The 66341-nt window shown below is 35.3% G+C and overlaps 2 protein-coding genes and 1 pseudogene across 2 annotated transcripts; 2 read left to right on the top strand and 1 right to left on the bottom strand.

Moving 5' to 3' along the window:
* The first annotated feature begins 7820 nt into the window (after window positions 1–7820).
* On the top strand, window positions 7821–8768 carry LOC130049711 (uncharacterized). Its single transcript, XM_056147655.1, has one exon. It carries the CDS (start codon window positions 7821–7823, stop codon window positions 8766–8768), a length of 948 nt encoding a protein of 315 aa, XP_056003630.1.
* Window positions 8769–18477: 9709 nt separating this feature from the next.
* On the bottom strand, window positions 18478–43831 carry LOC125663279 (multiple epidermal growth factor-like domains protein 10; the record flags this gene model as incomplete). Its single annotated transcript, XM_056147653.1, has 10 exons — window positions 18478–18500; window positions 19788–19922; window positions 21010–21150; window positions 27277–27417; window positions 29611–29751; window positions 31191–31331; window positions 31692–31829; window positions 32025–32162; window positions 32328–32579; window positions 43597–43831. Coding segments are annotated over 10 exons (1485 nt in total), but the record flags the coding sequence as incomplete, so codon positions are not given.
* Window positions 43832–57077: 13246 nt separating this feature from the next.
* LOC125663278 (ficolin-3-like) lies at window positions 57078–62942 on the top strand (annotated as a pseudogene).
* Window positions 62943–66341: the final 3399 nt, after the last annotated feature.

Here is a 66341-nt window from a genome sequence, read left to right as displayed (position 1 = left end):
TGTCACTACCTGGGATTCGAACTCCGGCCTTCCGCAACCGGGGCGAATGTTCTAACTTCTCAGCCACCGCAGCGGTTAAAGGAACTACCGCTATCTATGTTTATTCGTATAAGAACACCATACTATGACCTATCACAGCTGGTAAAATCCTTTTAAAAGATCCACCTGATGAAAAAAACATTTTTTTTTCTGGTCACCCATGACCGGGTTTTACAACCGACCTTTATATCACATTTAGTTTTAGACTTTTCAAACCTGGCCTGAAGACCTTTAATTGCTAATACACATAAATCTAAATCTGGAATCCGACACATTTTGAAATAGTTTTCATAAAAAGATAAGATTTTCAGCATACCTTTGCATTCCATTTTGTAGTAGAGCAGCACTTTTTTCTAAACATATGTGCTAGATAAAGAAAATAATAGCAATCAAAATTTTACCCCAGTTCAGTTCCACTGTATCAGGAAGATATTCATTCGGATATTTTATCAGCATTTAAGAAAGAAATTTATGTTTTCAAAAACTCGCCCATCACATGAGGTTAAGCCATGAATTACCCCATTTGTAATTATAATAGACATTTTCTTGATTTAATTACAAATAAAACGATACTCTTTTCAACACAATAAAATAGGCCATTTACTTTGTTCTATACTGAGATTTCATTTTTAACCATGTGGTAATAAATCAGAAATATTGGACTACTTTGCTGACAATCACAAAATCAAATTTACCAAAGTTTTATTACATCAATGTCAAGTGTACTCTAAGCAAACATCACCACTGTTACATCGCGTTGCGAGGATATCTCAGGATATTATATGTGATTTACCCCTGCATTAGATATTCTCTACTTTTGACATTTAATTACCGCAATAAATACACGTATCTGTCACCTGACGCGGACAGTGTGAATCGTCAATTATACCCGTAATATTATTTTAATCTATAGTCAGATGAAGCATCTCTTTCTCTTACGAACGAAAACTAACTCATGTAGAGTATTTTTATTCCTTAAAAAAAAGGCATTTGCATTTTCATACTTTTAAAAAGAATATATTCATATCCCGCTATAACCATAATGTAATAGTTCTGGCATTAAATATGTCCCTTTTATTGAAACCGACGGCGACTAGAAATTCATCATTGACTGTTAGTCAGTCTGGTCTATTTTATTTTCAACATGGAAAACTGAAATTTTCTGATGTGGTTTACTACTGTATGTTTACACATCATATTTACGTTTCATTATCGTCGAGTAATTTTTACGAGATATATGGCATTATGTGGTTAGTCTAATAGAGTCTATTCATTTCCCATGTCCATAACTGGTCCCGGATACCACCAGCATTCTCCAGTTTCTAATTACTATTAGCGAAGTAGATAATAAAGCTCTACCGGAAATCTCCGAGCAGCAAACGAACAAATTGGAATCATTCTTGCAGCTCTCCACCCGACCAAACGAATGCAACATACAGTGTTCCGGATTTTTCTCCAGTCTGTCTCAACTTAGAAATCTTAAATTTGACGTTATGAGTAGATGCAATCATACAAATGAAGTTTCACTTTTGTAACGGTAGATCTATTCTACCAAAAAATTTGGTTAACCTTAATTTTGTGGTGAAATTAACTTCTTTAACTTTTCGTTTTCCAAGAGTTTCTTCACCATCTTTTGAATGTTGAAGCTGAAACTTTGTAATTTAGTAACCTTTGTTTGCATATCAATTTTAAGTTTCATAAAAGTGGACTTTTCAAGATTACGAGAGATTTATGGAATGTAGTTTTCCGCACTTTTTTCAACTTAAGATTTTGAAATTTCATATGATGTTACGAAATAAGTGGACACGTGCATTAAGTTTCACTAAAGTTAAATTATTCTAATAAAATATGTAAACCAAATTCGGAGGTCCTATATCACGTTACGCTTTGGCATGAAATAAAATAAAAATAAAAAAATATAAAAATACTTCATTGTCAGTTAGACAGTATAAAGGCGCATTATCCCATCTCTGGTATACCTACTATGACACGGGGCAACTGAGGACCCGTGATATTCATACCTGATATCGAGCGTTTGGCGATGGACTGTCGTGGCTAGGATTCGAACCCTGACCTTCCGTATGTGGGGCGAATGTTCTACCTCTAGACCACCGCGGACGGCATCTACTTACACGAGATCTAAGCTGTAATAAATCCTATAAAGATTATGAAATTAAGAGTAGGACAATCACAGACCCCTGGGCACACCAGAGATGGGATCATGTGCCTTTATACAGTGTTACTGACATTGTGGTAGTTTATTTCATATCAAAACGTAACGTGATATGGGACCCTCGTTTTTCTAGGATCACATCCGATAGACCCGTGGTTTTTCTTTCTGGTATCGGGTGCTTAGTAGGGTGAGAGCCACTTACTTGTGCTAACGTCTTCAATATCTAGAATTGAAACAGTGGTGTCAGAAGTTCACCATAACGTTTTACTCAAGATTTACAGAATGCAGTCCAACAACAAGTTTTAATAGGTAAAGTGCATATTGAGCTTCGTCATTCCTCCATTTCAAGTGAAATGTTATAACACGGCGACTGAGATTCCAATTTAATATTTTCCTTTCTATACGCCTGTCATTAGACGGGACGTATTGTGTCATGGCGCTGTCCGTGCGTCTATCCGGCTGGCTGGTTGTCAGTCCGTCCATCCCAGGTCATGTTTTCCGGACTTTTTTCCGTAGCGGATGCATGTACAAGTTTGAAATTTGGTCACAATATATCCCTTAAGAATTTTAAGTGTGAGTTTGTATTTGAGCTGGATTGGTCCATCGTTGACCTACTTTAGAGCTATAAGTAGGTTAAACAGTTTCCCGGCTTTTTTTTTCGTTACAGATATAGATATTGCCCTGAAATTTACACATAAGCTTCCTTTCACAGAAATACAAGTTCAGTTTGCATTTCAGCTGGATTGGTCAGTCTGTCTGTGACCTGCATTAGGACTAAAAGTAGGTCAAATAGTTGTTCGGGCTTTTTTCATTATGGATACAAATATTGCCCTGATAATTTAATCGGAGGCTTCTTCAAGTTTAGTTTGCATTTCAGCTGAATTGGTCCATCCATGACTACTTTAAAGGTAACAAGATGTGTTTGTGAAACACAAATGCCCCCGATAATGGCCAATTCCGAAGATGGCCAAGTTTACCAGGGCAAATATCTTTGTACCAATAGAAAGATCTTATCAAAAGAAATGCTCATGTACAATATGAAAGCTCTAATATTTACCATTTAGACGTTATTACCAATGTAAAAATAATAATAAAGTAGGTCAAATGTCAAGGTCAAAAGGTCCAATACCAACGGAAAGGTCTTGTCACAAGGGATACTCATATTAAATATCAAAGCTCTATCACTTACTGTTCAAGTTATTAGCAAGGTTAAAGTTTTCAAAAAGTAGGTCAAACTCCAAGGTCAAGGGGTCAAAAATATTGGTACCCACGAAAAAGTCTTGTCACAAGGAATACTCATGTGAAATATCAAAGCTCTATCACTTATTGTTCAAAAGTTATTAGCAAGGTTAAAGTTTTCAAAAAGTAGGTCAAACTCCAAGGTCAATGTCACGGGGTCAAAAAGTGGTACCCACGGAAAGGTCTTGTCACAAGGAATACTCATGTTAAATATCAAAGCTCTATCACTTACTGTTCAAAAGTTATTAGCAAGGTTAAATTTTCAGACAGAATGACATAATTACAGAATGACAGACAGGACAAAAACAATATACCCCCGGTTTTGGATCTCGAGGGCATAAAAATAGGTCAAACGGTTTTCCAGGCTTTTTCCCCATTACGGATACATAGGCTTCCTCTCAGGGGAATACAAGTTCAGTTTGCATTTCAGCTGGATTGGTCAATCCTTGACCTACTTTTTTGGAAAAAATAGGTCAAACAGTTTCCCGGGCTTTTTTCCATTACGGATACAGTTATTGCCCTGGTATTTAGTCAAAGGCTCACTGTCCGACGGGCGTATATTGTACCGTCTGTGGTACTCTTGTTTCATACATACAACAAGAAACATTGGTGCAGGCACCAAATTAATGGGCCGAAATTTTTGGGGAAGTGTATTAACTAATCATTTTCAGAAAAGGTGTTCCAGAGAATTCCTTTCTTTAAAATCGAGAAAAAATTACAACGCGAAGGCTGGTAAAATGTTCAGCTCCTAGTCGAGATACTTGCATATATATTTGTTATGTACACAAAGCTCGTTGTATGTTTTTGTTTACATATGAATTGCTCGATAGAAAATAACATGTTTGAAATAAAATGAGATGTGCCAAACACTAGAAATTATATCATTGTGTTTAAAAGAATTAACTTGAAAAAATCTACTCGAAACAAAATTTTTGCTAGTATATTTAACTTATGTAAACAAAATCATGACACGAACCTTGTTTGCATAACAATGAATTGTGAGCTCTGTATCTCCCATGTACTTCGACAGCTGCTATTCAAATTTGTACTGACCATTAGAAATATCTTAGATTAAACAAATGGAAAAATAAAATTCGAAAATATTCAGCTTAAACTGTGTCCATGCTGCACATTATTCTGTGACCAAAAAAAAAAAAAAAAAAGGAAAGAAAAAATTGCGTCAGTAAGAAAAAGATAAGAGAAGAGAGAGTGTATGACACTGCAGCAATTTCAAATTAATCATTTTAAAGGCACAATGTACATGATGGCTTAATGTGAATTAAAGATAAACTTAAAGATCCTGAAAAGTGGTTAAATGATGCCAACTACATTGATGGTCATTGCCAATGTCTCTGATACAATCGTAAGACCGTAGAGGCTAGTCTAGGGGTTAGGTACATGTACTGTGGCTGATTTCTGCCATTTAACACTTTATCGTCTTTTTGTTATTTCGAGGCGAAGAGACAACTAAACGATATTTAGCAACTTTTAATGATATTATTAACTACTTTTCACCCCAGAATAACGAAAAGACAACACATTGTAAAATGGCACAAATCAGCCACCACACCTAGTCCCTAGGCTAGCAGCTATCCAGGCTTACGCTTGTCCGATCGATCAATACAAAAATAGGTTTGTCCGATCAATCGATATACTTCTCATCGATTAAATATAATTTCTTTTCTCTGACGTTCCACGTTAAAATTTCTGATCTTGCCAGTTTCCGTAATGATTGATTGTATCTTGCTCGAGAATTTGTCACTGATATGGAACGTTGAAGGGCTTCAAATTTAGGCCTTTGCTCGGCGCTTACGGCCATTGAGCAGTGAGGGTTCTTTAGCGTGCCACACCTACTGCAACACGGGACATCCGTTTTAAGGTCATATCCGAGGACCCGTGACATTCACACCTGATGCCAAGCGTTTGGCGATGGAACTGTCACTACCTGCATTAACAACTTAGGTCTCTCGCGGCCGGGATTCGAACCACGGCCTTCCGCATTCGAGGGGAACGATCTAACATCTAGGCCACCGCGGTGATGTTTCCGTAATGTCACTTGGTTAAATAAGTCTTATATTTAAGGTAACTCCATACTTGCAGTTTTATCTGATACAAGTTTGAAAAATGTATTTATTTCCATTCATTAGAGTTAAAACTAACAAATTATCAAATAAAATACATATGTTATCACACTTTTTGAGATACGAGACGTACATAAACAGAATCATATATCACTGTCAGAAAATTGCAATTTTCCTCAAACAGTGTTATCAAAATTTCATACAAACTGGTTATGACAATATAGTAACATTCATAACAATTTCATGAAACTGTATCTTCACGAAAATATACAAAATGTCTGTAAAAAATAAAGGAAATCTATCGCATAATAGACTTGATAAAGAAATCAATAGAAACAGAGTTATTGCCCTTGGATTCAATATTTTGAAACGTATCATAGATTATTCATCTATAACTTACACTTTTAAAATAGTTTATTTTTAACAAGATTTTATACAATAACTATCGGAAAAGACTCCAACAAAATTTATGTTCCTATCACGCATAAATTTAAATAAATCATTGATTTTGCAAAATCTGATGACATCACAGGAGGGTGGAATTACTTTAAATAAAAATATCTCTAAATTTCGCAATGCAGCGCGAGTTATTTTCCTCTGAATACAGGGGACGCACAACACAATGCGGTCATTAATTCATAGCGTCAATATACGGATTTAGTATATCTGATTGTAATTAAGTATCAGTTAAGGGATTTTTCTGTTAATAATGAAAACTAATATGTGACTGCAAAGTAATTTTAGTCACTGGTTTTATTTATGTGTTCATTGTGTATTTTTTTTCGCAGGCAATGTTGGGTCATGATGTAACAAATTCTGTAAATATTAGTCATCTACTTATTTACGTCAGGGTCAATATATCTTTAACATATGATCAGTTCTTCATTATTAAATTTCAATATTTTGGACGACCAAATCACAATTAGATATGCAGAAATTGCATGTGCAATAATGCATACATGTACATTACATTAGCTGATCTAGAGGGTGGGGGGTACGGATGTTGCAACACACACACCTTTGATTATGGTTTAAAAAAGAGAGTACGAGAGAAAGACAGAGATATAACAGATAATGGTATTTATATTTTTTCGGGAACATCATTACTGCATGGCATTGATCGCAGATGTCTCTTGTTTATTACACATTACTTCTAAAATTCTCGGGATTCGTATTGTATTATAAATTGGAACGTAAAATAAACAGCTGTAACCCCTACCCCCTTTCCCCAAACCCTACAATTTGACGGAATTTTTGACAAATTTTACCAGACTCAATATAATGATCCAGTTTGACATGCTATTTCGTGCAGTCCGTGTACGTACAGCTTGATGATGTGGCGTCTAAAGCACACACCCTTGCCAAACACTTGATTTTCTGTCCTCTAATTATATATTACCTCAACGTATAGTGCAATGGTCATGCCATTGAAAAGTTATAGTCGGAAGTTTACATGTTATATCATGAATTAATTTTTTCATGGTAAAAAAAAATATCATATATTATATAAAGCTTTGTCTAACAATATAACAATATACATTATTCTTTAATAGAACACTTCCGTGGTAACAGACACCAGTACCGCAGAAACGCAAACTTATATCATATAATGAGCCGGCTCGTGCCGGTCAATAACAAATATAATCTTGAAAGAAGTTTATTCTTTAAAAATCTATTTCATTTTTCTTTGGATATCACAGACATAGAACCCAATTAGGTAAACAATAAAAAAAAAAAAAATCAATAAAAACACAAACTCATTATCATGTCCAGGTCTACTACTTTGGATTCATATCATAACTCAAAGTAAGAGTATATGTGGTAAAGATATTTCATTATTTTTCATTCTGAAACTACAGTATTAAACACCTGAGTCATCAAAACCTGTCCAAATGCTAATGACTTATTTGTATAGCTTACATGATTTTCATCCATATAATAACTGCTAATGCGATGGTAAAAAAAAAAAAATAACTGTGAAACTACTTCATTTTTTTATTTTAATTTAGCTCTTTTTTGCACCTCTAGAAATAACATGGTGACAGCACGGATAGAGCGATGGAGGCTTCGTCTTCAGCATTATCAATTTGAAGTGAAATTTAGACCTGGAAAAGTGAATCCAGCAGACTATATGTCCCGGCACCCTCTACGAGCACCATGTCCCATACGTCATTCCAAGGTAGCAGAAGAGTACGTATGTTTTATTACGTCAAATTCAGTTCCAAAAGCTGTCATAACTCTCAGAGATAGCACTCGCAACACAGAAAGATGACGTTTTACAATCTGTCATGGAGAGAATTTCACGAGGTGATTGGAGCGGCGTAGACAAAGATTCTGATTTATTTCCTTATATGAGAGTGAAGGACCAACTTTATATCGTCAATTACGGTGAAGGCAGCATTCTTCTGTATGAAACAAAAATAATCGGGCCTCACACTTTTCGTAAAAGAGTTGTTGGCCTCGCCCATGAAGGTCATCAAGGAATAGTAGCGACTAAACAGTTTCTGAGAAGTACAACATGGTTCCCTGGTTTAGGACAGCAGGTAGAAACTATATGCAAGCAATGTATACCTTGTCTTGCTAGCACACAGTCAAACTACATGGAACCCCTCCAAATGATACCAATTCCACCCAATCATGGGACTCATTTGTCAGCGGATTTTTGCGGACCTTTTCCCTCAGGGGAATACTTACTTGTTGTAATGGATGATCATTCTAGATTTCCGATGGTGGAAATAATTTATTCCACATCAGCTCGCACTGACAATATATTTTCTATATTTGGTATACCACAAGTTCTCAAAACTGACAATGGACCACCATTTCAATCCAGTGAGTTTGCGAAATTTGCCAACTACTTAGGATTTCGTCATCAGATAATCACACCTTTGTGGCCAAGGGCAAACGGTGAAACTGAACGCTTCATGAAAACTTTGAGCAAAGCCATCAAAGCAAATGCGGAAGGACTCAACTGGAAACAGGAGCTCTATAAGTTTCTCTGCAATTCTTGTGCTACGCCACACAGTACAACATCAGAATCACCAGTTGAATCACTTTTAGGACGACAACTTCGCACAAAGCTCCCAGGAATCGAACATAGTTCCACTACTCGTGACCGACAAGTTATGATAGAACGGGACACAGCTCGCAAACACGACATGAAGCAGTATGCAGATCTAAAGAATCATGCATCAAAAAGTGACATAAAGGAACGTAATGTTTTTCTCGTAAAATAACCCATCACAAGTAAGCTTGCTACACCATATAACTCAATCCAATGCTTGTCACAAAGAAAAAGGGCAGTATGCTAACTGCTGAAAATGAAGATCGAAGCATAACACGGAATTCGTCATTCTTTAAAAAAGTAAAGGCATTTGACAGACATCAAATTTATACTCCGAACGAGTTAGATGAATGCTTTCTGACGTGTTTCATACCGATTGTTAAGCCGTTCTTGGCACACTGATTTGACTGCGGATAACTCCATTTACCTGATCAGGATATGAGGCTCACGGCGGGTGTGACCGGTCAACTGGGGATGCGTACTCCTCCTAGGCACCTGATCCCGCCTCTTGTGTGTCCAGGGGTCCGTGTTTGCCCAACTATCTATTTTGTATTGCTTGTAGGAGTTATGAGATTGATCACTGTTCGTTATCTTCACCTTGCATGAAGAACCACTTGCAAAGATATCCGTACATACTCAATCAGAACTTGTCCCAGTGCCAACTCAACCAGAACTTGTTCCAGATGAACAGTTGACCAACGAATTGCCGTCATCTCGACCAGTCCGTGAACGTCGTACACCGGCATATCTGAAGGATTACCAATATTCATAGTGCATTTGAGGCATAATAATCCTCATAATAATCACATTCACTAGGCAGTAAGTCTAGTCAGCAATCATTTTCATAATTCCATTGTAGTGTACACGTTTGTTAAATTTAACATTATGCATTGTTATGAATGATTTTAATTCCTCTCTTATTTGATAGAATGAGATGTTTGTGTTTTCAAGTGTTTGAAAGCTTCCCTCATTCAGGTCTCTTTTTGAAATATTGTACTTTGGAATTCCTAGGATTGGATAAATAACACACCACATTGTACATCATTTTTAAAATTTTTATTTTATTAAACCATAGATTTCATCTTTTATCGTTATTTTTAATTTTACATTTTTTAAAATAAGTTTTCCTCTAATTATGTAATATATATGTATTTACACTATAGTAAATATCTACTAAGACATTTATTCAACCGAGTGATATTTCAGATATGTATAGCAGTTTAATGTTAATTGTAGTTTGTTTGCAACTTCATTCTAAGATTTTATCACTATTGCGATATCTCACTTTCTGTAAAATGTATTTTCTAAAAAAGGAGGGTGATTGTAGTGTTTAACATTGTTAATTCGGATTCAGTTCAATTTTCCGTCTTTGGTTCATGTACTAGTTAGTTCCGAAAAATAAAACCCACGAAGCTGAGCAACGCGCTTTCTTTTGAAATCTTACAACATGTACCATTTATTTGTTGCTGATATTTAGGAAATAACGTTACAATATTGCATTGTTAACTGTGACGCTATCTTCCGACGGTCGATTTTTCGCAACAACATCATCGACCTTATAGGATTTACAGTCCCCCGATTCTTTCTAAAATATTTTATTTAAGAGTTAATAATTGTAACTTTTTATATAAAAATACTCATTGAGATCAAAAACTATTAAAGACTGGCATGTTATGGAAATACATTATGCATTAGCATGCAACTTTATCGTGTCCATATACATTTTGCGGAAGAATATTGTGTTAATTAGAGTGAGGAAAATAATGCGTGTATTTGCCAAAAATTATTGATTAGAACGCAATCATATTTTCGAAGGCACTCTTCCATGTCCTCCTATTCAAATGAATTATGGAAAATAAAATAGCTCTTGAATTTTTTTTATTTTTTATTTTTTGGTCATAAATATAAACATTTGGATTAAAACCATCGATTGAATCGGATACAATTACTTGTTATGACATGTACACCAAGGACTATATAACAGGTCTACTTACATGTGTATGTAATATACATGTTACAGTACATACGAATAAAACATGTCTGCATGCTGTGGGTATTTACAAAATATATTGAATAGAGTGTGGTACATGTACTAAGCGATACAAATTTATGTTGCATGAATGGGATATCATTTTGTTGGGTACAGCGCAAATACATGTATATTTAAAAGCATATTTTAAAAGCATATTTAAAAGCATCACAAACATACATCTGTGTTTATATCTTTACATTCCCCTAAATGGTCAACAAAGAGTATCTCTCTCTCTCTCTCTCTCTCTCTCTCTCTCTCTCTCTCTCTCTCTCCATGTAGTGTTAAACTCTGATAAATGAATATTAAATCAGTCGGTGGGCACGTGATTGCATACACCGACATCCAGTCTAACTCTAACATTGCTTAGTTACACTGATGTAAACACATCAAATGTGTACGTATATATCTGGAACAGGTATCAGTTATTCTTCAAATGGACTCTGGGAAGTTGTTTGAGTACGTGTATAGACAATTGTGTATATCTAACTGCTTTTTCCGGGCACTTGGAATCGTAAGGGGGAGGGGTGGTCCAAATTTCTTTTGTCAATGATCAATATCTGTTATTTTCATAAGCGAATACAGATATATTGGGTGATCCTCCACTCTTTTTCTATAGTAGCTTGAAAATGTTGAATTGGATGAGCGCTCACCCTCTCCTCCTTATGATCATGATCTATTATTTTCATATGCGAATAAGGATATATTGAGTGAATCCCCCCCATGTACTTGATAGTAATATTGAATGAGAAAAAATAGGCTTAAAATTATACATTGAACTCGTGTAGAGAAGGACGACCCCCCCCCCCCCTAACCCCGACGATTTAAGAATTCGAAAATCGGGCAGAAATGTTATTTGTTCATTTGCAAATTAACTACCAACTTATTCTTTGACCCCCTCCCCTCCCACCTTCCGTAAAATGATGCTACGTGTCTGTTTACTACATACCTTTTTTCAAAAATGAAGTTAATAAATATCATGCATGCATTCTCCTTTTTCAATGTACGGGCCAGGCCTCAGGCCTACCCAGAACACTTTGACATGCGAGAGAGAGAGAGAGAGAGAGAGAGAGAGAGAGAGAGAGACAGAGAGAGTATTAAGTGTCTACATCACATTACGTATTGATTTTTTTTTACTGTAAGTGTTTAACTTGCATAACTATGATTGATAAACAATCTTGCTGGTGTCAGTAAAATTTCCATTGACCTCTGTGCTATTTGTTTTTCGATTTTGGCATTATTTGCCTTTGATGCTCCGAAAGAAGGAATTCAATTTTCATACATGAAGATAAGGCTTGATTATATTTTATCGTAGAATTTTTCATGAGATTCGGTATAATGGTGAAGGTCCTCGTACGTGTTCGGTTTGTCAAGGTATCCCAGTTCTGCATACGGGGATCCAACCCTGTAATAAAGGAATGCACGTGAGTTAAATTTGGGTTTTATTTCGAATTTTCTTAAAATTATAATTTCCATCAGAATGTTCTTCACGGCAACGAGTAAGTTAAACTAGAATATTTGTCCGTAATGTGATATGTACTGCATTGTAATGGTATTGTTATCACGTGATTTGGCCTGATTGTTTCGGTGAAAAGTCAAGAGTGGGACTTAAGTTTGAAATTCCCTCAGACTGTGCTTTATTTTTATATGAAAATTGAATTTCGACAGCAACAAGAAACTTGACGTAGAATTTTTTGTCCGGAGTATTGTCATGATATTGTTATCATGTGATCTGGCCTGAATGTTTCGGTGAAAAGTCAAAATTGGGACTTTAATAAGTTTGAATTATACTCAGCTTTCCATTGATCAATAAAGGAAAACTCAAATACAAGTTTGAACTATTATCGATAAATCCAAGTTTGTACTGTCGTAGCATTATCTTGCCATAGTGTGATGGATATTGCAATGTCATGTTATTGCTTAATGTGATACGTGCTATAGTGTAAATATACATGTATTGTCACAATGTGGTCGGTATTGTAGTGTCGTGACATTCCTACATGCATATTTTTTTTTAAATGATGGTAACATAAACTTCGTATGCAAACCTTGTTGTCGTGATAGTAAATGATACAGGATAGTTTACGCTTGTTTATAAACACCTGGAGATATTAATTTATTTAAATGAATCAAAATATACATACCCATTTGTAATGCATGTATTATCTGAAAATAATTTCACTTGAGTGAAAGATCAATTTATAAAATAAACACAAAGCATTTTCACCTGATGCTGTATGACATTTGACATTAAAATTCATACAATGAACGTGACATAAATGTAAAAATCCGGCTTTTACAATCCTCAGGGATTACAATAATTTAATATGCATATAAATTTTAAAAAATCATAATTGAATGGTTCACGGAAACATCGTCGATAGTTCTTGGTTTCTCGAGTCTGAAAACTAGCATTCCGATCATCGTCTTATATTACGCAATGATTTAACCGTATGCGGCTCAGTCATCATCATTGCGTTTTGTGGGTAATACTCGCATTCTTCGTGTATTTGTATTTGTGCATTGTCATATTAGTCTAGTCAATCTAACAAATCACCTCAAAGTAATTGCAACAGAAACAAACTCGACGGAATTTAATAAACAAAAGCGTGATTAACAACATACAAAAAATCGGACAAAATCGGACAATGGGAAATATTTAAAATTTAGACTTAAATGTTTTAGTAAACCATCGATAATTTGTGATGTTTACGGCACGCCGTACACGTAAAGGGGAGTAACTTAACTGTGACAGTCATCGGAATAAAGTTATATACGACGATCTAAAGTGCATGTAATAAAAACGCGATTAAACAGCTTAACAGTTGTATTAAAAAGGTGATTTTAAGACCTTCTATATACATACAATATTGCGCAGCATCTCATATTCTTTGCTGACTTCCATTCCCGGGGAACTTTCGCGAATAAAGCTTCAAAATATTTTGTTTGACCCTCTACTGAATTAATTTTAATTATAAAACACAATATTCACTTTAGAAGTTATGAATAATCAATTATAAATGAAATCTTAAAGAATTAGTGTCAATTTACAAGGGGGAATTACGGTTGTTAAAAAAGAAAGTCTGGAAAGCCATTCGGTTTAAAAGTTTCAGTTATTTTGTATCTTCATCATTTGAGCAAGCGTTTTGTATTAAAAACTTTTATAAAACTAAGTAAGTAAAGTATTTTTACTTTTCTTTTTCAAATTCAGGTTTGGGGAGTCATTCATGGGTAATAATGATAATAAAACATTGATAATATAAATAATAAAAATCATTGTAGGTAAACACTTGCGCATAGTATCATGATTTGATGTAAAATCGAGTAGTTACTCTTTCTAATTAGTCTTGGGCTCACGACCTGCGGAACCACATCTCCTAGCAGCATGCGAACAGCGCGCTAGACAGCCCGGCCATCTATTCAAGACAAAACTTGTTTTCGATGACGATGGAATTCTCGCCAAGCTGGCACACGATCATTGAGAATGGAAATGGGATACAGTTATTTATCGTAAATTTTAGAGGATCATACAAAATGCACATTGTGTCTGAAATGTCTATATATAAAGCACAGAAATAGCAACGAACTCTGAAATAAACATAACTGCCCTAAGGGACGAAATCAATGTCGGATGAAAATTTAAATTCAATTAGTTAGGGGGAGGGAAAAAAACTCCCGCAAGATTTTGTCATCCGACATCGATTACACTTTAGTGGAAAAAGGAAAAAGACAAGCGACTGTTGAATACCACATAATATTTAAAACATATTAATGAACATTTAATATATTTAATGTACACTTTCATTTGTGAATAAACAGTAGAAAAGGTATACAGAGTATTATTTATAATCGTACGTTTCATTTCTTGTTATTCGATTAGTTTCAACATTTGTCATATTAAGTTTTAAAGGGGGAGGGTTCTTGGTGAAAACTATGTGAACTTAGTTTTTTGTGAGACATTGAATTTTTGATCTTGCCCCTAAGTGAAGAATATCGTTAAAACCAGACGTCTTTTTAGGAAACGAAGTTTGTCAATCCTTGCCCTTTCTACATGCATTCACAGGATGCGACACAACGTCAAGAATGTTCGGCATCGGAACAGGTCCTGTATAGTCAAAATGTAGACAAATCGCGAAAAAAAATTCTGTATATGATTAGTTTTTAAATGGAAGCAGGCTACTGACAAACAAGTTGATGGTAAAGGGGTTTGAACTGTTTCGTTTAAAGTCAGCATTTCGCGAATTGTATGGTCGTTATAACAATCTACTTTGCCAATACAACCTATCATTGGGTCAAATCTGTCTGACTTGTTTCATATAGATTGTTAGGCCATTTTTGGCACAATGATATTGAATAAGGGTAACTCCGTTTGCCTTATAAGATATAGAGCTCACGGCGGGTGTGACCGGTCAGCAGGGGGTGCTTACTTCTTATAGCCCATAGGCACCTGATCTCACTTCTGGTATATCCAGGGGTTCGTGTTTGCCCACCTCTCTATTTTGTATTGCTTATAGGAGTTACGAGATGGATCACTGTTCGTTATCTTCACCTTCCTATATGAGGATTTCATTGAGAAAAAGATATATTCTGGTGTCGATGTCATATCGACTTTGTACGATGGAATACCATAAAGACACTTATAGGAGATTTGCTTTGTGAAGAATTGTCTAACACAATATCATTTTTATAAGTTCAGTCATTGCCACTAACTACTAACTACAGCTGCAGAAAAGGAGCACTGCAAGAATTTTTTAAGTCATAGAGTGGACTAAAGAAATGATTAATTTTGATCCTTCGAATTGGGGCTTATCACTGCTTTCAGCAATTCTTGTATCCGTTAAAACTAACTTACAAGTCGCGCCAGATAAACTTTTGAACGTTTTTCGCTGTAAATGCAAGGCAAATTGTGACACTAGCCGTTGTACTTGTAAAAACATGGACTGAACTGTACTGCAATTACTCAAATGATCACTTATATAATTATCAGGCACGTAGCAATAATGGCTCCACACCTTTTATCATTACATGCAAAGTTGATAAATTTTTACGTACATAGGTCGATTTTTAGACAGATTGGTTGCCCTCCGTCCTCTTTTTTTTTTTTTTTTTAAATAGCATTGTCGTGAACTGTACACAGTGGAAGTGTAAAATTTAACTGAGAGAACAACCTTAGCTCCCCCCCCCCCCACACACACACCAATGAAGGATTTTTATAACTTTGGATTAAAATTTAATTGTCAATTTTCAGGCAATATTGTGAAATTATATTCACACCCCCCCCCCTTTTTTTACGATGCTGCGTGCCTGATTCATTTTGCTTTTAATTCTATGTGTCCATTGTTTTTAAAACAGATTACTCCTGAAATTCTCGGTATTAATTGCACAATAATTTGGATAAAACTAAACATCAAATACGACTATAACCCCCCCCCCCCTCTTTCCCAAACTCTAGAACTTGACGAAGTGCACGTATTAAAGATTTCTTTATAAAATCGAAGAAACTGAACCTTGTTTCGTCATAGATGTAGTACAAACTTTTAAAACTAAACTTAATAAAGAATTTGGTAACGTAAGCTTTACTATACACTGTTTGTTTTAAAATACTACATGTATTTATGTGAAACATAGGACCGGAATGGTAAGCGCGCCTCCAACTTCCGATGTAAGGGGAGTAACTGCAAAAATGTAGGTCATCTTTTACAGACCATTTTTGAAGGGGCACTTGTCTTGTCTTAACAGTTTATTTTAATGTATAAATCTTCATGTGGTAACTCATATATGCCTAATGGACAGGAAAAAAGTATTTTCTTCCAAAATCCAGTTTTTAACGATTTTTGTTGGAAAATGAAGATTAAATCTTGATGCAGAAAATTTAGTTGTGGATTTGGACGTTTTATTCTTAAATTCATAAGATCACTGTCATCTCTTTTATAAATCAGTCATTTCCTATCATTTCCAGTTTTTCACTATTTTTGTTTTAGAAAAGGGTAGGTTTTCCTACCTAAAATGGTATTTTTCATATATATTGCCAATAATCTATATATCTTACTTGTTGAACAGTTTTTAAAATAAATCCTAACTTCAATTTTTTATTGGTAGACTCAAATGTATGACAAAATGTGGGTTTTCTTCTTAAAATTTCAACCTTTAACAATTATATTCAAAAAAAGCAAGATTTTACCCAAAAATTACAGTCAAGGAAAGAATATATTCTGCTTTAAAAAAAAATAATCGAACATTTCCAGGTTGAAATTTGAGATATGAAACTTATTTTTACTCTATGTTCCATAAAATTGACATTTTCTTCAATTTCCAGTTTTTATCGATTTTTTTAACCCAAAATTCCAATTTTCCCATGGAAATACAAAAGCCGATTTTTAATATGTTTGCATGTGTTTTCTTGCATGAATAATCAAAATTTCATTTCTGTTGCAATTAGTTTGAGGTTTTGCTCATTTTTGAGCTAGATTGACTAGACTAATTAGGCCTAGTGCACGTTGGTGTGCGCAAAGACAGTCTGTAGAAATTAAAAGTGCTATCTCTGACACTGAGTAATTAAAATAATTTGATGAACGTCGCGGTTTCATTACCAGATTACCCCACGTGTTTACAATACAGAATTAATTCAGATTACCACACGTGTCTGTTTACAGAATTAATTCTGAATTAATTCTTGAGACGTACATTATTCTTGAAAGCTATAAAGATATTTCACAAGCTTCGTCGACCTGTCAACACCGGTATATTGTCTTTTTACATAACGAAAAAATATTGTTTCCGTGGAAATTTTCTGAGTTCATGCATTCTGCATACAACAACTGTGAGGTATGTTCGGGTAAGCAAATTACTGAAATTCAGTGCATGCGTGATGTGTTTCTGCTAGGAATAAGGGAAACTGCCCAACCACGTATGTATAACCCCCCCCCCCCCCAAGATAATATGCACCTTGATAGGTTTATTCAAAAATGCCATATTAATTATCCCACCCCACCACCACATGATGTTAGAGGTATCTGGAATTTAATCAATAATAAATAGCTATATATATATTTAACAAAAACCTATATATGAATATATAGAATGGGAAGAATAAGGGAAACTGCACAATCACATATCCCCCCCCCCTCCCCAAATGATATGCACCTTGATAGGTTTATCAAAAATGCCATGTTAATTATGCCCCCACCACCACCAAATGATAATGGAGGTATCTGGATTTTAATCAATACTGAATAGCTATACATTACAATCTGTCTAAACCGGCTGTGTGTGGTTCCAAAGAAATTGGCCGGTTTACACAAAGTGCAGAATGTTGAAAAGTATGAGAGTTGCTTCCCTTGTATTCGCTATCTATTATGTATACATGTGTAATGATTACTAACGTTTAATTATATCACAAAAGAATTCAAAATGTGAAACTATAAATGTCGGTGTTTCATCGTCGTGTTCTTTTGAAAATTTTTCAATTTTCATTAAACTCATTCCTCATGTATGCCTTGATAATGCATGCATATGTTCATGATATTTCCTGCCGCGAGGGGATGCTCCGTTATACAAGGGTACCCCTTGTTAATCGTGTTTTACTGTATGAATAAAACGTAACATGATCTGACGAAAAGTAGCGGTTTAAAACTATCTCATGCATGTTTGGGTCACCGTTGTATTCATCTCATGACAATAGGGTTCTTGTAAAATATATTTTACCTGAATGATGGGTCGTCCTTCGTTCTCTTTTAAACATTTCTCTGAAATTAAAAATTATAAAGTATATCCCGTGGCATATCCGATGAATGATTAACTTCTTAAAAGTGTTATACATGAGAGAAGTTAAATACTAAATCAAATTGGATAGTTACCCTTTCTTTACGTTTTCGACTGAAATAATAATAAAATAAGAATAAATCATGTGTATTAGACAGTCTATATCATCCACGTATGATTCATACAAAGTTTAAGTATTATATATCAGTACATAGGATTTGTAAGGTGGGTGAAAGGGGAAAGTGAATTCACATATTGAAGGTAATCATTTCTCCCCTCTTTCAGGGGAGATATAATGTGTTTGTACTTTCTGTCCGTCCGTCTGTCTGTCACAAAATCTTGTGAACGCTTCTCCTCCTATATGATTTCTCGGATAGACTTGAAACTTTGTACGATGCTTCATTGCCTTTTGTAGATGTTCATATTGTAGGTGCGGGGGATTTAATTATTTTCCTATAAGTTATAGGGGATCTGAGATGGGTAAAGGATGTTGAGATAGCCTGTGAACACTTATCTTATATAGCATACCCGATAGACTTGAATTTCTTTTTACAATGCTTCAATGTCATTTACATATGCGTATATTGTAGGGACAAGGGAATCTAAGTATTATCCTTAAAGTTATACTAAATCTGAGGGAAGGAGTGCGTAAGATAGTTTGTGAACACTTCTCCTGTGTGGCTTATCGGCGTTCACAATGTATATGTTCCTGCTTATGCTTTCCCATCCATACCAAGCAGTACTTTATGGGAAGGCTGTTTAATTTGGAGCACTTCCAATTTGGGGAGCTGGGGAGACATTCGTTTACATAAAAATAAAATCGGTTATATAGAACGAGTTTTCTGGGGAGTAATAGTGCAGTTGATTCGACACGCGTGGTCATCATCTGCGTATGATCATCTTTTAAATCGAAGCAGGCCAATAAGCTGGTGTTACGGGTTTTTCAGTAGTATCGCTTAACGTCAGCAATTCGCAAATATATGGTAGATATATACAATCTGTTACCAGGGCTAATGCTGTCTGACGTGTTTCATACCGAATGCTAGGCCGTTCTCTATAGACTGCATTTGACTACGGATTACTCCATTTACTTGATGAAGATATCGGGCTCACGGCGGGTGTGACCGGTCAGCAGGGAATGTTTATTCCTCATATGCACCTGATCCCACTTCTGGTGCGTCAAGGGGTTCGTGTATGCCCTGTTCTTTATGTTGTATTTTCCATGGGTATTATATTTATCAGACTGTTCGTTATCTTCGTTTTATTTTTAAATTCGCTCCATTGTTTGTTTGTTCTTCTTCATGTTTATGGGCAATACACCTCCTATGAAGAAACAAACAATCATAATCCGTATATATATGTTTCATTGATTATACAGATATCTTAATGCTTCATACTTACGTTGATTTCTCTTCCATATTAGGAAGTTGATGACACTTCCGATGAGCACTATGAAAACAGATCCTACGAAACTCACGATGATGGCGGTGTTGTCATCCATAGAACTTGTACATGTAGCGCAGGATGATAACTCTTCTGTAAATAAAGATAAGGAACTCGATGAACTAGCTAATGATGGAATGCAATATTCATTCATGTAACCTTTGCACTTTTACTGTCGTTTATGTTATATGTTATACATTGTCGGGAAACATAACATTTCTAAAATCTAAACAGTCGGTACATACTTCAATAAACCGTAAAAGTGAATATAACAAATTGTTATCAATCCCTTAACTTCAATAAAGAATACTATATTAAGAGTAGGGAAATTACAGACCTCTTGATACACCAGGGATGGGATGATGTGCCTATGTAACACCCATATATCGTGATCAGGTAAATGGACAAATCCGTAGTTAAAATCAATGTGTAAAGGACGGCATGACAATTTGTATGAAGCAACTCCAATTGATTGATTACAGTAATTTACGCCGTTTTGGCATTATTTCAGTCATTTTACGGCGGCTAACTAATTGAAATATGATTGGTTGTTAGTGTTTGAGTTTCCCTGAAGGTCCCCAGTAAGCGTACTCTTTTTCGAAAATCAGGGAAACGATCTTTTGCATGCAAAGGAGTGTGTGATTCTTGACACTCTTTAACGTCCCATGCAACGGACATAAAAGTTAAAAATACATAAACAGACTTAAATTTTGCAGCCCTTCACTGGCAATGCTGACGTCTCCATACATGTATGAGTGAAAACTTCTCGCATGGGACGTTAAACAGTATGCAACTAACCAACCTCAATTATTTCTCCTTTGAAGGTTTTGTCTGTCCTTACCTCATGTTGACTAAGGTCCCCTCATCCCAAATCGAATTTCAATTGTCTAAACAGGGTCAGTGAAGATGCACTTCATTTGAAAAATTAACGACTGCGACAAAAATTAAGAAAAACTCCTTTGAGACTTCGACTATTCCAAATATTACGAAAGTAACAAATACAAATGTAGCTTTCGTAATTTTCTCCCATGAAACTTTCAACACGGAATATACTAGTTGTCGGATTCAATTTTGCAGTCGAAGCCACAAAATATTTACGTGTATTAAAAAATAATCAACTTTAAAATTATAAGGCATGCCATATCAAAAGTGGTACTATATTTCCTCAAAATATAACTACCTTGCTGACATGTTGGCGTCTTCCATCCTGGTTTACAGCCCCCGTTACACTCCCCTGTGAATATGTTACAGTGGTTTGTCACGTTACAGTTCTCACTGCATCTCTGTCCACAGTTCTTCCCATAAAAGCCAGGTAGGCACGCTATTTCAGGAGAAAAGTAAATTTATTACATAGTATAGTAACGAGTCTGTCCCTAAAACATCTTCCTCATAAATGGATAGGAGGTACGATTGTTTATTACATTTCTATTACACAAGATTTACCCATTAATAAAAATAATTCTAAAGAATGAATGATAGATTGATTGTAACTTGTTTAATGTCCCTCTCGAGAAATGTTCCCTCATGTGGAGCCGGCATTAAGACCGGTGAATTGCTTCAAATCGGCGCTTACGGCCATTGAGCAATGACGGTTCTTTAGCGTGCCACACTTACTGCGACACGAGAAATCGTGCTTAATGTCATCGCCGATGACCCGTGACATCTACACTTGTTGCCGAGCGTTTGGCGATGGAACTGTCACTACCTGTTTTAACGATTTAGGTCTGCGCGGCTGGGATTCGAACCCGACCTTCCGCATGCGGGGCGAACTCTCTAACCTCTACTTAGATTTTTGGTCATGTGAATGAAATTTCATAGTAAATATTATGTTATTTTTTACTGCAATGTTACTTTATCAAATTATATTATGCAAATTCCCATTCAGTTTAAGTATGAAGATGAAATAACTTACATAAACATGATCAAATTATCATAATATCCGGTTTTGATTTTGATTGTTTAACATCTCTCTTTCTCTCGATATTGTTGTCATCCATATAGAGACGTCACCAATACAGGTGATTGATCTCAAATTTAGGCCTATGCTCAGCTCTAATGGTCATTAAGCAGTGACGGTCAAACTTACTGTGACACGGGACATTCGTTTGTAGGTCATCTCCGAGGACCCGTGAGGTTCAACTTTATTCTGAAAGTTTGGCAATGAAACTGTCACTACCTGTTTTAACGACTGTTGCGGTCCGAATTTGAACCACGCAGTCGGGATGAACACTCTACCTCTACACCACCGTGGCGATGATGGACCGTCCCATTTAGTCGCCTCTTACGAAAAGCAAGGGGTATTGGGAACCTGTTCTAACATGGATCCCCATGGGAGAGGGATAGAAGGGTCTACAATACACATACTCTCAAAACATGTCTGGACTAACTCCTCCTGATTGAAACAAGAGGCTCATGGGTCACATTGCTCACCGGAGTCACCTTGGTTAATATTTAAAGATTTGTCTTATATATTCACATGTAAAAGTTTGACCCCTATTGTGATCCCAACCTACTACTGGAGGCCATGATTTTTCTTCTTCTCAAAACTGAATCTGACCTATGTCAGGAAACTTTAATATGAATGTAAACTTGTCATTTTAATGATTTCCTTATATACTTTTATGTAAAAAGGTAACCTCTATTGTCGCCCCATCTTACCCCCGGGGCCATGATTTTAACAAACTTGAATCTGCATTATGTCAGGAAGCTTTTATGTAATTTTCAACTTTCCTGGCCCAGTTTTTGAGACGAAGATTTTTAAAGATTTTCCCTATATATTTTTAGGCAAAACTTTGACCCCCCACCCTTGTGGCCCCCGGTGGGATGATTTCAACAAACTTAAATATGCACAATGTCAGAAAGCTTTCATGTAAATCTCAGCTTTTATGGTTCAGTGGTTCTTGGGAAGAAGATTTTTCAAGATGTTCTGATCCCTATATATTTGTATGTAAAATTCTGATCCCCATCCTACCCCAGGGGGCCACGATTTTAACAAACTTGAATCTGCATTATGTCGGGAAGCTTTCATGTAAATCTCAGTTTTTCTCTAGCTCAGTGGTTCTTGAGTAGAATATTTTTAAAGATTTTTCCTATATATTTGTATGTAAAATGTTGATCCCCTATTTTGGCCCCATCCAACCTCCGGGGACCATAGTGTCAACAGAATAGAATCTGCATTATGTCAGAAAGTTGTCTTGTAAATTTCAGCTTTTCTGGCCCAGTGGTTCTTGAGAAGGATTTTTAAATGACCCTACCCTATTTTTGCAATTTTGTGATTATATCCCCTCTGAAGGGGGCATGACCATTCATTTGAACAAACCTGAAAGCCCTTCACCCATGGATGCTTTGTGTCAAGTTTGGTTGCGATTGGCCCAGTGGTTCTGGAGAGGAAGATGAAAATGTAAAAATTTACAGACAGACGGACAGACGACGGACAACATGTGATCAGAAAAGCTCAGTTGAGATTTCAGCTCAGGTGAGCTAGAAAAACCTATATTTGCCTCATTGGTCCTTCATGCTTCAGTACAAAGGAATAAAGCCAGAAATCTTGAAAAAATGGCCCTATTCCCAAATTTTATAATCTTTTGGGGGTCAAAAGGCTACAACATCTGATTTCTAAAAGTAAAAACAATTAATTTTATCCAATTCCCTCTACATGCTCTCTTTCTACGGGTTTCTGAATAAAGAACTGAAATAAATGCATTTACGGTGTTCGTCATTTTGACGTCGTTGTATTGTTTAGGTAGTTTTAAAGTTAACTAAATCAATATTTATTCGAATGGCGTAACAGGAAAAAAAATGCATCACTTGGTATTATTAAATTCATTCATTGAATTTCCCCGTGTATTTGCAGATGCAATGAATATTCATTTTGATAATAAATACGACATCGTATAAAAAAAGCAGTTTGTACTGCATGTAAGCTTGTGAAATGCAATGAGGATGACAGTGTTATATCGTTGATATATTCAGTTCAACTGTTGTCGTTCTCACAAAGATTCCACAACTGCGTTATAATCATTAGCGGATTTACGGGGGGGGGGGGGGGGGGGGGGGGGGCTGTGCTTTATTAAGATTGAAAATTAATGCAATTGGATTCATATTTTATACGGAGAATATTTATACAAATAACGTAAAATTAGATAAAGAATATTGTGTGTTTTAAAGAATATCATCGCAAACCTGTTAATTTATCGAATTCTAATTTTTAATCACACTGTTTATATGCATGCCGGTTTAGGCTTCAATTGGACAAGTCTAGTTGAAAGTTCATCAGAACATAAAAATTAGGGATGTCAATTTTACTCGGATAGACTAGTCGAATATTCGGACGCTTTAATCGAGTGATAGTCGAGTACTCGGTTAAAAAAAATCGGGACATGGTATAAGTGAAACCTAAGTCATGAGTCACACCTCGGAGCACCTGTGTAGCCAAGTACACGGCACGGGGTGAAAGCCTGTCGATAACGATTGATTATCTAGATAGTCGATTACAACTTTGTTTGAATGAATTAAAGACAGCATATTACTTATCTGCTTATGAGAAATAAACACATTAGGGTATGCCTTTTACTGAGAATATCTTGGGGGTGCGCCGTGCATTTTTTCCAAGGAAATTAACGTAACTTTGGTGATGTGCGTTATTCACTTACACTAGACCCGGAATCAATCCATCACAGTAATTTTTATTTCAATAATGAAATGCTGTATAATCAACAATTAAAATGTACGTGTACCTAGGCATAAAAAGAACCATGTAAAGATGTTTACACAATGTACAATATATTCCTGTTCAAACAACAAATAATTTTGTCGACATTATTTTCACTCGATAACTCAATAATTTTCAAATATTTTTATTAGGGATGATAACGATTACTCAACTATCACTCGGTCATACCGATCATTGACTACATTTTTCATTGTCGAGTACTCGTTAAAATAGCTTTTTAAGTAATGTCCAGCTATATCTCCTGAGAAGGGGGGAAATGTTCGTCACTCTGAATTAAAACTTTACCTCTCCAAAACATCCACTTATGTGGAAGGAAAGGAAAGGAAGGAAAACCGTTTTCCTCTCCTGGCATTCTTAGCTCATGAGTTTTTTGTCCGTGCCTTAAGATATATTTTTTTTCATCGACTGGACAATTGGAGACAGTACTTAGGAATAAATTTACTAGCTAGAAATAAATTAATAATGGCATTAGGCTACACTTATCCAGTATGGATAGTGTCTCGAAAAAGTTTTGTGAACTTCAAGACTGATGTTGATATCAATTTATTTTTTCATGAAGAGATCGAATCTCGGTACATACTGATTATAATAAAAAACATAACCATGCCCGTCTATCCCCGATTAACAATATGTTAAATTGAGAAATGTATAAACCAATTATTTTTCCTATAGACTTCTACCTTTCGATATAGAAATATGGATGTAACCCGTCTATCAATGAAAAAGATGCTGGATACAAAGAGCCAGCAGCATTAAGCCATTGACGCCGCATGTCATTTACTAGTATATCAAAATACAATAAAAAAAAATAATAATCATAATCATAGCAATAAAAGAAATTGTCAACTTTTATTCATGTACTCATTTCAAAGTTTATATCCACATGCCTTTGAATTATTCCTGTTGTTTATTCATCCATTCAAATTCTACTTACACATCTTTATTATCTATTTATTCATGTTAAATATTCTTTATAATATATTCATGGTCATTAACAATTTGCTCATTCATCTATTTACTGCTCTTTTTATTTAGTCATGGTATTTATCTTCTTGTGTGTTTATATATCGATTTATCTATTTGTTATATCAGGGGTGGATCCGTGTTTTTTAATGGGGGTACCATAAATTTTGGTTTTCATAGGGAGTCTCCACCTCCAAAATGTGTTATTCGTACTTTTTAAAGCACAATTTTCTGACAACAGGATTGGGCCCTTCCCCCCCCCCCGCCCCATCCCGCCCTACCCCCTGTATACACCATCTACGCCACAGTATTTCTATATTCATTTATTTATCTACTTCTGTGTTTATTTCTTGTATAGTAGTGTATATATTTCTAATTATTTACATTTATCATTTATTTATTCATCTATCTATTAATTCTAAATCAATTCATCTATTTTTACTGCAAATCATTTTAGTTTTTAAATATGTATTTGTAATTCAATTACTGTTATTGCTTTTCATTTCTGATAACACCATTCCCTACTAGGAATTTATCCTTGAAAATCTAGTTGTGATAGTGTTATTAGAAAATGTGCTTAAAAATTCCCCATAGGGCACCCAATTATGAAGCTTGATTGATTAATTGATTGGGGTTTAACGCCGTTTTGACAATATTTCATAATGAAGCTTGAAAGAGTTGTCTGACGTCACTTTTTCCCATGGTTTAAATTGTTACGATTTAAAAATATTTTAATCAATATAATTGTTTTAGTTAAAATATAGCATTGTCAAGAATACATGTCTTTTTTAAATGGGAGCGAGCCCCTGAGAGTAAACTCCATTTGTTATGGAGAGCTGAATAAAAAAGTAATTTCATCAGTCTAATAAGCGACGTCATTCCTTATGCAGGAACTGAGGAACAAAAAAATTAGGAAAATGTTCATTAGTGCGGATGTTTACTTAGGAAACCTAGAGTGAAGTGATTGAATAATCCATCTAATATTATTTTGAGAAAGTACTATAACAGAATCTCAAAATCTCACAGCTTTGAAATCTTTTAAAGATACCCATTATATTTAAATATGGATATATGTTTACCATATTGGGAATTCCCGACCTTCGATCATCGCAACTGGAGTGAGATGCGACAAATAATGGGATAATCAATATCAACAGTATATACATATTACTGTTTCATACCAAACATGATAAAACACAATAAAATATTCAATCCCATGCCCAATTCCACCATTTAAAACGGTAATCCCGAAAACTATAAGGCAAGTTTCAAAAATAAAAAATCATCAAATAAAATATGGCGCCGCACGTGAACCAACACGAAACTAAAACCAATTATTCTTATGATAACGATTTAACCGTATATAAAATGTCATCGTGGCTCGAGAGTGGCGCCCATAAAAAATCATTAAATAAAGTTCGGAATTTCTATGAAAAATAGATATTTCAGCCGTACCGCATCCGGTTTCAATGCATATAATTACGCTCGTGCTGTTTCCCGCACAAAACTCGATATGGAAAATAATAGTATAATTTCTAAGTAAAGTCTGACCTATGGTTTGTTTCATAAATAAAAAGTTTTCTTTTCAAGGATTGACAGGGCCGAACCATGCAATTTAGGTTTTATATATGTATTCATATTATACAGCGATGGATTTTTGTCCGCTTAACGGTGCTTGTAATATTCGTATCATTACAATGCAAACCTCATAGCACAAACCGCGCGGCAACATAAATGTGAATACATACGTACCGTCGTCACACGGTTCCCCCTGCCATCCCGGTTTACAGCCTCCATCACACTCCCCAGTAAATCGGTTACATCGATTGGTCACATAACAGTTGTCGCTGCATACCGCCCTACAGTCTTTACCATAAAACCCTGGCTGACATTCTGTCAAAATATGTTAGATGATATATAATGTGTTATATTGCGCACTCAGTTCAAGTCAGTGGATATGCTATACATGTATATAGTTATGGTGGGTCGTACGAAATTTTAAGAGGCATTTTTTTTCCTACTGGAATGTTCCTTACCGATACGATAACCACAAATGGTCTGATTAATAGTAATTTGGTATACAACTAAACCACAAACATTATCTATATACGAATTTGGAAAATATTAGGTGGCTTGTATATTATTTAACTTCCCGCACGAAAATAGTTTACCCATATGGAGACATTGCCATTGCCGATGAAGTACTATAGAATTTATGCCTATGCTCGGCACTTAAGGCCTTTGATCAGGGATTAATCTTTATCATGGCACACCTGCTGTGACGTGAGTCCCCGGTTTTTACGCTCTCTTTCCAAGTACTGCCCCATTTAGTCGCTTCTTACAACAAGCAAGGAAGTACAGAGGACCTATTCTAACCTAGATCCCCACGGAAGAAAATAACAGTAGGTACAAGCTACGTAATGAGTTGAAATGAATACTTAGGCACCTTTGATAGCAGGCTTACGGGTGATTAGTTTCACTCTTGTAGAGATGTTTTACAGCGCATCAATAAACTTGTTCAAGTTATATTATACATTGCGTCAACCACAGTCACAATCACATTCCGTTACATGTGCAAGTGATATATGTACGATGATCTCAGAATATATGTATTCTTTGAAAAAAGGGTTTTTTACGTACATTTAGTGTGAACGGAGACAATAGGTTTGGCTTGCGATCAACAATGGAAGTATGGCGGTGTAAAGTGCTGTATAGTTCATAACGTCGCATGAAAGTTTATGACGTCGTTGTCCATAATAATATGAAAAAGTTTAGATGCATTTATACTGTTTCTCAAAACTTTAAAGGTAAATAAAAGAAATGTGTTGTAAAACTCACGTGTCTGACATTCATCACCGTACACTCCCTTATCGCATCCTCGAGGACACGTGCCGTTGACATGGTGACAGGTCTCTCCATCACTACAGTTACCACACAACAGAGAACATTCCGGTCCGTATTTTTGTTCTTTACATACTGCACGAGATAAAATACAAAATCGGGGCGGTTTGTGAATGATGGAAATTACAACAACCTAATAGAATTGATGTAAATGAACGTAAAAGTTTGGCATCAAACAAGTACTACCTTTAAAGATGAACATCAATTGATTGTTAGGACGTTTCTGACACACTGAGTTTGACTACGGTTACTCCGTTTACCTGATCAAGACATAGGGCTCACCGCGGGTGAGATCGGTTAACATGGGTGCTTACTCCTCCTAGGTACCTGACCTCACCTCTGGTATATCCAGGGGTCTGTGTTTGCCCAACTCTTATGTTGAATTCTTTATAGGAGTTATGAGATAGATCACTGTTCCTTATCTTCGCCTTTCAAAGACGTTATCATCAAGTTTGTGTGTATTTAGCCGCATTATCATCAAAGTTTTCTGTGTTTGCTGTATAGCTAATATTTAGCGTGTATAATTGTTATTTTGTGTCTTGAAATGTAAGAAAAACATTTGACGTTTCTTAAACATTTATATAATTAGATAATCGCCTATACAGCTTATATACATAGATCTTTCAATGTTTAAAATCTTGATAATCTGTGTGTACATAAAATTAATTATGTGATACAAAACTCACTGTCTTCTGAGAGAGAGAGAGAGAGAGAGAGAGAGAGAGAGAGAGAGAGAGAGAGAGAGAGAGAGTTCTACAATATGATTACTCTGATAATACATAACACATCTGCACAAATGAACGGTGAAGATAACGAACAGTGATCAATCCCATAACTCCAATAACCAATACAAAATAGATATGTGGACAAACACGAACTCCTGGACACACCTGGGGTGGGACGGGTGCCCAGGAGGAGCAAGCCGGTGCACCCACTGTGAGCCCTATATGATGATCAGGTAAACAGTTTTATCTGTAGTCAAAATTAGTGCACCAAGAACGGTCTAACAATCGGTATGAAACACGTCAGACAGCATTTGACGCAATAATAGGTTGTATGATTGTATAGGTTGTATGATTTTTACCTCATTGCACTCTGTATGTTTCATTATGAATTTGTATGCTCTGGTTAGCGGTTTCGAAAACTTTACAAATCTTGGCAACATAAATGTATATACATACGTACTGTCGTCACACCGTTTCCCCTGCCATCCTGATGTACAACCCCCATCACACTCCCCAGTAAATCGGTTACATCGATTGGTCACATTACAGTTGTCGCTACATGCCGCCATACAGTCTTTACCATAATACCCTGGCTGACATTCTGTCAAAATATGTTAGATAATCTATAGTGTGTCATATTGCGTACGCAGTTCTAGTCAGTGGATATGCGATGCATGTATATAGTTAAGGTGGGTCATACGAATTTTAAGAGGCGTTTTTTTCTACTGGAAGGTTCCTTACCGATACGATAACCACAAATGGTCTGATCAATAGTATTTTGGGTAATTTAAAGGTAAATAAAAGAAAAGCGTTATAAAACTCACGTGTCCGACATATATCTCCGTACACTCCCTCATCACATCCTCGAGGACACGTGCCGTTAACATGGTGACAGGGCTCCCCATCACTACAGTTACCACATGATAGAGAACACAGCGGTCCGTACTTTTGTTCGTTACATACTATACGAAATACAACATAAGAATGGGGCGGTTTGTGAATGAAGACAATTACAACAATTTAATAGAATTGATGTAAATGAACATAAAAGATTTGCATAAAACAAGTACTACCTTTAAAGATGGGCATCAACTCATTATTAGGAAGTTCCTGACACATTGAATTTGACTAAGGCTTACTCCGTTCACCTGATCAAGACATAGGGCTCACCGCGGGTGTGATCGGTCAACAGGGGTACCTGACCCCACCGTTGGTATATCCAGGGGTCCATGTTTGCCCAACTCGTATATTGTATTCCTTATATGTTCGTTATCTACACCTTTCACAAAGACTTTATCATCATGATTGTGTGTATTTTGCCGAATTATCATAAACGTTTTGTGTGTTTGTTCTATAACTAAAAGTTAGAGTATATACTTGTTATTTTGTGTCTTGAAATCTAAGAAAAATATTTGACGTTAGTTAAACATTGATATTACAATTATAACATCGCGCGTATAGAGCTTGTATACATAGATCGTTCAATTCTAAAAAGATGTATTATATGTGTGTCCATCGAGAGAGAGAGAGAGAGAGAGAGAGAGAGAGAGAGAGAGAGAGAGAGAGAGAGAGAGTTTCTACAATATGATTATTCTGAAAATATATAATACATCTGCACAAATGGAAGATGTCGATAACGAACAGCGATCAATCCAATAACTTTCATAAGCAATGTAAAATAGATATATGAACAAACACGAACTCCTGGACACACCTGGGGTGGGACCAGGTGCCTAGGAAGAATACACATCAACTGTCGACCGGTCACATCCACCGTGAACCCCATATCATGATCAGGTAAACGGTTTTAACTGTAGTCAAAATTAGTGTGCCAAAAACGATCTACAAACAATCGGTATGAAACACGAAAGACAGCATTTGACTCAATAATAGTTTGTATCATTTTACCTCATTGCACGTTGTATGCTTCACTATGAATGTATATGCTCTGGTTAGCAGTGCTTGTTGTATTTCTATCATTACAATGTAAGTTTCGAAAACTTTACAAATCCCGGGCAACATAATTGTATACATACGTACTGTCGTCACACCGTGCCCCCTGCCATCCCGGTTTACAGCCTCCATCACACTCCCCTGTAAATCGGTTACATCGATTGGTCACAAAGCAGTTGTCGCTGCATGCCGCCCTACAGTCTTTACCATAGAACCCTGGTTGACATTCTGTCGAAATATATTTGATGATATATAATGTGTCGTATTGCGCACACAGTTCTAGTCAGCGGACAGGTAACAAAAATAGTAGAGATGGGTTATATGGTAATGTTTTCAAAGGGATGGTGCGTTACTGTGGCTTACAGATAGGATAACTACACCAATGGCCTGTTTAATAGAAAAAGTGTCTACACAAGAACTTGGAAAATGATAATAGGTATCAGTTGGGTAATGGATTGAAATGAATTTTAATCCGCCTTCGGGAGCAAGCTTACGTGCTATTAGTTTCACTCTTGTTGAGATAATGTGAGTTATGAGAATAATAACTCCATGTTTTGAAACTTACATTTCATAACAAAAATCACTCACGTGTTTGACATTTATCCCCCTCCACTCCCTCGTTACATCCCCTCGGACACGTGCCATTGGCATGGTGACAGGTCACTCCATCACTACAGTTACCACATGATAGAAAACACTCCGGTCCGTATCTTTGGTCGTCACATTCTATATAATTGATTTTTGTAAATAATGCAATAAAACACTAATTTAACATCAATACCGTTAGAAAATAGGTTACCACTGCCGCTAAATGTAGATAATATGCGACCCAAAAATATGTAACTTAGTATACCAAAACACAATGAAATGCGACCACAAAATCCGTAAGTTAGTGCGTCAAAACGCAATCTATACACATACCCTGACTACAGTGAAGACCTTGATATCCCGGTATACAGCCCAGACAATGTCCTGTAATGACGTCACACCTTTTCTCTTGACATCTGTTGGGACACGGTTGATCACAGTTCACTCCGTATGATGTTGGGTCAGAGCATCCTGTATCAATGAAATAAAAATATTCAATTTTTTTTGTGTCCCATTTGTGAGATTAATCACTGTTCGTTATGTTCGCCTTTCATTGTATCCTAGTTAAATGATTTTGATAGTGACCCTAATTAAATAAGTTAATGGAAACAAACCAGATAACTATTCTAAACTCACCTTCAACTTCCACTTCACACAGTTCATTATATGCGTGTAGTGAGTAATAACTAGGATAGTTAACACCCGGCCTCCGTTCGTTGTAATATATCACATATCGTCCATGAACAGAACAGCTTATTGTCTGGTTCTCTACTGGTGTACCGTCCACAGTCTGTATCTCATGGAAACAAAGATGACCGCCATCCTTTGACGTAGTGTTGGACACGTAGAGGGAGAACCCAGCAAATCGATCATAATACGCACCGGGACCTTCAGATAAAATTGACTTTAAATAAGTGATATGTATAATTACACTCGACGAGGAGACAACGAGCAAATCGATTTGCGAAGGGATCCAAAATCACTTTGTGTGATCTAATATAACACCAAGATGCCACATTTTCCTCAATATATAACACAACTTCAAAGCTGTACATTACATGATTTGCTATTCATTGCTCTATGAAGAAGTTTGAAACACGAAAGAAATACACATCTCTTGAATGCAGAAACATTTGATAATGTTGACAATAATGCTAACTACAATCGAACACAACTTTTGGAGGAAACATTCGATAAAACATTACATTTGTAAGTGGAATCATGCTATGTCTTCTTGAGCAGTCTCATAGTGACGTTGTGTGAGCAATCGCCTGATCGTACGGAACAAATCTCTATGCAGCAATGTTAAGATAAAGTTGGTCAAAGTGAAACTCTACACATATGTCTGTTATTTTATTTTATTTTATGCTCAAATCGATAATAATTTGACGAATTTAGGAATATTCAATATACTAAAGAAGACCCCCTTTGATCACCCGATCGTATCAGTAACGAGACCCGATATAATTCTTGTTATAATTCACTACGACGCAAATGACAGGTTCCATCTCACTGAAATATAACGGGATTAGGAAGGCAAAGTCTAATTAGATAAGCTGGAGGGGTGGCATAACAAAATACTCTCAAACCTCATTGGTCGAATGAGTATTAGTAATATGCAAATAGAGATATATCATTTTTATCGTAAAAAGGATCATAACTTGTCATGTATGGTCCCAAACAACCTTTCACATAATTGTATATTACATATCAATTTCAAGTTCAGCAATCAATATTAGCATGGGACAACATGACTTCAACAAAGCTGCATTGGCTAATTACCTTAAAATAATACACAATATTTGCACACAGGGTCATACTTTTGATTAAGCTGCAAAAAAAAAAAAATTACCCATCAACTTTCTTATTTTATAACATTAAGTGGTTAGTCTATTAGTAAGTTAAATATAAGGGAAAAATATACACCATAATGGGGTTCATTATGGAACTAGCAAAAAAATCCTAACCCCACCCCCTTTTAACAAACTACGCATTTTCGTAAGAAAAGGGGTTATTAAAAGATGTTGTAAACAATCTATCAAAAAACAGAAGCTTGCTGAAATTCGAAGATTCGTTGAAATACCTCTCTTAAATTGATCAATACACTGTATAATACAGAAAGTATCTTTTACTTTGTTGCTCTATATTTCTCGCTGTTACCTTTGTGCACTTGCACTCATAATATGAATTTATCATACGTCATCATATTTGATGATTGATATTAGATATTACATATCTATTAGATATTAGAGTTTTCCCACATAACAATCCCCACAAAGAATTGAAATGTAATTTAGATTTGTTAAAACATGTCTCCATTACATTCGAACCCCTTTAATATACTGCACGATATGGAGGAGAAAGAATGAGCAGGGATATAGACGTCATGAATTGCATTTGGTGTATTGAGAAGAAAGATTTAGCCAGCAGAGATAAACTACCTTTTTATAACTTAGTGTGTTTAAGTATTTCCAAATTACATTGAACATGACAATAGGAAGGTTTCTATAAACTATTTCAGGGACGGATCAGGAATTGTAGTCGGGGGTGGGGGGTGGGGGGTGGGCAGCAAGTGTATGAGGCAGGGGTCTGGAAGTGGCCTTGAAGTGGGGTCGATTCCCCCAGAAACTCGTGGATTTTACAGATTTTATAGGGCTTAAATATGTCTCCCATGTAGTCATTTTTATTATTTTCTGTCATTTTTAATAAGATGAAATAAATAATATGACGCAAAGTTTAAGGGTTTTTGGAGAAAAAAACAGCAGTTTTCCCACTAAAAGTAATTCAATAAATCAAAAGATTTTGTCAGACATATATTTCTCCGAGAGAGGAGGAAACCATTGCTTCTTTTATCGTATACATTTTTTCTAAACAAGAGACCACGATTTACCTTAACTTGAAAAAAATTAGGGGGCTCGCGCCGGTCCCCCCCCCCCCAACTGTTAAATCCGCCGATGCATTTATGTATATGCCCTTGCAATTGACCTATTTGCATTCACAATGATTGCATTAATATTTAGTTATTTGTTCATACAATATTCATAATAACCAGACACGATTACCTATTATAACTATTTGAAGCAGTTGATATGAAAGTACAGCATAGTGCACCAAATATGTTTAAATAACTTTATATTCAATATCAATGGAAATATTTCAAGCCAAGCGACCCGTGGATTTATTTATTGTATCTTGTTTAACGTCTCTCATGTGGAGACGTCACCGAGACCGGTGAAGGGCTTCGAATTTAGGCCTTTGCTCGGTGCTTACGGACATTAAGCAGTGAGAGTTCTGGATTCGAACCCTGGACTTCCGCATACGGGGCGAGCCTTCCACATACGGGACGAACGCTTTAACCTCTAGACCACCACCGCGGCTCGACCCATGTATCTCGAAGTTCATATTAGCTACCTTGCTCTCACAAATATATATGTCTCTTCATAAGTTTATGAATCCTACTTATAGTCTCGCACTGAAACAAAAACGCTCTATTGCTTAACTAAGAATATATGCATATTGCATTAACTATTTGTAATTTCTCCCAGTTTACGGTATATATGGTTGTATGTGTTGGAAGGGGGGGGGGGAGTAGAAAATGAGAAATTCAAACACACTGATTAAAGTTATAAAATTGGCATTTTATTTTCCTTTAGAAATGTTTACTGATTTTGATATATCAAAAACTTAGAATAATCAAAAATGACACTTCCTCTATATTTATGCAATATTATTGTCTTTAAAAAAGACATGTAATACATGAGTACATGTACTTGTTTTCCATGAAATTCACACTTTAGTATGTTGCACACTAGATCCATTGCTCTGGGCTCACAAATGCATTATTGATTCTATCCAAGTTCCACATTTTGCAGAAGTTCTTGAATTTTCTCTGTAACCTGTAAAGTTATGGGGTCCAGGGGATGTGCCATGATCAATGTAAATGAAGTACCTGTTAAAATATATTGTGTATATTCAAATATTGAAAAAAAGATATCTGATATACTAAGAACTGTCTTTATAAATGTCAGGTGTTAAAAAGAAACATTCTATCTTAGAAAACATTGTACCTTTCTTGCTGATTTTCCAGACAAATTGCTGTTGAAGTTGTTGGCTCGAAGCCCATTTCAACTTACACTGGTCCTTAGGATGATGCTGAGAAGAAGAAAAAATCATCATAATTAATATTTACACAGTCAGTGTCAAGCATTAATTATACTGTGTCAGATAATGCCATTTAAAAAATTGTGTCTCAATGCATGTTGAGTGAACTTTAACATACTGATATATTGAAAATTACATACATAGTATGTATTTTACTATGTAAATTTTTAAAATCTTCTCTGAAATCAGTATTACATATGTAGCACTATGTTAAATGTGTGCTATACAGCAATGTGAACTCGTGTGGTAGTAGTACATCTGCATAATTGTTATTTATTTGGTATTGTTTTAGCTAACTACTATTTAAACTGTACATAACCCCAACCCCCCCAACGGGATCCTTAATGAGGTGAATAAACGTCATGCTTATCATATTGTAATATGAAATGACAGATATGTTTTCTTATACTGTCAGTTCATTCTAATAATATAAAAAAATCAATTATAGATTTATCAGACCTGTCTCCTTTACCGAGTGTAAGTCAAGAGAAGGACATGCATATCTTATTTTCATACGATACATACATTTGCCTATGAGGGGGCTTGTGTTTTACAAATATTTTGAATAAAGTTTTGTAGACCCACATGCTTGCGTGAAACATGAAACTCCAGATTTGAAATAGCTTAGACCAATGCAATTCCAAGATATTATAAGTACTATCATGTATACCAAATATAATTTTAGTACAACACTTCTCCCCCTCAAACTTGTGAGAGCCCCGGGTTTTTTTTTAAATGTGGCATATATATGACATCCATTTACAATTACATGCGCATGTAGGAGTTATATTTTGGGCACATATGGAATACATAAATACACAGAAAATGAAAGAGTTCGAAGTTGTGTGTTTATAGATGTTATTATAAAATCGTGTTGTGAAATAGTAGAGAAAAAGTGGGTTGAATACAAATTTAATTTGCCATGTTTTTTTTCACTTACCAAATGAAATTATGAATTCGTTGTCTACGTTGAATGCATTCATCGAATTCCTCCTCTCAGAAAAAAAAATTGTTTAAACTCTAAATGACTACATAAACAATAGGCCCATTGAAACTCGTGCACACGGACATCACGATCACGCTACATCAACAACTTTGTTTACGTAGCGCAGCAATGCATGGCGGTGAATTTCGTGAGGAAAAAGTGTCATTCTGCACGGGCGAAACATTTGGTCCACTATTATTAGGTTGACGTATTCTTAATCTAAAGACGACACCCTCAATCATCGAGCCAGTCACAACAACAACTTGTACTTTCGGAACCCCTTTTTATTTTTCAACTACTCTATGACGGTGTACGGAATTACGAAGAATAAATTCACGTGAAAATACACGATTTTTACTGATCACGTGATTGCTATCGGTCTCTACCTTAAACTAATCCCGGAGTGAAACAAATAATGCCGAAAAAGCTAAAAGCGTGCAGGCCATGCCCTGCGTTTCGTGCAGACCGTCCAAAACCTTTCCTGACAGAAAGTTTCTTTAAAACCTTTTATCTGTTTTTTGTATATAAAAAAGATAGGTTCATTCTTTGCGAAGAGGCCTGGAATACACAAATTGCAAATGCATTTTAACGGCATGCACTCAGAATGAATGTACAAATAGAGCGTAACAGACGCGACCATTTCATATTCAGTTTCAAAGAATTTAATAAAATGGTATTCATCAATATTCCGTGACGATATAATTTTTGCATACTTTTCTTTTATTTTCGAAATAAAAAACACCATTTGTTTTCATTCCAACGTGTTTATAAGTCATTGATCTAATAAGTAAAAATGAAATTTACCGCGTCGTACATGAGCAATCATTTTAAAATGAATCCTTATTTCTTACCCTAATTTCTGTTAATATCTAGAATACCGCAATCATATTGAAACTATTTGAACCAAATATTACCGAATAAATCACAGCGTGCAGGTCATTCTTCAGGGTCTATGTGTTCCTGAAATCGAAGCCTAGCACGTTTTGGAGGAAACATTGGATACAACCTGATATGTGCAAGTAGAATCATGTCATACATGTATTTTCTTTAGTAGTCTCATAGTAACTTCATGTTATCACGAAGGAGCAATCGCCTAATAGATCAGGAACAAATCTCCACTCAGCAATGATAAGAGTAAACGAACTATGTACAGTTAGTAAAACTGAAACTCCACAAATACCTCTGATCGTATCAGTCACGTGACCCGATGTCAAAGTTCCTGTTATGATTCACTACGAAGCAAGTGTCTGATCCCGTATCATTGAAATACATGTACAAGGTTTTATATTTTAAAGAGATTGGAGTGCTAGCGCCATATCTGTTATCTTTTATTCTAGTAAAGGCTATAAGAAATGCTTATTTAACTTTTTAAAAAATATATCAGAGTACTTTGATTGACTTACAAGAATTCTTACCACTTCACTTTACTGAAACTGCTGAGAACACAAATTTCCCCGTGCATCGTCATGGAAAAGAATGTATTTTTAATCAAGGCTGACAAATGTGAATTATGTATAGCCTGTCGTCCTATTAAGAAGTCATATTAGTCGAGGCTATACCGATCGATCGGAGAAGCGTGACCTGTGTATTCTGCTGATTGTTCTGCGAATGCAGACTAGCTGTTGATTATCGCTAATCTTGTATTTATTTAGACAAAAGTAGAAACTTTCTCAATGATGTCATCAAGTTAAACAAAAAAAAACAAAACAAAAAACAAAAACAAAAAACAAAAAACAAAACAAAAAAAAAACAACAAAAAAACCAAACAAAAAACTAAAGGTATTTTAAGCTACTACGTAGAACACATGTACTATATAAAAATCAGATAGGTATCTGTAAAAACACTGAGGTATACAGAGTGTGGTACATGTGTATCGCCAGGGGGCGCTAGCAATAAAGGGGCATAATCAGGCAAGCTTGACAATTCTAATGAGAGATCATAAAAAAGACTCGCAAGCCTTATTGGTCACAGGAGTAATAGTTGAAAGTGTCAATCACTAGTCCAAGGGCTATGTAATCTAGAAAATAATTCCTGTACTACATATGTACAGTGTATGCTAAGTTACGACACAAGATGTGTTCTTAAAACTTAAATGCCCCCGAAATTGCCACATTGTAATTTGAAAGCCTTTACATAATATATGTAACATTAACAAGATATGATTAATTTGAGTGAAAACCCTGCAATGGAGTTGCGCAATTCACAATTTTAGTACATTCTTTTTCTGCTTCTCTTGAATATGTATTTAGTTTTTAAACCGTATCAGAAAACTTCAAGAGGTCTTTCAAATGATGAATACAATAAAAACTTAGGCCCCTTGAACTAAAATCCTTACCATATGAGATAATGGGGTTTTGTTTACAATTTTGCTAAAGGACTATCTTCTAGAAATACAATCTGTTTCAATTTAGTGTCAGTAGCATTAAAGAAGATACTATTGAAATATTTTACACATACACTATATTTACCGAGTTGAATCACACTCTTTCTCCTTAAACGAATTTGACTCCACTTTTTGGCACACTGTTTTTACCTGTAATAGCTCTAAAACTTCATTGTTATTTCGGATTTCAAACATTTCGGTTGAGCATCACTGAAGAGACACAATTTGTCGAAATGCGCATCTGGTGCATCAAAATTGGTACCGTATAGGTTTTATAGGTCAGAACTTCTACCCAGTGGATCATGAAACTTACAATTTTGGTAGATGCCTCCCTGCTTTAGATCGCCATGCATTTAGTTTCACCAAAATATATGCGTTGGAGAGAAGACGATTTTTGAAAATTGGTCAATTTAAACACCCTTAAGGTCCTCAGATTGTAGGAATCCTTAAAATGAACAATTGAATACGGATGACTTCATTAACCTGATCAAGATCGAGGATTCAAGGCGGGTGTGGCCAGGGAAGCTTACTCCTAGAGAAGAGACCCCACATTTGATATATCCAGATGTCCGTGTTCGCCCTTCTGGTAATTTCGTATTTTGGGGGGATTTATGAAATTGGTCGCTAGTCTCTATCTTCACTTATCAATGAGTTACTGTGCATTACAGGGTCCAACTTCATTCACTGGCAATTTCAATCTATCCATGAGTAAATACTTATCAGAGGGACGTTAAAAAATATATCTAACCGACCAAACATTGATATAACGTGATGTAGCGTACACTGGCTAGACTTCCCATCTCTGTTCGAGAGTGTAGTAGTGCTTCTTTCGTTCATTAAGCACGTTAAGTTGATTATCCTTCTTCGAAAAGCGTTCAGGGAAGCAAAGATATATCCAAACAAGTATTTTGAAAGTAATACTTAAACAATATATGTCCCCTACCGACGCCCCATTAATTGACGGATGTAAATAGAGATATTGTACATTTAATGTTGTTTGACCTTGAACTGTGACCTAAACCATTGATACTAAGGCAAAATGTTTCATATAATCGAATCGGTGTGATGTTTCGTTATAAATACAGTTGACACATTAAATAGTATAAGGAATATCAGGAATAGTCTCAATCAGGACTATATAATTTTCAAATCAATGCATTAGCATACAATGTATCTTTACTGTCACATAGTAAATTTTGCTTTGATAACCAACACAATTGGGAACTCAGTCATTGTGCGACGTCCCATTTATCAAGTTTCGATGCAGTTTCTAGTAAAATGATGGAATCATAATTTTAAAAAAGTTTCGATGCAGTTAAAAAATAATCAGTTTAGGGTCGTCGTTTTTCACCACAAAATAAAAAATGAAATTGATGTGGAAATAGTCCTGCAGGTGTAACCTAAAACAATATAACTATATAACATTCAAAATTGCATTCTGGTTACTTGTAAAGGAAACAGGAGCCTTGGTCGTATTACTTCTTACAATCTATCGACTCTTTGATAAATAAAATAAAAGTAGAGTGTCAAAAAGTTGAGTCAAATTCGTCTAAGGATAAGAGCTATGTATGAGGGAGACAATCCTGGGCTGTAAAGACTCTCGGGGACTAACAATCCACCAGCAGAGGCGTCGACCCAGGGGTCATAATGCAGAACTTATACGGTACTAAATTTGATGCACCAGATGCGCATTTAGATAAATAGTGCCTCTTCAGTGATATTCAATCGGAATTTTTGAAATCCGAAAAAACCCAACGAACTTGCAAACAGTGGAGTAAAATTTGTTTAAGGATAAGAGTTATGCAAGTACAATGTAACCACTAAATGATTTACATAGGTGAATAATACTTGGCCGAGAACTTACTTGGTTTATTATCTAGTAGTGGAACGCTTTACTTCCAAACGGGTGATATTTTCATATTTTTATTACTATTGTCATGAGATAAATCATTGTTTGTTATCTTCACCTTTTCATTATAAGAATGACCACATGTATACTTTAGAGAGACGTCACTTAAATGTCTGAGATACGTTCTATAGTATACGCCTTTTGTATTTACAGAGACTCGCCCCTGGGATTTGTAGTACTATCAATTTTTGGGAAGAGTATTTTTGATTACTACATCGGGAAGAGAATTAGGAAACTAAACAGAAAAACTAAGGTCGCAACACTTGGCATTAAGCTACCGTGTTCTAAACATTACTTGTTTGTACTTGAAATCTATGTAATTAAACTTGCCAACACAACATCAGCAACAAAAATCAATATTTCATAAAATAGATAAGTAATCATGTCTCCTAACACAACAGATAAAAAAGTTTAATACTAATTATGGAAATAAATAATGACCTTTTTGCACTTGATATACGAGGAAATCCATTACATCAAACTTAAGAGTTTACAAGCACATATTCAAATGTTAATTTCCAAATTTCACATAATTTTGAAGGTATTGTCTTCAGATTTAAAATGAAACTTTGAAAAGTAGGAGTTAGAACTCAAATTGTTAAATTATTGGCGATAATACTGAATATGTATACACAATTTCGAGTAAATGAATTTAAACTTTTTAAAGAATCTGTGTTAGGAAATATATATATCACCTAAACTATTAAAAAGACAACATTTGAACTAGTTCCATGTCTCAACTACTTGTATCATAAATTATGAAAACTGAAATACACGTAGGAGTATTAAAATAGAAGATATATTCGATGAAACAGAAACTGTGATATCACGCTGATTTAGATCTTTTTGATAATCTATCCTTCCACCACAAATATAGTCCCTACAAAATGATCTTCAAACATTGAAATGACATAATTTCTTTTTTCAACTGGATAGGTTCAGTAATAGATTTGTAATATGTATGCACCAATGGGATCAATATTGGACCAGTAAATACTTAGTTGTAGCACCTTGCTAAAATACTCATGAGCTAACTTCCTTACCAGAATTACATTTGTTATTTTGGGTTTTTCAACCTCCATTTGTTTAGAAAATGTACAAACGTGTCACAAACTTCTTTTAACATTTTCAGGGTCAGCCTAGGAGGAGTAGACACCCCCTGTCGATCGGTCATGCCCACCGTGAGCCCTATATCTTGATTGGGTAAACGGAGTTATCCGTAGTCAAAATCAGTGTGCCAAGAACGGTCTAACAATCGGTATGAAACACGTCAGACAGGTCTAATCAATCGGATATGCTCAGGCCATTCCAGCAAGCCGATAATTTGCGAATGGTTTTCAATATGATCAGCATAAAATTGTGTAGGTGTTCAATGTTAGTTATACTTATGATGGTTTTACGAGGCCCATATTTATAATTGTATGAAAGCTTATGATTATATCACTTATATGAATATCTTTCAACGAAGAACATCATCCTATTCCTTCCCGAGAACAACGACACATTGGTATTTTTTTTTTTAGATACGATCTATCTGATATTGTCGATGCTGTTATTTTTTTCAAGTTTATAGAAGAGAATTCACGTCACGACTTTTTGTAATAATTTATGAACAGTTACTGATATGTATAAGCACATGGGTAATCTTTTTTTTTTAAATTTCGGCTGAACATGTTTTGTGATGCCACAGATCTTAAAAGAAAGTCCAAAAATGCCTAATATGTCAAATACCGAATGGCCCGGGACTGTTCAGGGGAATTTGCGCCTTATAACATTAAAGTTAAACCATTTTACCGAAGTTAGGTTTTATACTACCTGAAAATCTCCAAGAAATCAGACCACAGTTTACAATAAAGCAGTTTTTTTGAAATGGTCATTCATGTAGTGTATTATGTTTTAGATTATTGACGAGAATAATACGACGTGTATTCATAATTTTGCTCTTAAATCGTCGTGCTTGACAAAAACTACCATTATAAACACATTCACAATACGGAGTTTCAAATTCATTTTTTCTTTGGTCAAGTATTCGACATGACGGATTACAATTGCATTCGTAAAATCATTAACGGAGATAAATAATTTACGTTACACAGGGGACATTTAATTTGGAGCTCCAAGTTACTTCCTGAAAATCAAGTTTTATTTACTGTATATGACATTAATAAAGATAGCATAAATAATGCACGTAATTATTCAAAATTTGTTTTTAAATTCATTTGAATGAAATATATCGTTCATTCAATTCACGTGCGCAACAAATCAAACACGCATTAAAAAGTCCATCTTCTCTGCAATGCTATTTAATTGTGATTCTCCGCTCTTGTACGGGGTTTCATCCAATTTTTCAAAACGCTATGGTTCAACAATCGTCCAGACATTGAGCGCTAGACTTATTTAGAATTTAGTAACAAGCATTGTTGACAAATAATTGAAAATGTGATGAATAAAACCATCAAGACTTACTCCGAACATTATCCGTCCTGTAGTAGATGTCAATGTGACTGATGCTGACCACACTCCCCAGGTCCACTCTCCACGTCACTGTTGTTTGACCTGTGTTGGACATAGTGCATTGGTTTCCTCCTGCTGAGCGGTCAGTATACAGTCCGTCCACAGCCTTCGCTGCTCCCCAGTTCACTTCTTGACCAGTAAAATTATGTTGCTGCCAAGCTGACTTCCTTAGTGCTAGATTTTCTATTGAATGATAAAACAGAGGGAATATCCATATATTATTCACATACCGGGAATATTTTTAATGGGGATATTTCAAAGATTCTGTTTTGCATTCTATATAAGATTGGTGAGATGATCACTGATCTTTATTTTCATAATCATCATTAGAAAAACTACCCGTGCAGAACCCCGTCCTTTAAAGAATCCATATTTATGAATGCGGGATGTATCAGAATTGTAGTTAACAGGATTCGGCCATAGTCACGAGATTTACATATTTAGTTAGCATCCACATAAAAAAAACTCATTTTGAGGAAAAATTCTATGAAATTAATTTTTCCACAAAATAGCGAACACCGTATAGGGGGGGGGGGGGTTATGTCATTATAAAAAAAAATGGCGTCGTCCCGTCAATTCAAGTAGGCGGATCCAAGCTTAAGGTATCAATTCCCTAATCATTAATATTTAATTATTCTTATTCATCAATATATTTAATTTCTAATCATCAAATCATTGATGCAATTTAAACTTACTTAATGATTCGTTAAATACCACTGTGATTGTACAAGTTTAGTCATTCATTGAGGAAATGGTCGGTACAGATTGTGTGTGTAGTATGAAAAATTAAGTTAATGAACAGTGTTCAATCTCGTAACTCCTATAAGCGATACAGAATATAGTTGGGCAAACACGGATCCCAGGACATACCAGAGATGGAATCTGATGCCTAGGAGGAGTAAGCACCAACTATCGACCGGTCACACCCGCCGTGTGTCCTACATCTTGATCATGTGAACCGGAGTTAACCGTAGTCACAATTAGTGTGCCAAAAACAGCCTGACAAGCGATATGAAACACGCCAGAGAAGATATTACCCAATGATGTGTTGAATTGGCAAACTAAATCGTTATAACGAACTTAGAATTTGCGAAATGCTAAATTTAAACGAGATTGTTGAAACCCCTGCACCGTCAAATTCTTTATCAGTACCCGGTATCGAATTAAAAACTGATCATGCACAGACCAAGCTCTTGTATAACGAGTCGTTTCGGCTTGAGCATCACTGAAGAGACATTAGTTGTCGAAGTGCGGATCTGGTGCATCAAATTAATAACTTTTAAATTGATGACTTAACAACAATGTTGATAAGATGAAAAATCCGTATGATTTCTTAGTCAAAAAAAATCGTCCGGAGTTAATCTGCACTAGACACGCGGGACTACTTTTCTCTGGAATGCGTCTTCCTCGTTCTAATTTTAGTGACATTCATAGCACGGGCATTTCCACACAAGCATTGTAAACGAAATGTATTCCTTTGACCAAAAATAAACACAACCCAATATATGAATAAAATACAAATTAATTTAAAGAGACAACACACATATTATCATGCCATAACATTCCACAAATATTGTTTCATATTTGTATTTAGGGACAATCTTGGTATAAGTTATTTCTAAAAGAAAATCATCAGTATATCAGTACTTTTTTTTTAAATAGCTTAATATGTTTTGGGGTCACTTTAAAATAAACATTGTAATGCATTGATTGATTGTTTGTTTTGATGTTTTCTGCCATACTCAACCATTTTTTCAGTTATCTGGTGGCACCCAGTTTTTATTGGTGGAAGAGAAAACCCAGCTACAATGTACCTGGGAAGGGACCACCGACCTTCCGAAAGTAAACTTTGAAACTTTCTCACTTACCGGCGCGAGCGGGATTCGAACCTGCGCCGACAAGAGGTGAGAGGCCGTGTGATTTTGAGCGCTATGCTCTAACCACTCGGCCACGGAGGCCCCTTGTAATGCATTGATGGTATGCTCTTGCAATAAATCGATGTTTAAGACCAACCCATATTTCCACTTATCAATAAATAAAGCATTAATATTTCCCTACGGGGTAAAAAGAAAATATTTCAATAAATTTATAAGAAAGGCATTGTTCTTAAGTTAATTTTCCTATGAATATCTGCAAACATTTTTATTTCCCATCAAGTGCAAAATAGTTTCACCATTAAGAAAAAAGAAACCAGTTGATCCGCCACTTATTGCAAATTAGACTATGATGCTGACGTCATGATGACAAGTGAATCGCAATCACTTTTTACTTATATTTCAGGGTGTCGGATTACATGAACAAAAAAAAGTTTGATGTTAAGTTTTTGTGCAGTGCTACACTTCCAGGGGCGTATCTAGGAATTTCGGTTACAGGGGCGCCACTTTATGAAGCTGGGGCATCCTTGAGGCCCCCAGTGGGCTCAGGACGAAGCCCTGGTGGGGACCCAGGGGACGAAGCCTCCGGAAGCTACTGGATTTTACAGATTTTATAAAGCTTTTTTATCAGGTGACATTAATAAGATGACGCAAATTTAAAGTGTTTTTGGAATAAAATTAAGTTATCCCAATGAAGTAATTCAAGAAATCAAAAGATTTTGTCACGTATTTCTCCGGGAGTGTAAGAAAGTATTGCTTCTTTTATCGTTTAGTACATTTTTCTAAGCAAGATACGATGATTTACCTTTAAATTTGAAGAATTCAGGGGGGTGGGGCGCCGGTTGCGCCCTCCTTAAATCCTCCACCGACTTCCGCGCATTTTAGAAACAATATTTTTTTTTGTTTCATTATATTTTGTTGTTTATGTGTGATGTCACAATACACACTCCTGTATAGATTAGGACTCGCCTCCTTACCAGAACCTTAAATGTGCTGTGTAGTTATTTTCACCTTTTTATTCATATCACAGCAGTCCATCAAGATGGAAGAATAGCAAGCATTTATTTTAATCGGGTAAATGTAAAATCTAAAGTACCAAAATGTCTAACCAAATCTTACCTTGCTCATTAATAATCAATACTTTATTTTCTCTCCGATTTTAGTTCTTCTCGGGTGGAGATTTAAAAAAAAATACATTCTAACAAAAGGACAAGATTCACTACGACTATGTCTCCAAAATTAATTATTTCTTTTCAGATAAAAGTAATAGTTTACACCTAAATGTCATTGAAGATCTCACCATAAGCCACAACAATTGTCATAAGCTGTAGTAACTGAACGGCGATGAAAATCATTGTAACACTTCCTCTTTGTGGTCGAAAATCACGTCTTGTCAACTCGCATACCGATAGTATGTACTGTATATATTCCTCGTGGGAAAAGAAAGGGGAAGTGTTACTCCATTATTTATAACCATTGCGATTGTTTGTTTTAAGCTTCGTTGATAGTTGTTCTCTCATATTGAGATGTCACCATCTATAGGTGAAGTATCATAAATTTAGCACTTAAGGTAGTACCAGTTAAAACACCAGTTGTGGCACGGGACCGAAGTTTTAAAGGTAATATCCGAAAGAATTGACGAGCGTTTTGAGAAAGAGAAATCGATGTACATGTTTATATCTTATAAGAACACCCTACCACTGAGTTATCGCAACTAGTAAAATCCTTTTAAAGGTACACCTGATGAGCGAAACATTGTTTCTGGTCATCCATAACCGGGGTTTACAATCCCCTTTATCTCAAATTAAGTTTTAGGCTTTTCAAACTTGGCATTAAGCCCATTACTTGGTAATACACGTAAATCTAAATTTCAAATCAGACACATTTTGAAATAGTTTTCATAAAGAAATACGATTTTCGGCGTATGTTTGCGTTTCATTTTCTTATAAACCAGCAATTTGTGTAAACATACGAGCTAGATAAATCTTAAGATATCAGTTATAAAGCAAATTGACTCAAGTTCAGACATACGCTGTATCAATGGGATAATTCGATAACCATTATAATATTTTATAAACATCCAAGGAAGAAATCGTCCAATACACGAGGGTAAGCTGTGCCGTAAGCCATGAATTAACTCATTCGGTAACTATAGACATTTCTTGATTTAATTACAAATTGATTGATTGATTGATGTTTTCCGCCACACTCAAGAATGTGTCAGCTATCTGGTGGCGCCCAGTTTTTATTGGTGGTAGAGAGAACCCAAATACAATGTACCTGGGAAGAGACCACCGACCTTTCGAAAGTAAAGTGGGGGAAACTTCCTCAGTTACCGACGTGAACGGGATTCGAACCCACGCCGACAGATACTATTTTCACTAGAAAATTAGTTCGTTGACTAATAAATGAAAAAAGATAGTATTGGACTACCTGACTGACAATTTCTAAAGAAATTGTATTTTTATAATGGGCCGGTACGAGCAGGCCCATTATAAGAAATAAGATTTGAGATTTCGCATGTGTTTCCACGTGACTGGTGTTTGTTACTGCTAAAGTGTTCCAATAAAGTATAACGTCTTTTATTTCTTTAGTTTATTTTTAACAAAGTTTCATATATTTGTATTTTTTATGACCGTAGTATAATATGTAATTTTTTTTAGATACATATCAAGAAAATCAATAAGAACCTTACGTATAGCTTAAGGTTGATCGATCCTCATGTGATGTCATAGGTTTTTGCAAAATCTTTATTTAATTAAATTTTGCGCATGGTTGAAATATATCTTTCAGAAGAATTTTATTCCCTGAATAAAATTTAAAAAATTGGTAAACTTTTGATATTGGAAAAGTGTTTATTTCCCATAGATAATCAATTATTTATATTTTTTAAAATGTTGTCAAGGGCAATAACTCCTATGCTGGAATTTCCTGTACTGCAAGTCTATGACACAATGATTTCACTAATATCCACAATATCTATGATTCATCCGATTTCTTAAACTGTTGACATTCAAAAGTTGTCATTTCAACAAGTTTTTATTAATTTTCATCATTCTGTTTTACGAAAATGTGCGATTTTTAAATGTTGATATATGCTTCTGTTTTTCTATCTCTGACATCTTTAAAAGGGTGGCAACATACACATTTTCTTTGGTTCTTGGTTAGATTAAACTATATTGAGTGGAAATTAATACAATATTTCCACTTTTAACCATTAATATTGATAAGTCACATGAGGATCGACCCACCTTAAATAGATTTATAGATATATATCTATAAATAGATCCAACAAACTCAATTCACTGTTTGACAAGCAAGTAAGAGAACCGCATCATTTGGACACAGGCTTATATGTAACATGTCAAACTGGAGCATTATTCTATTGAGTATCGTGAACATTGGTTAAGAAACTAACCTTGAAATAGATGACCATGTATTTCGATAAAAGAATAGTTTAGAAAAGTATGTTCAATGTACTGTGCGAATCTGTGTCAAAGTGGATTTTTATGGGACCATCCTAGCGGTATCTCCCTATTTTACTGATTGCGACTTTTAAAGGCACATTGACACGATTTGAGCAGAAAATTATCAAATTTATTTTTTCCAATATTGATGTTTAGAATGCTTAAATAAGGTATTTCTAGGGGTCAGCACAAATTCAATGTCAGTTGTCGAAGTACATGGTGGATACAGAGCTCACATTTCTTTCTTATGTAAACAAGGCTCGGGACATGTTTTTATTTACATAGGTTAAATATACTAGTTCGTATAAAATAGATTTTCAATATGAACGTTAATTCAGAACAGAATTTAATAGTTTTGGGGAGTTCATTTTATCAAGTCCTCTATGCAGTCACTCGGCTATAAGTGATGTGGACCTTAGCACTTCCTTACAATGAATGTTCAGCACTAGCAGCAAATACTTCGTAAATTATTTACACATTACGCGTTTAAATGCATAATTCTGTAAAGTGGACTTATCTACCATCGGTCATTGGAGTGGGTCAATTGAAAAATACCAAAATAGCACTAGAAATACAATCTGTTATGAACAGAGAAACATTATATATTTCACACTATTAAAAAATTCCTACACGCAGACAGCATATCGCTGATCATAACATACAGTACAGGTCAAAAACACGGTGCCCCGCGGACTGAAAGCATGGGCCTAGAAGAAAGTCATTGTGTTTGAAAGTGCAGTTTCTGCATATTCTATAGCAGTCCAATGTCTGGACCTTTCAAATTCAAAGATAAATATACATTCAAAAATGCAAGGCGGGGAATAGGACCTGGAGTACTGTACACAAGCAATTAATTGATCAAGATATAAGGTTCATGGCTGTAATGACTGGTCGACAGGGGATTATTACTTCATCTAGGCTCCTTATCCAACCTCTGATGTATACAGGACTTCGTGTTTGTGCAAGTCTTTTTTCACCCTTTCAAAAGCAAAATTATGACTACTGTCTACTGTTGTAGCTTGAATAAATTGTAGCTATTTAACTGTCATTTATTGATGATTACGAAGTTCTGTACGTCGATATCATAGATAAAGGATAAGTAATTGTCTGAAGTTTGAGTACGAGTTCTTGCTCTTTAAGCAACGCAAAATTATGTACTTGTGTAAGTCATGTCAATTTGTTAGAGGAGTTGTAGAACAAAAATCACAAATTCAAAAAGTTCATCTTTATTTCTCTAATTTGTGCTGGCCTTCGCCTTGTAATTTTCGCGTGCTTTTAAACTAAAGCATTCTTAGAAAGACTTTCAAAATTATCTAATTCTTACACTTCCCAAAATAGGTCTGATTCATGATGCTTTCACTAATGTTTCTTGTTATTATCATTACCAAGTGTACTCTAAACAAACATTGCCGCTGTTAAATTGCGTTTAGAGGAAATCCCAGGAAAATGTTATTTACCCCTGCATTAGATATTGTCTAGTTTTGACATTTAACTGCCGCAATAAATACGTGTGTTTCTTAAAGTACTCCCGTAATGTTCTTCTTTTAACTTATAGTCAAATGAAGTATCACGTTCTCTTAAGAAAGAAACATAACTCACATAGAGTATATTCAATGATAAAAAAAATAGCCATTTCCTTCTTTATAAGAAAACATAATATTAATATCACCATAATGCAATATTTCTGACATTAAATCCCGTGTCACACTTACTGATCCCCAACCGTTGAAACCGACAGCAACTATGGGATTCCTCACTGTCTGTTAATCGCTGTGTCCGACCAGAATTAACGCATGGCGGACGGCGATCCAATTGAACATCATTAAGTAATTATTTTTTTAAACTTGTGCTATTCATACATACTAATTATTTACCTTGGTGAGAGAAATTGGAAACTTCTTACTAAAGAAACTATTATTAGAGTAAATCTGCTTACATTAACTGTGGACCTGCCGTATAAAATGATAAGCGAATGGTGTAATCATCTATGTCAAAATCCATCATTGTTAACCGACCTGTTTTTGTATTCTTACGAAGCAGAATTTATTCAAAACTTTGATTGACCTCACGTTTCGTTTGTGTTGATTATCACATTTTGTTATGAATAAGTATAGTGAGTGTGCAATAATTACAAAAAGGTGACAGTGAAATAACTTTTTATAATGAATTTGCTATGAAATTTGCATATCACATTCTTTACAAATCTACCACCTATGCAGAGCCTATCTTCCGCATTCTGTCGAAGGTGATTATGAACAGGAATTGCTGTCAAGAAAACAATGAATTGACATTTTCTACTGATTTGACGGTTTACTGCTTAAGATCCACTCCCGTTCAATGAGATAATATATATTTAATCACAAATATATGATGCTATTTGTTCTTTATTTACCGTCAGTTACAGTTTACATTGCTTTAAAGATCAGCCCATCAGTTAAACACACTGTAAATATATCAAACGGCATTTAAATATCTTCATTATTCACAACAGTGTAATGGAGACAAACTGCTGAATATGTCAATGTTCATTACACAAGGATTTTGAGGTTTGGCAATCAAAATCATTCAAATTAAGGAAATATTAGCACAAAACGAAGCCACACTGTATATACACCAAACAGCATTTAGATATCTTCATCTTTCACAACTCTATAATGTAAAGTAAACTGCTAGATATATCAATTTTGGCAATCCAAATCATTAAAATAGCGGACAAACATTACAAGATGCGTGTCCATGTGGTGTATTTAATAATTTTATTTTGGACAACTACGTTACATGTACATTGTATGTATAAACAAAAAATGGTACATTGCGATAATGGAAAACAATATTTTCAAAGTTTGGCAATGACAGCCATTGTAATAAGGCAAAGAATACAAACAACATCTAACAACGTTCATTTCAAACAACTTAATAATATCAAATGTAAGATCAAATTATATCAATGTTATAACGACCATAGAATTTGCGAAAGAAGCTTCTCAAAGGTTGAACAGTAATACCACCTACACACTCAAAATGCAGAATGCTCTTCTTCAATTCACTCTAGAAGTAAGGCTCGTAGAATTGTATCGGATTCACAAGAACTTAAGTCACAATATTTTCCCAGTAATACTGATCTTGTTTTACAAAGCTGTTCTTAATAGAGATACAACCAATCACTATGTGGATTATAACTTTACAATATATTCGACACTTTGCAGCAAATGAAGAACGTGTTAATTAATCAGAACCAAAAAAAAAGCCCAACATCATCAGCAATTAAGTGAATATCTCTGAGATGTTGGCAATGCGTTATGACCTGGTTAAAGGGGGTATACTACACTGTACATCGTCATGATGTGCATCTCCCTTTTAAAACATGAATCAAAATATAGATATCAGTAATATTTGTATATTCATTTAGATTTAAATGCCTAACTTAATAGCTAAATATATTAGCGTTTTAACTGCAAATCTGTTGATTACGAGTTCGAGTCCAAATGGAATTTTCATTCTTTTTTTTTCAAATTACTTTCAAATAAATTGTATTTTAGGTCACCTGAGTAAACTCAACTGACCTATTGCAATTGGTTGTCATCCGTCGTCGTTCGTCTTTACAAAAAACTGTAAATTTAATAATTCCAAGGGTAATGGTTTTGGTATCAGGGTAGGTCCAATACGGTCAGTTATTAAATATGTGAGCACTATACAATTAACCTCTTGATAACTAACTGTGGTCCAGAGGAAGAGCATCCGTTCCACATGCAGAGGGTCGATGTTAATGTCCCGGCCGCGACAAACCGAAGTCATTAAAACAGGTAGTGACAGTTCCATCGCCAAACGCTCGGCATTATGTGTGAATGTCACGGGTCCTCCGAGATGACCTTAGAACGGATGTCCCGTGTCACAGTAGGTTTGACACTTTAAAGAACTATCACTGCTTAATAATCGTAAGCACCGAGCAGAGGCCTAAATTTAAAGTCCTTCAGCGATCTTGGTGACGTGTCCCTATGAGTAAAAAGTTATCGCGAAGGACTCTAACCAAGATACAATCAATCTTCTTGGTAACTACCATTCCAATCATTTTTAAATTAGGTATGAACATATCTGCTAACATCAGCTAAAGGTGCCGTAACAGTATACACAATGCACTATCCGAATGAAGTCACAGAAACGCTTAGCTCTTCTGTTCAGTTGTTTGGGGGTTTTTTTCCCAAGGAAGCAAAAAAAATAGTTTAGCGATGAAATAATCTTTAAAAAAAAACTAAATAAGAAACATGTTCAAATGTGGCACATTATATGAAATAGGATTCCGAAGTCGCAAGCCTTTCTATGGGACAGGTGTCTCACTGCTGAAATGGTATAATAAACTATAAGGCCTTCTATCTATTATGTCCCACTTCTCAGAAGGGAGACCTATTGTTTTAGTGTGAGCTCTTCCGCTTCTCTTGTCCGGGTCATAACATATTTTTGTCTTTTGGCATAGGCCTTTGGAATGTGGGCATACCATGTTAAGACTGTCGAGTACAATTTTGATGACCTTGACATGTTATGTAAAGGTCAAATGATAGATATTTTTTGTCTTTTGACACGGGTTATCTATATTTGATATGTAGGTATACCATCATAAGTCAGTGTATCAAGTGTCATTTTGAATGACGTTTGACTTCGGCCTTTTATGTAAAATGTCAAATCATATACATACTAGGCTTCATTCAAATGTTTTGTCTTTTGACGTAGGCATTTGTTATTTGGTATGTTTATGAATTGTATTTACTAATTTGTATCACACGTTCACTTCACGGATCCTTGGTTGAACCATATATACATACAGGTCACTATTGTGTACCGTATCTCTTAAGTTTTCACTTTAGAGATCATCCCTATACAATGTTTTTAGAAAGTGTGGAAGGGATACATCGGTTTTTGTGTACTAGAACAATTATTCTTAGTTTATTTCCTTTTAGACTAGGGTTTATACATTTCTTTATGACCACGAAAAATTACATACCCTAATATATAAAATTCTAAATGTCAATAACATCAATAATAACCCTTCACATAGCGATGTATTCTATAATTAGAAGCCAAGAAAATCAATAGACTGTTTGACAAGCGGTGCATTTTATAGATGTCACGACATCAAGCACGTCAAGAACGTGAACTGGACACATGCATAACATGTCCAACTGGAACATTATCTTATTGAGTAACGTGAAAATTTATCAAGAAACTAACCTTAAAATCAAAAGAGTGACCATGTATTTCGAGATAAGAAGAGTTTATAAAAGTGTGTTTAATATATTGTGCCGGTTTGTGTCAACGTAGATTTTGTTTACTTGTATAATCAAACCACATTATTTACTCTGGGAAATTAATAAAAAATTCTATACGCAAAATCTTGTTCTGAGTATGGCCAGTTTTTAAATCGAGGCAAGCTACTGAAAAATAAGCTGATGGTGCAAGGGTTTCAACAGTCTCGATTGAAGTCAGCCTTTCACAAATTATATGGTTGATATAACGATTTAGTTCGTCAATACAACATATCATTGGGTCAAATGATGTCTAACATGTTTCATACCGATTATTAAGCCGTTCTTGGTACACTGATTTTAACTACGGATAATTCCGTTTACCTGAGCAGGATATAGGGCACATGGCGGGTGTGGTCGATTGACAGGGTATGCTTACTCCTCCTAGACACATGATCCCATCTTTCGTGTGTCCAGGGGTTCATGTTTGCCCAACTATCTAATTTGTATTGACTATAAGAGTTATGAGATTGATCACTGTTCGTTATCTTCACCTTTCATCTAAAGGACTCCACCAATGATCTTCTAAACGATGATTGCATTCAGATTAAAATGTAAAACTTATACGGTACCAATTTTGATGCACCAGATGCGCATTTCGACAAATAATGTCTGTTCAGTGATGCTCAACCAAATGTTTGAAATCCGAAATAACTATGAAGTTTTAGAGCTAAATATAGCCCAAAACAACGTGCCAAAAAAGTGGAGCCAAATTCGTCGAAGGATAAGAGATATGCATGAGGGAGATAATCCTTAATTTTTAAATGAATTTCTAAATTTTATAACAGCAATTAAATATGCATTCGTATTTTCAAGCTAGTAACGAAGTACTTAGCTACTGGGCTGTAGCGACCCTCGGGGACTAACAGTCCACCAGCAGAGGCCTCGACCCAGGGGTCATAACGTAAAACTTATACGGTACCAATTTTGATGCACCAGATGCGCATTTCGACAAATAATGTAAGAGATGTTCTGGGAAACATGCTTTTTTTTTTTTTACCCAAAACCGTTGGTTTTTTAACCCTCGCTTGGCATCGAGGGTGAAAATGAAAATTTTGAAACCTTATTGCATATCTATAGGACATCACCAATTATCTTCCAAAAAGTGATTTTGCTACAGCATAAAATTAAAGACAAGTTTTGTGAAAAATGAGTCCGTTTTAGAAAACAACTTACGACAAAAAGTCGCAAGTCTTAAATTGTGTTACACTGTTATTAATTTGAGCGAATGAAGTAAAACTATTCTGAGGCTTAATTTTCAACATATTTTGAAAACGTATTTGGCATTTGGAGTGAATGATCTTACAATAAACTGAAAAATTACATAATGAAAAATTGATCGTAATTCATTAAGTTCTTTTGTAACACCCACCCCCAGGACTTTTTACTAGAAAACGTCATTTCCACCCCATTTGATTCCCAGGATGAAAACTAGAATTTCGAAAAACTACTGCACACCAATAAGACACCACCAATCATCTTCAAAATATGATTTGAATTTTTCGTAAATTACAAACTGACATAAATATTATGATGTGAATATCACGGAAAATTTACAAGATTTACATGATTTTTGTGACAGGTTCACGTGAATTTCACATCAACGGTAATTCACGTAAAATTCACTTGGGGCATAGGTGCTTGTGTAGGAAGATGTATACAACCCCTGTTAACCAGGGGCACATGTCTTGAGTCCTAAACTTTGGCCAGGTAAACAAAGTAATCACCATGTAGATAATGACCTAACATTTTGTATGAGGCACGTCAGACAGCATTCAGCGAAGTGACATGTTTTAGTTACAAACTGAATAATCATAGAAACCATGAGAATCGCTGAACAATTCTCTTTGCGGGTATAATTAGTTGAAAGTTTAATGTATTGGAAAGTCTCGTTCCGCTAATTCAATATTGGTCATTTGATTGAGGACGTCCTTTTTCATGGCGATGTACATGGGGCCGCGTGAAAAAAAATCTGATTATAAAGGAACGCTCAACAATTTTCAAGTATCATTTATTTACATTGACTTTTATGATACACCAACAATTTCGAACCTTATTTCAACAGGACATGCTTACTCCTCTTCTACACGGGTCACTATTTCTGGTGCGTTTGTCCTACTCTTTGATTTTCTATTCTTTTTGAGGTTGGTCCCTGCTCGTGATCTTATCTTTTACTCTGGTTCTCCTCATCAATGAATTTCACGCCTGAATTCAGCATAACACGGAATAAACTGAGCATGTTTATATGCAGTACACATGATTACTAAATAATTCATTCTGAAGAGCTTTGAAATGGTTTCAGACATTAATATTCCACGGAAACGAAATTTAACAATGAACATTTTCATCAAACTATATAGGAACATAACTGGTCACACCTCCTGATCTAAGGCAGCAAAAGGGATTCGGGATTTCAAGGATGATTTGAATGACCATACGATGATAAATTTATGGAAACCAATGAACACTCGTTTTGTTATTTGCTACATACTGCATTGCAAACAGAAGAACGCAATAATTTCCATTTTAGTTCAGTTCTAATATCTTCCCTCGTTTGGTTTTCATATATCGCCATGTCAGTTAAATTATTGTGTTCATGTGTTGCGTGTATCATTTTAATGTTCTCGCAACATGTTATGATGGACAATGTATGCGTAAAATTCAACGGGGATCAGGAGATTGGAAAGAAACTACCAGTCTCCCCATTTAAGGTGTTATACGAAATCGGTCTACTCATGTGTTTCAGAGATTGTGAAGCTTATGCTTTTTGTTTGTCCATCAACTTTAACCGGAAGATGTTGATGTGCGAACTGAACAGTCGAAAAAGAAACGAAAACTTGACTTTAGTCGATGATAACGACTTTATCTACCGCGATATACCAGGTGTTGTAAGTATGATTTATTCTTTCAAAAAGATATCTTCTACATCTATATTCAAAGCTGACAAAAAAGCGATTCAGTAAGAAGATACAATAACACTATTTACAGCTTCACTACAACAATGTAATGGCCACATCAATTATATTATTTTACAGATTCACCACAATAATGTAACGGTCATATCAATAATATTATTTACAGCCTCACTACAATAACGCAATGTGCCAACAAATAAGTATTTTGTTTACAGTTTGATTACAACCGTAAAATGAACAAAGCATCATATTTTGACAGATTGACTAGAACAATGTACCGGATATATAAATAGTTTTGTTGTATTCGGGTTAATAAAATTAACAGATCAGTAATCGTATTTTTTACTGCTTGAATACAAAAATGAAATGAACATACAGATAATTGTTTTTGCAGCTTGATTACAACAATGGAATGAACAGATAAATAATTGTGTTTAGCTTGACTAGAACAATTTAATGATCTGTCAAATAATTGTGTTTACAGCTTGATTACAGAGACAAGAAATGTGGGAGTCTACAATGTAACACATATTCCAAATGTGTGCGTACAACCTCCAACAAACATGTTTGCATCGCCATAGGTAAATCATATCTGTATTATACCTGTCAATGATTATACTCCTATGTAAATCATATCTGTATTATACCTGTCAATGATTATACACATAGGTAAATCATATCTGTATTATACCTGTCAATGATTGTATACATAGGTACATTCTTTCACGGGAATAATTAGTATAAATCAATAACGTATCAAACTACAAAAGCGGTAAATCAAAGGTGTTCAACAACAAAACTCTACTTTATTGATGTGTCAGCTCTAAAACATACAAAACCTAATAAGAAATTTATCGAAGCACCATTTGTGTAGCAATATTCCATTACCATGTCCCGAACAGTAATGAATCTCATAATTCCATGATGGCTGATTTATACCACTTTAAATGATATCGTCTTTTCGTTATTTTGACGCAAAAAAGACAGTGATTTGACGATTAAAAATAACGAAAACACGACAGACGAAATGTTGAAAAAGCGACACATTTTTTTTGTCGCTTTGTTGTCTTTTTTTGTTTTTATATTTTTGCCTCGTTTTATCATATTTTTCGTTTGTCGTCTGCCTTGAATTTAAAAGAAGAGAAATTTGTAAAATGGCACAAATCAGCCACCGTATCATTCCATAAAAATACGAAAGTAAGAGTAGGGTAAACATGGACCACAGAACACATCAGAGGGATATCAGGTGCCTAGGAGGAGTAAGGATACCCTATATAACGGTCAGAACAACCGTGAATCTTATATCTTGATCAGTGAAACCGAATAATCCATAGCTACTATCAGAATGTAACGAACGGCCTGAAGAAATATATAAGAGAGCATTCAATAATGGTTTGTACGTACAGGTTAGATCATTATAACGACTATATACTTTTCAAAATGACAACTTTAAACGAGACATTTGAACTTCCTGTAACATTAAATTATTTGTCGGTTACCATCCTTGATTTACAAATTGCAGAACATGTTATCGCGTATCCAATCAGTTGAGAGACATGCATACCACATGGTGATAAGGGATTACTGCTATATAAATATGGGAACATATAATAATTATATGGAAACAAAGGGATGCTTACTCCTCCCAGGCACCTGATCCCACCTCTGGTGTGTCCAGGGGTCCGTGTTTGTCCAACTATCTATTTTGTATTGCCTGTAGGAATTATGAGATTGATCACTGTTCGTTATCTTCACCTTGCTTTGACGCCTGCTAAAGTAGCTGTTTAATATGGATTTCGATAGCTCGTATACACTATTGGGTGTATTTTATTCTTTCCATTGTATATAGAAGAACCTAAAAGCTTGTATATAGAGGAACCTAAAAGGTGTATGGATATTCTAAAACAGTACCCTGATAGAAAAGGAAAAGATGGTGTATATTCTATAATTGTTGGAGTTGAGAAGAAATCTGTGTTCTGTGACATGAGTACTGACCAGGGAGGATGGACGGTGAGTTAATATTGATATATACTGACTAGAGAGGATGGAAGGTGAGTTAATATTGATATTCTTAACCAGTGGGGATGGACGTTGTGTTAGCATTGAAATATACTGACCAGGAATGGTGGACAACGAGTTTATATTGATATATACTGCCCAGGGATGGTGGACAGCGATATTATATTTATGCAAGTATCTAATGACCAGGGATCGCGGGCAGTGAGTTATTATTGATATATACTCGCCTGGGATGGTGGACGGTGATTTAATCTTGATATATACTGACCAGGAATTGTGGACAGTGAGTTGATATTGATATTTACTGATCAGGGATGGTGGACTGTGGGTTGATATTGATAATTACTGACCTTGGATGACAAACGTTGAGTTTATATTGGCATATACTTATCAGGAATGATGGACAATGATTGTATTTTGATATATATTGCCCAGGGATGGTGGACAGCGAGTTTATATTTATACAAGTATCTAATGACAGGAGTCGTGGGCAGTGAGTTAATATTGATATATACTGACCAGGGATGGTGAACAGTGAGTTGTCATAAAGGACTGTATGTAATACCAATGGTTAATATGGATACATTCACAAATGGCACCAGGAAGAAATAATCTCTTATATATATATATATATATATATATATATATATATATATATATATATATTGATCCAACGTGGTTAACAATACCAACACACACGTAATCAATCCAAATGCGAGTTTTCCATCTTATGTTTTAATTATTCATTCAGTATTTGTATTTTCAACTTCCCGTTAGATAAATTTGAAAAGAAATGCACGGTTTAAATTTCATATTGTACAACTATTTTGATAATTTGAAATTGATGATATTCAATTGAAAATCGATTGAATAGTTGTGTTTGGTTCATTTTTAAATCAGCCTTACACACTATTGTCTTTTACGATATGACATCAGATGTTCTGTGGCTGTTAATTTAATCGCTACTTACCCAAAATTAAGGCTGAAAATCTAAAATATAGATAAAAAATACACACATTAAAAGAGTTATTTTCAAATGTGAATATAAACAATATTTTTTTTGAAAGGTGTAGTCCCTTAACTTCAGTTAACGCGCGTTATTGAACTTGTATGTACACGCCGTTGTAAGTAAGAAACTAAATCCTTCAAAAAATAATTCATTCCTTAAAGTAATTCCACCCTCCTGTGATGTCATCAGATTTTGCAAAATCAATAATTTATTTAGATTTATGCATGATAGGAACATAAATTTTGTTGGACTCTTTTCCTATAGTTAATGTAAACAATCTTGTTAAAAATAAAATATTTCAAAAGTCTAAGTTATAGATGAATAATCAATGATACATTTCAAAATATTGAATCCAAGGGCAATAACTCTGTTTCTATTGATTTCTTTATCAAGTCTATTATGCGATAGATTTCCTTTATTTTTTACAGACATTTTGTATATTTTTGTGAAGATACAGTTTCATGAAATTGTTATGAATGCTACTATATCGTCATAACCAGTTTGTATGGAATTTTGATAACGCTGTTTAAGGAAAATTGCAATTTTCTGACGGTGATATATGACTCTGTTTATGACGTCTCACATCTTAAAAAGTGTGATGACCTATGTATTTTATTTTATAATTTGTTAGTTTCAACTCTAATGAATGGAAATAAATACACATTTAAAACTTGTATCAGATAAAACTGCGAGTATGGAGTTACCTTAATTGCATATTCTTATAGGTCATTCAGAGAAGAAAAAATGCATCCATCGATTTCTATCGGTCTTGGAATGAGTACAGAGCAGGATTTGGTGACCCCTCCTCAAACTACTGGATAGGTGAGTAACTGGGTGACTCCTCAAACCAAGGGATATAATAGTTACTTGTGACTCCTCCTCAAAATATTAGATAGGTGAGTTACTGACTGATTCCATCCCAAACATCTGGATGAGTAAGTTACCATTGACCTCTCCTCAAATCCTTGGATAGGTGAGATATTGGGTGACCCTTCAAACTACTGGATGGATGAGTTACTGGGTGACTCCTCAAATTACTGGATAAATGAGTGACTGGGTGACTTCTCCTCAAAGTACTGGGTAGGTGAGTTCCTTGGTGACTCCTTAAATCACTGGATAGGTGAGTGACTCGGTGATCCCTACTTAAACCACTGGATAGGAGAGGTACTGACTAGCTCCTCAAACTACTGGATAGGTGAGATACTGACCTCAAAATCACAAATTGAGAACAGACTTGCAGTGTAAGTCAGAATTTTAATACTCTCCCAACGTTTACAAGCGGGAAGTGAAACAGTAAACAACCAACCAGCCCAACGCTCTGGATGTAAACACAAATGCATTAACCAATTTTTTTAAGAGCAAAAAAAATGATAATGAAATTGCATAAGATATTTTTTACAATCATCTAAATTTAGGTAATGACGCAATAAATGCTTTGACGATGCATAAGGACCAGAAACTTCGAATTGATATTGAAAGCTTTGACGGTGAAAAAGCTTACGCCCTTTATTCTACGTTTTAGGTCGAGAATGTCACCAGCAACTACAGACTGAGCGTGTCGGGGTTTTCTGGAACGGCAGGTGAGCATATGTTATCAAATACTTGTACAATGATTTGCATTATTCAAATGGATGTTATCACCATTATACATGTAACAGTGTTACATAATATATATTTCATGCGTGAAAAACAAAACTAAATCAATATAAAATAATTCTAATAAAAAAATAGAATGTTACAATGAATGACAAAGGGAAGATAATGAACAATGATCAATTTTATAACTCCTGTGCATGTTAAATCAGGAGCATGACAAATAAGCACCCCTAAACACACCAGAGGCGAGATCTGACGACAAGGAATAATACACAGACCCTACATACCTACCGATATCATGGAAAATACTACGCCGGGACCTATTTTATCTATTTTTCCTATGAACGAACATATTTTCTTTAAATAGCACTTGTTATCAGACACAATATCTTCAAAACGTAGAATAACTCTTTTACACATGCCAAGTCTGTTTACAAGTAATAATAGTATCAGATACTTCGTCTGCTATAGAAAATATCAAATGATGTGTAAATGGATAAGACACGTGTGGGAAAAGCAAGACAAATCTCTAAATATCCTTTACTGCGTCACAATAGTAAAAGAAAAAAAATCAAATACCTATGACCTGCGAAAATACAGTTTGTTATAACCAAACCTCATTATACAGTAAAAGATGGTTATAGTGAACATCCAGCACCAGCAAAAACAGTTTGTTAAAGCCAACCTTCATTATACAGTAACACACAATTGTAGCTAACACCAAGGGCCAGCGAATAAACAGTTTGTTATAATTAAACAGCGTTATATCAATAAACCTCTCAGGGGAGATAATTATTATTTAACAATAAGCGTATTCGTTATGAACGTGTCATAAGTGTGCTTTTAAATAATTAACATATATTCCTACAGGTGACGGCTTGGCTATGCACAATGGTATGGACTTTAGTACATACGATGACGATAATGACAAAAAGAACAGAGGGAACTGTGCGGTTGTATTTAAGGGAGCCTGGTGGTACAAATCATGTCATACATCAAACCTGAACGGGCTGTATTCAACAGTTCCTGTGACGGGAGCCAAATACATGTCGTGGATTGAATGGAAACAGGATCATGTAGCGTTAAAGGGGGCATTGATGATGATAAAATCTAAAAGTTAAACTAAACATCAACCCCATTCAGGGGATCGGTCTATCTATGAATGTCTTGATCAATTAAAAAACCTCAATATGCCTTTTAATAGGTATATTTTCGATGTGAAGTACCAGATAAATATTGTGTCAGTATTTTAAATGATATAGAATGGTAACTTCTCACCCACTGGACAAATTATTAATTGGCATTAACTAATTACTAGTCTATTCAATAAAGGATGAAAATCGTGATTTTATGCTGCGTTTTCATGAAGGTTAAGCGTTGATGTTGAATTGATTTATTGATTGTATATTGTTTACGGGAATTTTTCGTTCCTATGAAGACATCACCATTGCAGGTCAAGGGCTGTAAAATTTAGGCCTATGTTCGACGCTTATAGCCTTTGAACAGAGAGGGATCTTTATCGTGCCACACCTGCTGTGACACGGGGCCTTGCTTTTTACAGACTTCCGAAAGACGACCCTATAAAGTCGCTTCTTATGACAAGCAAGGGGTGCTGATGACCTATTCGAACCCGGAACCCCGGGGTGGGGTACTGAGGACCTAATCTAACCCGGATCCCCGGATGTGGGGAACTAATGACCTACCCTAACCCGGATCCCTGGGGGTGGGCTACTGAGGACATACTTTAACCCGGATACTGGGATGGGGGTACTGGGGACCTACCCTAACCCGGATACTCACAGTACCGTTGATGTTGAATGTGGACTAGTGCTCGGCATTTCTAGAAACATCACCGGGGGTTGTTTGGCGGATCTGACTTTATGTTCGCTAAATTAAGTTAGGTAGTGATTTACATCATTAATTACACACACATACATACAGAAACATATACATACGTGTATCCATCCTAATTTGGGAACTTAGTTTAAAAAAAAAGAATTGGTGACTAAGATAGTTCATATGACAAATGTGACATATTTGAATTTGTCATCCCTCTTATTTAGTCTGATGAAAACAAATTCAGTGATATTTTTTTTTCATTTCCATTGGCACCCGGAAGTGCCAGATTAGGGACTTGAGTGAAAGAAATGGGGAAATAATTTCCAATGAACTTGCAAAAGTGCATAGGGACTTCGTAGTAATTCATCAGAAAGAAATATATTTGGACGAGATAATATTGTTATGTATTCGATGTACTTAGTTTATAAAAATAAGTTAAGACGTCTTTTACGGTCTATATGCTAATTAATAATAACAGGAGAAGGGACATACGGGGAGAAATTGAATGGAAATATGCGACGCAAATGTATAAAATAGTTAATATTGTTCTCCTCTACGATAATTCATCTATAAAAACCATATTTCATTGCATCTTATCTCCGAAGATTGCTCCACAACTAAAGGCAGAGGAGGGGAGTTTATTTACCCATGTGTTCCATATCAGCAGGATGGGTGGGCCCATTCCTCATGCTTTCCATATCTGCATAATTACGTTGACTTAGAGGTGCTGGGTAATGGGCTGGCCCATCCTTTTATTTGACTTTGAACATGACCTGTTATTTTCGTATGCAGATGGTCAAGTGACGATCCGGGTTAGAAAAGGTCCTAAGTACCCCTTGCTTGTCGTTAAAGCCGACTAAATAGGACGGCGCTTCGGATGGTACCGCAAAAACCGAGGTCCCGTGTCACAGCAGGGGTGACACGATAAAGATCCCTCCGTACTCAAAGGCAATAAGTGCGGAGTATAGGACTAAATGTTGCAGCCCATCACTGGCAATGGTGACGTCTTCATATGAGTAAAGAAATATCAAGAGGGACGTTAAACAATATAAAATCAATCAATCGCATGCAAATGAAGATATATTGGAAGACTGGCCTGTGCACTATTTTGGATTGGGGTCCGTTGTACATTGTGATCTTGAATGCGAAGAATATTTAAGCTGGAAAGTTATGAATTGAAGTTCTGTAACAAAGGATGGACCACATCTCCTCCCCATGATTTAAGAATTTAAGGTGATTTCCCATACAACGTCAAACAACGTTAAAAACATTATTCACGAGTCACGAACTTTATCACACGTTCATAGAACCGATGACATGTTGGTGAATGGTGTAGACTGTATTTCTGTCCATTAGGACTGTTTGTTTGAAAGCTAAAATATAAATTTTAAAATTAAATACAAATAACATACGAATCGCAATACTACATCCAAAAAAACATGTCGGTTATATACATAAAATAAAATGAAATAAATGAATGGATTAAAAAAAAACTCGGGGGAGAGAATGCTAATATTTAGGTCTATACATCGTGAAGTCTAAATTATCCATACACATTTGCGTTACGATTTAGTCGTTTAGTAATTCCCGTGAGATTTCTGTAAATAGATCTATTACAGATTATGATGTTAAATCGTACTGTCAACCTTGACTGTATATACCCTAGGCCATTTCTTTTGTGTGACTGAGGATCGTTAATTACGGGTAGTAATATCGAATATCCTACAACAAGATGCTAATTGTTTGTGCGATACATGTACTCACCGTTAGTTACATATTTTGTTGTTTTCCTGATAAATTATTGAAACCTGAAAGAATACGATGTCGTCATGTTCTTAATATACGCACAATCTAAAGCTTTATGACATCGTAACCCCCACCCGCCTGCGAAATAGTTTGTATACACGTATTTATTTACACGAGAAAATCGCTTCTGAGGTCAAATTCCTGTGACGTAGTCTATGGATGTATCTGAAATTTCTAGTCTATGGAAAGTGTAATTTCTGTAGAAACGAGGGGATTATTTATATTCGGTATTTCCTACCCCCGCCCCCTCGTTTCTGTCCAAACCTTCATAAAGAATGTGGGATGTCAGTCGTGTTCGGTTTGAATTTATTTCAGCTAACATTTCATGTTTGATGTTAATCGTTCGAAAACTTGAGTGGTTCAGTAGATCAAAATTTATTTAAAACATTCTAAAACAATCCATTTTCTTTAATTCATATAAAAGAAAAAAAATGGTTTTGCCGCAAGGGAATAAAATTGAAACCATTCAATTCCACACTATAGCAACGGTAGTCGTCGTCATTTCAAACACTACATCCTTTCGCTGTCAAAGTCGCCTCTATGATAAACAATGACTTCAGCGCAAAAAACAGTCAGACTTTTGTGCGATTTACTAAAGTAAGGCATGAAACCCCTATTGGGCTTGTATGTGTTTTACAAAATGAAGTGACGCATGCGCTGAAGTCATACTTCATGAAGGCTTGGACAAAAACGAGAGGAGGATAGGAAAGACCGAATATAGATAACTCCCTCGTTTCCACGGAAAGTATGGAAAGTGAATCACTATGTGATTGGACTATATATTTATTATTCCACAATGTGAAACAAGAATCCATCATATATAGCATCGATCATTGATACTTTCTTTTTCTTAGCCTCAGGTACGGTATTGTATT

Source organism: Ostrea edulis, chromosome 8, assembly GCF_947568905.1.
Source record: "Ostrea edulis chromosome 8, xbOstEdul1.1, whole genome shotgun sequence".
NCBI lineage: Eukaryota > Metazoa > Mollusca > Bivalvia > Ostreida > Ostreidae > Ostrea > Ostrea edulis.
The sequence above is the reverse complement of the archived record's forward strand: the minus strand, read 5'-3'. Positions and strand labels throughout refer to the sequence as shown.

What these genes read in the sequence shown, in the direction of transcription:
- LOC130049711 (XM_056147655.1), top strand. Translation starts at nt 7,821, where the DNA reads ATGGAGAGAATTTCACGAGGTGATTGGAGCGGCGTAGACAAAGATTCT.